General features: G+C 60.6%; 3 protein-coding genes across 5 annotated transcripts; 1 reads left to right on the top strand and 2 right to left on the bottom strand.

Moving 5' to 3' along the window:
- Positions 1-284: 284 nt before the first annotated feature.
- On the top strand, positions 285-21,162 carry PDE4A (phosphodiesterase 4A). 2 transcript variants are annotated; one of them, XM_062178121.1, is made up of 15 exons: positions 285-529; positions 7,984-8,175; positions 8,736-8,772; positions 8,904-8,974; positions 9,667-9,716; positions 9,848-9,960; positions 13,366-13,459; positions 15,588-15,799; positions 16,391-16,489; positions 16,597-16,761; positions 17,004-17,103; positions 17,739-17,893; positions 17,993-18,115; positions 18,248-18,430; positions 19,124-21,162. In XM_062178121.1, the coding sequence occupies exons 1-15, from the start codon at positions 285-287 to the stop codon at positions 19,772-19,774; spliced, it is 2,490 nt and encodes an 829-aa protein (XP_062034105.1). In that variant the 3' UTR covers positions 19,775-21,162. The 2 variants fall into 2 exon arrangements, with proteins under 2 accessions (XP_062034105.1, XP_062034106.1); XM_062178122.1 differs by lacking the exon at positions 285-529 and adding an exon at positions 1,632-1,792.
- A 15,322-nt stretch (positions 21,163-36,484) lies between these two features.
- On the bottom strand, positions 36,485-45,226 carry KEAP1 (kelch like ECH associated protein 1). 2 transcript variants are annotated; one of them, XM_062178262.1, is made up of 6 exons: positions 45,059-45,226; positions 42,719-43,404; positions 39,746-40,431; positions 37,724-37,929; positions 37,293-37,469; positions 36,485-37,196 (listed from the first exon to the last, which is right to left on the bottom strand). In XM_062178262.1, the coding sequence occupies exons 2-6, from the start codon at positions 43,355-43,357 to the stop codon at positions 37,030-37,032; spliced, it is 1,875 nt and encodes a 624-aa protein (XP_062034246.1). In that variant the 5' UTR covers positions 43,358-43,404; positions 45,059-45,226; the 3' UTR covers positions 36,485-37,029. The 2 variants fall into 2 exon arrangements, with proteins under 2 accessions (XP_062034246.1, XP_062034245.1); XM_062178261.1 differs by lacking the exon at positions 45,059-45,226 and adding an exon at positions 44,663-44,745.
- A 4,235-nt stretch (positions 45,227-49,461) lies between these two features.
- S1PR5 (sphingosine-1-phosphate receptor 5) lies at positions 49,462-50,661 on the bottom strand. The gene has a single exon (XM_062179432.1). It carries the CDS (start codon positions 50,659-50,661, stop codon positions 49,462-49,464), a length of 1,200 nt encoding a protein of 399 aa, XP_062035416.1.
- Positions 50,662-66,770: the final 16,109 nt, after the last annotated feature.

Raw genomic sequence — 66,770 nt, forward strand, 5'->3', positions numbered from 1 at the left:
TCCGGGGATTGTGGGGACGCTAGAGGGACTACAGGCCGTTCCTGGGGTCTGCGGGGGAGTCCCCGCCGCGGCCGGTGTGGGCGCCCCAGGCCCGCCCCTCCCCGCCCTGCCCTGCCCTGGGGGCGGCCCCGGCGCGAAGCCGGAAGGGCCGAGGCCGCCGCGGGGCGGGGTGCGGCCCGCGGGCCCCGGGGCTGGGCGGCCAGGCCTGCGTGGGGCGCGCGCGGGGCGGGCGGCGCAGCTCCCCGGCGCCCTGCGAGGCGGGCCCGCCCCGCGCCCCCGCGGCCATGGCGCGGCCGCGCGGCCTGGGCCGCATCCCCGAGCTGCGGCCGGCGGCCTTCCCGGCGGCGGCGGCGGCGGCTGCGGCCGAGGACGAGGCGTTCCTGCCCGAGCCGTCGGCCCCGCGCGCTGCCCGCCGCCCACGGTCGCCGCCCTCCTCGCCCGTCTTCTTCGCCAGCCCGTCCCCAACTTTCCGCAGGCGCCTTCGGCTGCTCCGCAGCGCCCAGGACTTCGGCCGCCACGCGTCGGCCTGGTAAGTGGGTCCCAGGCCCCCATCTTGGCCACCTGGCGCGCCTCCAGATCTGGGGCTCTGTGACTTGCCCTCCACTTTGCCTCTTGGGTCACATGGCCCCGATAGAAATCGCCCCCTGCCTGCTGGGGTTGCATACAGTAGGCGCTCAATAAGCGCTGCTGCGGTCTTCTCACTTCCTGTGCAAACCTCAGGCTGTGGTCAGGCTTTGGGGGCAGTGAGGCCGGCTACCCTCCAGGGTTACGGGGGACTGTGGGGCCAGCAGGGCCCCCGGGGGCTGGGAGGCTCAGCGGTGTGACCACGTGCTGGGGGGGGGGGTCCCGCAGGGGTTTTCCTCCTGGCCTGACCGAGGGTGGGCTGCAGAGGCCAGGAGCTGGGGATGGGTGGCATGGAGGCCACGTCCAGTCCAGCGGTGCAGGGTCCCTTAGTTCTGGAGAGGGAGGTGGGCCCTGTAGGCTTCTCCCAAGGGAGGCACCGGGAGGCAGGCCCTGGGAAGGGATGGGGGCAGGGAGTGCACCTGTGGGAGCCCCGCTGGGGGTCCAGGACGTGTTGGGGAGAACTCCGTGGGCTCTGTTTTTGCCTCTCCTCCCCGCCTCCCTCGCCAAGGTCCACATCTCTCCCTTTGGGCTTTTTGTCTCCGGTCCCTGCCCTCTGCCTGCGCGAGCTGGTCTCATTCCCCCGAGGGCGCGCGCGCAGTGAGCTGAGACCTGGAGCGGCCCGGCTGGACGTCAGGGCGGGGAGGGGGGAAAGGCGGGGCCGGAGGTGGCGGAGGAGGAGGGGTGTGTGTCAGGGGGATGGGCCTGGAGCCCGGGAAACCTGAGCCCCGGGCACCCCCCGGGGCCAGGGAGGGAGGGCGCAGGCCGACAGCGAGTGCCCAGTTCCGCAGGGCCCCTGCAGGGGGAGGCGGGCCCGGAGCACACCCCCTTCCCCCGGACACCGGGACGCCCGGCCACCCGGGGCCATCCCCGGGGAAGGGGGGGGGTCACCGGGAGGGGGGCGGGTATAGGGGCGGTGCTAGCCGCCGCCGCAGCCCGTCACTGCCGCTGTAGATACCTCGGGCCTGGCGAGCGGTGCCGGCCACAGCACCTTGCAGCAGTCCCCATGCAGCCCTCGACGGCGCTTGGCTCCCATGCGCTCCGGTGCAGCGCCCCGGGCCCGGCCCCGGCCCCCCGCCCTGGCCCTGTCCCCCGCGGCCCCTGACTCTCTGACCCACTTCTCCTTCAGCGATGAGGACACGCGTCGGCACTCGCTGGGCCGATCTGTCAGGTGGGTGGCTCCTGGTCAGTCCCCCCTCTGCTGTGGAGGGTCCTGGCTGCCGTGGGGGGCGTGGGCACCTCCCCAGTCTGCCTTGCGGGAGTCCTGGGACTCAGGAGCCAGCTGGGGTCCCACCCCGTTCCCTGCCTTTACTAAAGCTGTGGGTGTTAAGTCCTGCTCCCTTCCTGTTTGTCCAGCTCTCTGCACCCTCCTAGGGCTCCTAAACGTGGGCTTGTGGCCCTCACCCTGGCTGCGGCTCTGGGTGTCCAGCGTCACCTGGGCTCGACTCCCAGACCACTGGCCTGGAGCCAGCTCCCCAGAGCCCTGCTCTGCTGCTCCGAGCCTCCAAGCTTAGCCCTCCTGGGTGGGGCTGCCAGTCAGGCTGGGACGGGGGTGGGGGGGAGAGGTTCCTGGCCACCCGGAGGCCATTCGGAATCAGCTGGCCAGACTGGGCTGGGGAAGTGGCCTTGTGGTTGTTTGGGCATTGAGGGTGGCGGCCGGTGAGATACCTGGACTCAGCTTGTAGACGCCTTCACACAGGGCAATGGGTCACCTGGTGTTTGCTATACCGCGTGTGGCCGCCTGGCTGGGGGGGGGGTGACACAAACCTGGCCCCACATATATTCCCGGGACCAGACTCTCACCTGTACCCCGACGCAGACAGGAACACCCCATACCCACGCGGGCCGGGGGCCGTCACACACACTCAGAGCCGCCAGAGGCCCCCAGGCACCCCAGACATCCCGTTCCTGGCACACGCACAGAGCTACGGCTGCACGCTGACCCACAGCCGCACACGGGCCTCCCCTCCCCCCCATGCATCACCCCCTCTCCTTGCACACCCAGCTCCACAAACAGCCGTGTCACCTGGCACCACGCGCCCGCCTGGCAGACACGCGCCAGCCCGACACCCGTCAGCCTGCCCTCAGCCTCCGTGTGTGACCTTCACAGAGCGAACGCCAGGCCTTTCCATGAAGGCTGCTTGCCACCTCCTGGGAGGGAGCCGGGTGGAGAGGGGCAGGGAACCCCCGGAGACACCAGGCCTGGCTCTGCCTCGGCCCAGCGAGTCGGCCTGCAGCTTTGGTGGCCCCGCGGCCCAGGTTCCAATCCACGTTCTTCCGCTGAGCTAGTTAAGCATCCTTTCTGTGCCTCGGTTGCTCTGTCTGGGAAATGGGTCGGCAGTGTGCACCCAGGCGTAGCAGTAACAGTGTTACCGGCTGTGTGTCCCTTTCACTGCCCATCCCCCCCCCCCCCAAGCTTGTTTGTTTCCCATCCGGCTCTGCCCCAGAAATCCCTGGGGTCTGGATCTGTCCCTGGACTGCCCCGGCCCCCCAGCGGCCCAGTCTGATGCTCGGGGAGCCCAGGTGGGCAGCCCTAAGCGGCTCATGGAGGTGGAAGTGGACTTTACTTGAGAATGCCACCAGGCGGTGAGCCCGGCCCAGAGGGAGTGCCTGGGGCGTGTGGCTGTCCCTGAGTGTGGTTTGTGGCCTTCAGGTCCCATGGGCACATCGCTGGCCCCAAGGTTTGGTTTGGGAGGTGGTGGGTAGCTGAGTTTCCCGCCCTGCCTCGGCTCCACAGCTCCAATCCCCCCCCCCCCCCCGCAGCAGCCTGGGAGACATCTGCTCCCTGCGCCCTGAGCACCAGGGAAAGCCCTGGGGAGTGTCCTCTCTCTACCCAGGCCCCTGGGCTCCTGCTGACGTGAGTGCGTCTCCAAGGGCTTGTGTATCTGCCAGCAACGTTAGCTGGGCATGCTCTCTGGGGCTGCGTCGCCCTTTCCCTAAATTGTAGCTCTGGCTCCCAGGCAAGGGGTGTGGGGGGTAGGGGGTGGCACGGGGAGGTCTTCTGCGTGGAGTACGATCCCCGGTGGCACCGATCGGACCATCCAGGCTGGGCCCTGGGAGACAGGACACGGTTCCCAAGGCTGCATGGCCACCAACCCCTCATTGCCGCGCTGTGCCTGCGTCTCGTCCAACAGGTGTGTGAGCGGAGTGGGTGGCCGTACATGGGTTGATGTGTTTAAGGCACTTGGACAGCCCCAGGTGCACAGCAAGAACTCTGTAAGGGTCTTGATGTTCTTACAGGTTGAGCTTCTGTAATCTGAAACAGAGAGAGAGAGAGAGAGAGAGACAGAGAGAGAGAGAGAGAGAGATCGCCCACCTGCTACTTCACTCCCCAAATGCCTACAAGAGCCAGACCAGGGCCGGGAGCCCAGAACCCAGTGCGCTCTCTCATGTGGGTGTTTGGCACCTGCAGCCCGTATCTGAGCGTGCCGGGCTCGAGTCCCGGCTACCCGGCTTCATGCTGAGCAGTGATGGTTCCGACACTGGGTCCCTGCCCCTCTCGGAGGGGATCCGGGTGAAGTCGCCGGTTCCTGACTTCAGTCTGGCCCAGTCCTGGCTGCTATAGGGGGCATTTGGAGAGTGAACCAGCAGAGGAGAGATCTCTCTGTCTGTTTTTCTGTGTCACTCTGCCTTTCAAATGGAATGAAAGTGCATTTTAAAGATGGCAGTGAGTAAATGTTTAAGCATCTGTCTGGGTGGGGCTCCTGTGTTGAGCCACTCATCCGGCAGTGGACGCATGGACAGTTTCCTGCTCTGTGCTCTCTTGAGTTCCATTGCGACAAACACAGGGTGTGCACGCATCCCTGTGAATCCCTACCTCCGATTCACTCTCTGGGCCAGGCCGAAGCCAGGAGCTCCATCCGGGTCTCCCATGGGGGTGCAGGGACCCAAGCACCTGGGCCATCACCTGCTGCCTCCGAGGGTGGGCATGAGCGGGAAGTGGAGCTGGGGTTCAAACCCAGGCTCTGAGATACGGGATGTGGCTGTGCCACGTCGCGTCTCAACCGGCGTACCACGGGGCCTGCCCCAATTCGCGTTTTCGGAAAGCGCTAGGCGTCCTGTCGCCTGGGCGGTGGGAACCCCCTGCGCCCCTGATTCCTGCTTGTGACTTGGGTAGCCATGCAGTCCACTGCCCGTGCTCCTCGGGCTCTGTCTTCTGGGGAAGTGTGTTGAAATCTCGTGGCCGTATCTGAACTGGGCGGTTTGTTTTTTTCATTTGTGGTTGGGTTGGAGCAATGGTTTATCATCTGGATATTAATCCCTTATCAAATATGAGTATTCTTCATGAGCACTTTAAAAAAAAAATTACGTATTGCTCCATTGCTGCTTCGCTCTCCAAATGGCTGTCACAGCCCAGGCTCAGCCAAGCCAAAGCCGGGAGCCTGGAGCGCCACCCAGGTCTCCCACGTGGGTGGCAGAGACCCAAGCACTTGAGCCATCCTCTGCTGCTCTCCCAGGCGCATTAGCAGGGAGCTGGATGGGAAGCAGGGCACCCGGAAGTCGAAGCAGTGCTGGGATATGGGATGCTGGTGGTGCAAGCGTCGGCCAACACTTTGGACTTGGGTTGTAGTTGCTCTGCCCACGCAGCGTGGCGGGGTGGGTCGTTTGCAGGGAGTAGGGGCAGAGAAGCAGAGGAGAGACCTGGAGGGGTTTCTGGCGTGTGTGGGGGTTCCTCCAGGTGGGAGAGGTTTGGTGACCTCAGGGACACGGAGAGTGGGCGATCCAGCTCTCTGCTATGGCCTGGGAAAGCAGTGGAAGATGGCTCGAGTGGGCCCCCGCACCCATGTGGGAGACCCGGAAGAAGCTCCTGGCTCCTGGCTTCTAATCAGTGCAGCTCCAGCCATTGCAGCCATCTGGGGAGTGAACCAGCGGATGGAGGACTCCTCTGTCTCTCTCTCTCTCTCTGCCTCTCTGTAACTCTGCCCTTTGAATAAATAAATACATCTTTTATTTTTTTATTTTTTTTTTTTTTTGACAGGCAGAGTGGACAGTGAGAGAGAGACAGAGAGAAAGGTCTTCCTTTTTGCTGTTGGTTCACCCTCCAATGGCCGCCGCGGTAGGCGTGCTGCGGCCGGCGCACCGCGCTGATCCGAAGCCAGGAGCCAGGTGCTTCTCCTGGTCTCCCATGGGGTGCAGGGCCCAAGCACTTGGGCCATCCTCCACTGCCTTCCCGGGCCACAGCAGAGAGCTGGCCTGGAAGAGGGGCAACCGGGACAGGATCGGTGCCCCGACCGGGACTAGAACCCGGTGTGCCGGCGCCGCAAGGCGGAGGATTAGCCTGTTGAGCCACGGCGCCGGCCTTTTTTTTTTTTTTAAAAAAGGCCAATGACAGATGCCATCCTGGGAGCTGGAGTTGTGACTGGGACACCCACATCTGTCCTCAGATGCCTGGTCCGAGTCTCAGCTAACTCCGCTTCTGATCCAGCTCTCTGCTGATGTTTCTGGGAAAGCAGCAGTGAGGGCTAAGCGCTGAGGCCCCTGCCACCCATGAGGGAGTCCCGGATGGAGCTCCTGGCTCCTGGCTTCAGCCCCAGCCATTGTTGAATAAGCGCTGAATGTGAACGCTCTGTCTCGCACAAAAACACATTCAAATAAAACGAAACGCTCAATAGCGTCCTGGAGAGACAGTGGCCCAGGACCCAGCTGCCCCCGGAGTCACCGGCTTTTGTCAGCACTGTATGCAGGGGGTGGGGGGTCCCCAAGATCTTCAGAGGCAGGGTGCCCTACAGGAGCCGTCGGGGGGGGGGGCAGCTGTGGCATCTCATTGCTGTTTGATTTGCATTTCCCTAACAGCTAATGGTGTGGAGCATCTCTCTAGGAGGATGGCTATTTTTTTAAAATTGTATTTATTATTTATTTGAGAGGTAGAGTTACAGTGAGAGGGGGAGAGAGAGAGAGAGGTCTTCCATCTGCTGGTTCACTCCCTAAATGGCCACAACTGCCAGACCTGGGCCAATCTGAAGCCAGGAGCCAGGAGCTTCCTCCGGGTCTCCCACACACGTGCAGAGACCCAGGCTCTTGGGCCGTCCTCCGCCGCCTTCCCAGGGGCATTAGCAGGGAGCTGGATGGGAAGTGGAGCAGCCGGGACCCGAACACCAGCTCCTATGGGATGCCCGTGTCATAGGTGGTGGCTTAACCCGCTGCCTCACAATGCCAGCCCCATGAGTTGACTTAAACATTTCTTATCTATTTTATTTCTCTGTTCATTTTCATTGTATTTGAAAGGCAGAGAGAGAGAGACTGAGATTTTTCCATCTTCTGGTCCATTCCCCAAACGCTTGCGACAGCCCTTGCTAAGCCAGGCCAAGCCTGGAGCCGCAGAGCTCCATCCGGGTCTCCCACGTGGGTGCAGGGGCCCGAGCGCTTGGGCCAGCCCCTGCTGCCTCCCAGGCCACAGCAGGGAGCTGGGTGAGTTGTGAGACTTGAACCAGGCACTGTGACACAGAATACAGGCACCCGAACAGGGATTTCGCTGCTGCACCAGTGCCCGCCCCCTAGGGCCTGCCTCTTTTTTTTTTTTTTTTTTTTTTTTTTGACAGGCAGAGTGGACAGTGAGAGAGAGAGACAGAGAGAAAGGTCTTCCTTTGCCGTTGGTTCACCCTCCAATGGCCGCTGCGGCCGGCGCACCACGCTGATCCAAAGCCAGGAGCCAGGTGCTTCTCCTGGTCTCCCATGGGGTGCAGGGCCCAAGCACCTGGGCCATCCTCCACTGCACTCCCGGGCCACAGCAGAGAACTCGCCAGTGCCTGCCCCCTAGGGCCCGCCTCTTACGGGTCCACCACCTCCTAACCTCGCCACGCTGGGCAGCAAGCTTCCAGCACTCGAACCTGTGTGCGTTCCTGGTGAGGTCGCTTATTTTTCTCCCAGTCTGTAGCTTATCTTTTTATCCTCTCGACAGTGTCGTTTTGCACAGTGGAAGTTGCATGGTGATTTTTTTAAAGACTTATTTATTTATTTATTTGAAAGGAATAGTGACAAAGAGGGAGAGAGAGAGAGAGAGAGAGAAATTCCATCCCCTGGTTCACTCCCCAGTGGCTGCAATGGCCAGGCTAAAGCCAGGAGCCAGGAGCTCCATCCGGGTCTCCCACGTGGGTGCAGGGGCCCAAGGACTTGGGCCATCCTCTGCTGCTGCCCCTGCCACCCACCTGGGAGACCTGGAAGAAGCTCCTGGCCCCTGGCTTCAGCCTGTCCCAGCCCTGGCCATTGTGGCCATTCGGGAAATGAACCAGTGGATAGAAGATCTCTCTCTCCCACGCGCTCTGGGACATCTGTCTCGCTCTGACACCCTCCACCTGCCACCCCATCGTGCGCCAGGAATGTCCCGGCACCCTCTAAGTCTCCCTGGCCCCTCTTCCCCTGCAGCTTCGAGGCAGAGAATGGACCGACACCATCGCCCGGCCGCAGCCCCCTGGATTCGCAGGCGAGCCCGGGGCTTGTGCTGCATTCCGGGGCGGCCGCCAGCCAGCGCCGGGAGTCCTTCCTGTACCGCTCCGACAGCGACTACGACATGTCGCCCAAGACCATGTCCCGGAACTCATCGGTCACCAGCGAGGCGTGAGCACCCCTCCCCCAACTCCCCCCAGTCAAGGAGCAGGGACACCCACCTCCACCTTACCCCCCCCACCAGACACACCTGTCCTCCCCAGTGAAGGATCAGCAGCCCCTTTGCCCCCAGAAAGCTGCCCCATCCTGCCCGTGCTGTCCCCTGCAGCCACTCAGAGCCCCTCGCTCAGGATCAGTCCCACCTGTGTTGACAGCACCCCCGCTCGCCCACTGGACCCTGCCAAGCCCGTTCCTACCTCTTGGCTGCCTGGGTCTCTCTGGTGACATGCTAAGCCCCCTACTTGAGCCCCTCAGCCTCCTGCGAGCCCCTCCCATCACCAGACCTGCTCACCTGCCTCCTCGCTCCTTTAGACCCCGCTGCTACCCCTGCGGGTGTCCAGCTCTGCCCCCTTAGCTCTGCCTACCCCACCAAGCCCCCTTCCCAGCCTCTGCTCCCAGGAAGCCCAGCCCCCCAGCCTCCGGGCCCTGGCCGCTCCCAGGGCCAGCCCCCACGGTGTCTACGCCCACACCTTCGCTGGGCACCCTGACCTGCCACTCTCCCTAAATTGCAGGCACGCCGAGGACCTCATCGTAACCCCGTTTGCCCAGGTGAGGACCCCTCCCCACGGGGCTGCAGACGCAAGGGGCTCCGGCCAGCCCCGACATCCCCGGGCAAGGAGGCTGGCCCTGGCTGCTCCGCCGGGCAGACAGCTCCTCCCTCACTGCTGCCCCCCTCCCAGGTGCTGGCCAGTCTCCGGAGCGTGCGCAGCAACTTCTCGCTGCTGACCAATGTGCCCATTCCCGGTCACAAGTAAGTCGAGGCTGGGGAGAGCTGGCTTTAACTCCCGTCCTGCTCTGGGCTGACCTCTCTGGACCTCTGTCCAGGCAGCAGCTGCCTGCCCCTGGGCCATGGCAGTTGGAGGGCCCGAGACCACAGAGGTGGTTGTGAGTGAGGGCCTCGGGGTGCATGTGCGGGGGTGAGGCCCGCTCCGGGCCCTGGTGCCTCCTGGCTGGGTCAGTGGCCGTCCTGTGGTGACTTTGTTTCCCTCCTGTCAACTGGGACGTCAAATCGTGCCTCTGTTCGACAGCTGCTGTGGAGTCCAGGAGGTGGTGTGTAGAAAGTTCTAGAGCATTGCCCTGCGCGTAGTAAGTGCTCGCTCAATAGCAGTGGCTCTTAGGATTTTAGGGCAGGGGGTGTGGCTGAGAGCTGCCAGTCCCTCTGGGGTGGGGGTGGGGGCAGAGCTGTCTTCAGGGGGTCGGAGGGCTTGTGGGGAGGGGCAGACAAGGGAGAAGAGACTTGGGGAAGCAAGACCTGACCCTGCCACCCATCGGCAGGCCTGTGGGCTTGGGGGAAGCCGTTAACTTCTCCTTGCGCCTCGGTGTGCTCAGCTGTAGAATGGGCTCACGGAGCGTCCGCAAGCCGCATTGGACAGGGCTGTGTGCCTGGGACGCAGGGGTCTGGGGTGGGGGCCAGGCCGATCTTGGAGCGCCTTTCCTTTGCAGGCGCTCACCCCTGGGAGGCCCGACCCCAGTCTGCAAGGCCACGCTGTCAGGTAGCTAAGCCTGGGGGGCGGGGTGGGGAGGCGTCACCCCTTCCCTGCACCCCGCTCCCCTGGCCGACACCCATCACCGCGGGCTGGGGCTTCCGGGCCCTCCGTCACCGGCCCCGCCACCCCCTCCCCAGAGGAGACGTGTCAGCAGTTGGCCCGGGAGACCCTGGAGGAGCTGGACTGGTGTCTGGAGCAGCTGGAGTCCATGCAGACCTATCGCTCCGTGAGCGAGATGGCCTCGCACAAGGTGTGTAGAGAGCCCTGGGCGGAGCCCGGGGGTGGAGCCAGATACTGGCGGGGTCGGTGGGCGGGGCCGACCATTGGGCGGTGCTGATGGGGCGTGGCCAATCACCTAGCGGGGCCAAGGCTTGCCGCCAATAACTGGGTGGGGCCTGTGGGCACGGCCAACCACTGAGTGCTGCGGATGAGGGCGCGGCCAGCCATTGGGCGGGGCCTATGGAGTGACGCCAATGCTTGAGTGGGGCCCGTTGGGTGGGGCCTGTGGGCATGGCCAACCACTGGGAGGTGCTGATGGGGCGCGGCCAATCCCTTAGCGGGACCTGTGGAGTGGAGCCAATGCCTGGGGGGGGCCGTTGGGCGGGGCCTGTGGGAACGGCCAACCACTGGGTGCAGCGGATGAGGGCGTGGCCAACCGCTGGGCGGGACCAACCACTGGGGAGGTGCTGATGGGGCGTGGCCAATCCCTTAGCGGGGCCTATGGAGTGGAGCCAATGCCTGGGGGAGGGCCGTTGGGCGGGGCCTGTGGGCACCGGCCAACCAATGGCCGATGTGGGTGCGGCCAGCGCTTGAGCGGCAGCTTTAAGATTTGTAACTCCTGTGGCCTGCCTTTCCCCAGGGCTGGTGTGCGTGCGCACGTGTGTGTGTTGGGGGGTGCGTCTGTCCCTAAGTGACTTTCTCTTGGGGGGCTCGGTTGCTTGTACGATCTCTAGGTGTCGCCGCCGGTTTGTGGGCTGCCTGTTTGCGGCACTGGTGTGTTGGGGTGCACCTGTGGAGGGTGTGCACAGGTGGCAGGTGTGGAAGTGTGCAGGCCATGCCGGAAGGGGGTATGTGTGTCATTCCGACAGCAGGTGCTGTGAATGACGCTTCCTGGAGTTGTGCAGCCCTTGTGGGCGGATGCCTGTTAGGAAATGGATGTGTGGGTGGGGGTGTCGTTGTTGGGGCGGGGTGTGCACGTCTGGGGGTGGAGGCTTGTCTGGGAACGTGTGAGTCTGAAGGCGATGGTGTCCCCGAGGGTGGGTCAGGCGTCTGAGAATGTGACTGTGTCCCGGTGGGTGTTTCTGTGTTGGTGCCAGAGTATGTCCACATTTGTGCATCTGTGTGAGTATTCTCAGGAGCATTTGTCGTGTGTGTGTGTGTTTGGAAGTGTGTCTGGTGTCTGGGTGTCCGTCCCTAGGGGTACGTCGGGGTGTGCGGCTTGGTTCTCGAAGGGGCGCACCTTCGTGCCTGGTTGTCTGCCTGTAGCAGGTTGTGACTGTGGTTGTGTGTGTGTGCGTGTGCACCTGCGTGTGTGGGTTGTAAGTGTGGGGCAGGAAGCATTCGGGTCCCTGCGTGTGTGTCACAGGGAGTGTGTGTGTGTGTGTCTGGGTGTGTCCCTGGAGAGGAGCTGTCTTCATGGTGGGGAGGAAGGCGTGGCCTTTCCTCCCTGACCCCCGGCCGCCCCGCTGGGTCCTGGCTGAGGCCTGTGGTCTCCGATGCCCCTTTAACGCCCCCCCACCCCCCAGCACCACGTGACTTTGCATGCAGCCTGCCAGTGCTGCAGTGAACGCGACACGCACACACGGGTGCACACTCGGACGGAGCCCCTAGCTTCCGCAGCCTCCGCCTGGGACCCTCCCCCGCCCCTCCATGGGCAAGGACGCCCCTCCGCCTCCAGCCTCCGCCGCCGGGGGGCCCATCTGGGCCAGGGGCCGGCGGACGATGTAACCAGGGCTGCGTCCGGGGGCGCGGAGGGGAAGGGAGCCCCCAGCCTTGCTGGGCCGGCCCAGGCCCCTCCGCGGCTCCCCCTTCCGCTGCCCCCACCTGCCCAGCACCCCACCCCCCCGCCCCACCCCCAGGGGCTGTGAACCCTGGGACTCCCCAAGCCCAGCCTCTGTGTGCGGCAGCCCCGAGCGGGGCTAAGACTCCAAGATGCCCTTGGTGGATTTCTTCTGCGAGACGTGCTCCAAGCCGTGGCTGGTGGGCTGGTGGGACCAGGTAGGGGAAGGTGGGGTGGAGGAAGGGCAAGGGACCCTCCGCCTGGGACCCTCCAGCCCCCAGGGGGGTCTTGTGTGCAACTGTGCACGAGTGTGGCCTGTGAGACCTGTGCCTGTGTGTATGTGTGTGTGTGTGACCCAGGGCTGGGCGTGGATGGCGGGCGGCTGGGGGCGTGTGACTCCCATGGGATGGCAGGGTGAGGGGGTTGTCTCCTGCTGGGCGTGACCGTGTCAGCGTCTGGATCCGTGTCTGTCTGCCTGACCATGTCCGCCTGTTGACCTGGGTCACGGCGTGGCCCTGTTTCAGATCAGAGAGCTGTGGTGCGGTGTGTTGGGCCGTGTTTGTGTTCCCATTGCTAGCTGGTCCTTCTGAGCCTTGCGACCCCCACCTGTCCATGACTGCCTTCCTGTGTGTGTGCCCCTTGATTTGTGGGGCTGGGTCGCCGTGTGGCTGTGTGGCTGTGTGGGTTTGTGTGTGTGTGTTTGTGTGTGTGTCTGTGTCTCAGTGCATTTGGGCCTCTGGGCAGCCTGGGGAGCAGTGAGTGACCCTTGCAGCCTGGTGGCCCCCCGCCTCGCTGGGCAGAGTCTCTCTGCTTTGGGGGTGCCTGGCAGAGCTTGGGGGTGGGGAGCCGATGCCCTTCCTCCTCCCTGCACAATGTCACAGCAGAGGCCTGTGTCAAGTGGCATGAGGGGGCCAGGAGGGGCCCCCAAGCCAGGCCTGGGGCACACCCCATGCGTCTGTGCCTCGGTCTACCTTCCTGAGGTTGGGAGAAAGGGGGCTATGATGGGAGCCCCCTCCCCTTCCCCTGGGTCACCGAACTGTGGCTTCCTCCACTCACTCACCCTTCTCCCTGTCCTGGCCAAAAATTCTCTTCCCCTAGAGCTTGGAAACTGCCTACCCTTCTTCTAACCTGGACTGGGGGTGGATACCCCCAGGAATTGAGGTCCATGTTTTGGGAAGACCTGGGCCAGGGTGGCTCTGGGAAGGCAAGGGTTAAGGGGCCTCTGGCTTGCCCCCCTTTCCCCCATCTCAGCAGCTGGTTGGAGGGGGAGTTGCTAAGGAGACTCCCATCACCATGGCGACGGGAGTCTCCTGATACCCCATTGGCTCCCTCTTAGGCAAGAGCCCCTCCCTTCCACAGGTGCTCCTCTGGCTCCTCCTGGGGGTGGGGGTGGGTTGAGGGGGGGAGCCCTTTTTAACCTCGGGGAGGGCTTTGCTGATTCCAACATTCCCCACCCCCCACCCCAGCCTGGGGATTCCCTTCCAGGTCTGCGGGGAGGAGGACTGGAGTCTTCCCCTCCAGCTGCCTGGTAGGGGTTCTGTTGGCAGAAGGAAAATGACGAATGAGTCACTGAGCCTTCAGGAGTTTCTTGGGAAGGGCTGGGGGGTGCCATGTCGCCCCCCCGTCACCCCTTCCCTCTTCCCGCCTTCCCCTTAGTTCAAGAGGATGCTGAACCGTGAACTCACGCACCTGTCGGAAATGAGCAGATCAGGAAACCAGGTGTCAGAGTACATCTCCACCACGTTCCTGGGTGAGTGGAGGCCGCAGCAGGTGGTGCCGGGGGGCAGGGGGCGCCGTGCCGAAGGGGGCTGCGCTCCAGTTCCAGGCCTGTTGACCCTGCCTCTCGACTCCCCAAAGGTCAAAGGCATCACACAGGAGCGCTCCCATGCGTGACGCCCCCAAAGTCAGCGGGACCCCAAATCCTAAGCAACACACATGTAAGAATACCGCAAGGGGAAAACCCCTTCCAGAACTCAGTGGAACTCTGACACAGGATGCCGGGAGACCCCCAGATCCAAAGGGGATGAATTCCTAAAGGTCGGGAAGCATCCTGAACCCAGCAGAACCGAAAATGTAGTAGAAGGGGCGCCCCAGCTGTAGACGAGGCCTCCAAACTCGGATGCTGCGACTCGGGAAGTTCTCGAGCTTAAGAGGCCTGGTGGGCTTAAAATCCCACAAGGGGACAGGGGTTAAGATACCTACGTCCCATACTGGAGTGCCCGGGGTGAAGTCCAGCTTCCCGCTCAGGCACACCCTGGGAGGCAGCAGGGGATGGCCCGAGTGGTTGGGTCCCTGCTGCCCACGTGGGAGACCTGGATGGAGTTCCTGGCTCCTGGCTTCAGCCTGGCCTAATCTTGGCTGTTGGGGGTTATTTAGAGAGTTAACCTCCATCTGCCTCCGTCCCTCTCTGCCTTTCAAATAAAATATTTTCTTAAAAAAAGAACTCACGAGCCGGCGCCGCGGCTCACTAGGCTAATCCTCCACCTTGCGGCGCTGGCACACCGGGTTCTAGTCCCGGTCGGGGCACCGGATTCTGTCCCAGTTGCCCCTCTTCCAGGCCAGCTCTCTGCTGTGGCCAGGGAGTGCAGTGGAGGACGGCCCAAGTGCTTGGGCCCTGCACCCCATGGGAGACCAGGAGAAGCACCTGGCTCCTGCCATCAGAACAGCGCGGTGCGCCTGCCGCAGCGTGCCAGCCGCGGTGGCCATTGGAGGGTGAACCAACGGCAAAAAGGAAGACCTTTCTCTCTGTCTCTCTCTCTCACTGTCCACTCTGTCTGTCAAAACAAACAAACAAACAAAAAAAAGAACTCACAAAAGCCTCCCAAATTTTAAAGACCCTTCAAGCTATAAAGCTCTCCAAAAACTAAACTTGGTATGACTACCCCCAAGTTCAGTAGAGGCACCAAACTTCAGATCCCCACACTCAGTGGGATTCCCAAGCTTAACAACCAATAAGAGATTCCCCAAAGTTGGCAGGATTTCCTAACACTGTGGAACCCCTAATAAAACAGAATACCCCAAATTCTTTGTGATTCGTAAACTCATGAGGAACTGAAACTCATCTTAACCTGTGAACTCAGTAGCCTTCAACTAAGGATATTCCCCAAATATAGCCTTACAATATCCCCAAATCCCAAAGGCCCCCAAATCCAGGAGACACTCCACACGCGCACACACGCACACACACACACGCAGGTTCAGCAAAAAACGGTCCAGAGTTTCAAATGCTCCCGCCCATGAGGATGTGGTATGTCTCAGAGTTCTGAGGATCCAGCCAATGGGAGCACGGTATGCAAATGACCCCACCTTAGGCCCTGTCATTGACTGGCAGCCCAGGTCACAATGGGTGGTCCTGGCTGCGCGCTGGACACCCTTGAAGGCTTAGGAAAAGGCTCCTGGGGCTGGCCCCTGGGCAGGCTGGTGCCAGGGGGGGGCCATGGAGCCAGACACCCCTCTGCCCTCCCTCCTCCCAGCAATGGCCCCCCCCACCAGCCCTCTCGGCCCACACAGGGGTGTCTTCCCTACCCTAGAATCTTCCCTGGGTATCCAGGGCAAGCAGCTGCTCTCCCTCACCTCCCCGCCCCACTTCCTGACTTCCCACCCCACCTTCCGGCCAAACGCCATGATCGGACTAGGGCCACCCCACAGCCCTGGGCTGGCCCCGGGGCCCCCACTGCAGCCCACCACCTCCCAGAAGGGCGCCTTGGCCCTTTCTAGTTTCCGGCTTCTGAGAGGTCATCAGTTGGACATCCAGAAGGGGTCGACCCCTTCCGGTGAACATCCCCGGATATGGTGGGGGGAGGGGGCGGGGTGGCAGAGAGACGCGGGAGCCTCCGGGAGGGGTGATCATGCTTGTCCCCCCACCCCCACCCCTTCAGACAAACAGAATGAAGTGGAGATCCCCTCACCCACGTCGACGGAACGAGAGCAGACGCCACGGCGGAAACCCTCCCAGCAGCCCCCAGCCCCGGCCCCCCCGTTCCAGCCCATGTCTCAGATCACAGGGGTGAAAAGGCCCACACACAGCCTCGGCAACTCCGGCATCCCCCGCTTTGGCGTGAAGACTGACCAAGAGGAGCTCCTGGCGCAAGTGGGTGTGGGCTGGGCGGGAGAGGGGGGTGGGGGTCCTGCCGGGGCCCAGAGAAGCACTGGGCATCGGGTCTCCTCTGGTGTCTTTTTATATAAAGATTGTCTTATTTGAAAAAGCAGAATGATAGAGGGAGAGATCTACTGGGTCACTCCCCACATGGCTGCAACAGCCAGAGCTGGGTCAGGCTGGAGCCAGGAGCCAGGAGCTCCACCCAGGTCTCCCACGTAGGTGGCAGGGGCCCGAGGACTTGAGCCATCCCTGCTGCCGACCAGGGTGTGCATCAGCAGGGTAGCGTAGCTCAGAGGCCGAGCTGTGCTTGGCGTCCGGCCGGCCGGGTTCCCCTCCTAGCCTTGTCACTCGGGAGCCACACAATCCTGGAGAAGTCCCCTCGCTTCCCTGAGCCTCTGTGTCCTTGCCTGCCCAGGGAGATGGAGGACGTGGTGGCAGGAACTGCGACCACCTCCCCTCCCTTGCCCATTTTGTTACTTCGCGACTGGGTGAGCAGTCATGGTGCGTCTTTCAGACCAGACCTCTAGGAAGTGGTCCCGGAGGCCTTGCAGACTCACGACCTCTGACCTCCCTCTCCCCCAGGAACTGGAGAACCTGAGCAAGTGGGGCCTGAACATCTTCTGCGTGTCAGACTACGCCGGAGGACGCTCCCTCAGCTGCATCATGTACACCATATTCCAGGTGATGGGGGCCTCGGAGAGCGGGCCGTGGGCCGTGACAGGTGCAGGGTGTGGCCGGAGCGCGCGGGGTGGGGGTGGTCACCACCCTGTCCCCTCGCTGGCCCTCAGGAGCGGGACCTGCTGAAGAAGTTCCGCATCCCCGTGGACACCATGGTGACGTACATGTTGACCCTGGAGGACCACTACCACGCGGACGTGGCCTACCACAACAGCCTCCACGCGGCCGACGTCCTGCAGTCCACCCACGTGCTGCTGGCCACGCCTGCACTGGATGTGAGTGCCTGCCGCCGGCCCCCCGGGTCCCCCCCAGCCCCCTCTTCTGTGTTTCTCTAACCCTGTGTCTCTGACTTCTACCTCCCTCTGCCCCCGTTCTTCTCTGAAACCATCTTTCTCCCCTGACCCTCATCTTCCATGATGCCCTGCCCACCCGGTCCCCCTCCACCCTCTCCGACCCTGTCTCTCATCGCCATCATTCTAGCCTCTCTTTCTCTCCCACCCCTTCTCTCTGCCCCCAGGCCGTATTCACGGACCTGGAGATTCTCGCTGCCCTCTTCGCAGCTGCCATCCACGACGTCGACCACCCTGGGGTCTCCAACCAGTTCCTCATCAATACTAGTGAGCGGCCTTTCCCGGGGGCGGGGCTGGAGGCGGGGTCGGCAGCTTGGAGGAGGCGCGATTGGTTTAGAGGCGAGGTTGGCCATCTTGGTGGGGGTGGAGCCGGTAGCTTTGAGGCTGAGTGATTGGCTCAGAGGCGGGACTGACCGGCTTGAGGGCGGGACCGGTAGCGTAAAGGCAGAGTTGATTGGCTTGGGGGTGGGGCTAGCTGTCGAGAGCGGGCCGGCAGCGTAGAGGCAGATTGGTTTGGAGGCGGGGCTGGATGGCTTGAGGGCGGGGCCGGTAGCATAAAGGCAGAGTTGATTGGCTTGGGGGCGGGGCTGGCTGGCTTGGGGCGGGGCCAGCAGTATAGAGGCAGTTGGCTTGTTTGGGGGCGGGAGCGGAGGCGTAAAGGCAGAGTTGATTGGCTTGGGGGCGGGGCTGGCTGTCGAGTGCGGGCCGGCAGCGTAGAGGCAGATTGGTTTGGAGGCGGGGCTGGCCGGCTTGGGGGCAGGGCCGGCAGCATAGAGGCAGTTGATTGGTTTGGAGGCGGGGCTGGCTGTCTTGGGGGCGGGACCGGCGGCGTAGAGGCAGAGTTGATTGGTTTGGGGGCGGAGCCTGACCTCCTCCCCCCATCCCCCTGCCCCGGGCTGCAGATTCGGAACTGGCGCTCATGTACAACGACGAGTCCGTGCTGGAGAATCACCACCTGGCCGTGGGCTTCAAGCTGTTGCAAGAGGACAACTGCGACATCTTCCAGAACCTCACCAAGCGCCAGCGGCAGAGTCTGCGCAAGATGGTCATCGACATGGTGGGTGGGGGCGGGCAGCAGAGCGAGGCCTGAGAAGGCGGGCTCCAGGGGAGCCCCCGCCGGGCGGCCCCCCACCCCGTGACACCCCTGTGCCCACAGGTGCTGGCCACAGACATGTCCAAGCACATGACCCTGCTGGCTGACCTGAAGACCATGGTGGAGACGAAGAAAGTGACCAGCTCGGGGGTCCTCTTGCTGGACAACTACTCTGACCGCATCCAGGTGCCCCTTCCGCGAGGCTGGGACCCTCCACGCCCCTGACCCCGTCTGCCCACTCTCTCCACCGCAAGGAGGAGAAAGGCGGGCCAAGACTGGGCCCCGCCCCTGAAGACCCCCGCCCTGCCCCCCGTGCAGGTGCTAAGGAACATGGTGCACTGCGCAGACCTGAGCAACCCCACCAAGCCGCTGGAGCTGTACAGGCAGTGGACCGACCGCATCATGGCCGAGTTCTTCCAGCAGGGCGACCGGGAGCGCGAGCGGGGCATGGAGATCAGCCCAATGTGCGACAAGCACACGGCCTCCGTGGAGAAGTCCCAGGTACGGGGTCGGCGGCGGCGACTAAGGAGAAGGGAAGGCAATGCTAGGGAGCCGTCTGCTGTGATGTGCTGTCGTTTCTACTCGCTTCCTGTTGCCAAAACTGCCATAGGTTGTCCCTGAGGCACCGTGCCTTGTCACTGAGCCCTACCTGAGGCACAGGTGAAGGTGTTGCCAGTTCGTGTGTTTTTGTCTTGTATATGAGTTGTTATTTTTTTTTTTTTCCTGTGGTCCCAGAATTTTCCCAAGGTACGTCTGGAAAAGCAGAATTTCTGGATCACGGAATAAAAGCACATTTTTTGTTTTATTACATCCTATAATAGGACAGTGCCACCCCCCACCTGCTAGGCCTCCTGTTTATTTGCTTTAAGGCTTATTGATTGATTGATTGGCAGAGTGATGAGAGACAGAAAAGGCGCTTCCCTTGGCTGGTTCCACTCCCCAAGTGGCTGCTAAGCCAGGGCTGGGCTGGGCCAAAACCAGGAGCCTAGAATGTCATCTGGGTCTCCCACGGGCGCGGCAGGGGCCCGAGCCCCTGGGCCACCTGCTGCCTTCCCAGTGCACCAGCAGGGAGCTGGGTCAGAAGCGGAGCAGCCGGGACTGCACCCATAGGGGATGCCGGCATCACAGGGGCGGCTCAGCCCGTGGGTCGGAAGCCAGGCCGCCTCTCCATCCCATCCTTCCCCTCCCCCCCAGGTGGGCTTCATCGACTACATCGTGCACCCACTGTGGGAGACCTGGGCAGACCTCGTGCACCCAGATGCCCAAGAGATCTTGGACACGCTGGAAGACAACCGGGGCTGGTACTACAGCGCCATCCGGCAGAGCCCGTCGCCGCCGCCCGAGGATGAGCCTGGGGGGCCAGGCCACCCGGGCCCACCTGATAAGTTCCAATTCGAGCTGACGCTGGAGGAGGAGGAGGAGGAGGAGGCGTGCACGACCCAGATCCCATTCTTGGCCCAGGACGCACAGGAAGCACCCACGCCTGCGGCCGAGACCAAGGCCCCCGATGCATCCGGGGAACTGGCCGAGGCCCAGGGCCGGGACGAATCGCCCAAGGTGCAGGTGCACGGAGCGGCTTGGGCGGAATCGGCGGCCCAGGCGGAATCCGTGGATGCCATAAGCCGGGGCCGCCCCCCTGCCCTGGCTGTGGGGAGCCCCCTGCCGCCTGCTTTGAGGACCCTACCCATTCCAGAGGAGGCCCCGGGCTTCCAGGGCCTCCCCTCCACGGCAGCCGAGGTGGGGGCCCGAAGAGAGCATCAGGCTGCCAAAGAGACAGCTGCAGAAGACCCTCCCACGCACCCAGCAGCGCCAGGCGGGCGGGGGTCCCCCGGAGACCCCCCCTGAGCCCCAACACGCTCACCCTGTCTCCACCCGCAACCTCCTCCCCCAGTATCCCGCCCCGAACTCCTCGGCCGCCACCTCAAAGACCCCGTGGCCCCCATGAGAAACAAGAACAGAAAAGTGGGCTTTTTTTTTGTTTTTTCCTTTTTTTCCCCCCATTCTCCCTGCCCCCACCCATGCAGCCGATTCTTTTTTTTTCTTTTTTTTTTTTTTTTCAAAGTGGGGGCTGGGGAATGAGGGGCGGATGTGTCCCTGAAGGGATTTTATTTTTTGAATTTTAATTGTAACATTTTTAGAAAAAGGCAAAAAAAAAAAAAAAAAAGGGAAAGAAAGAAAAAAACACAGAAACTGTAGACACTCCTCCTCTTCCTGGGTTTGCCACCTCCGAGCCCCCCTGCCCCACCTCCCCCACGCCCGCGCCCACGCCCCCAAGTTCAAGGCTGCGTCTTCCGGCCTCCTCTTGGGTCCAGGTGCAGGCGTGGGGGCCTCCTTCTGAGTTTGGGGGGTTCGAGAACCCAGCCAGGCATAGCCATTTGGGGCGGGGCCGGCGGAGGGGTCGCCCTCTCTGGCCCGCGCCCCCCCCCATCAAAAGTCTTCCGCCTCATTTTGCGCAGCCCCAGCCATGCCGACTTGGGGAGGGGCGGTCAGGGTCCAGGTGGGCCAGCCGTCCCGCCTGCCGGCCCCCTCCGCTCGCCGCCCCCTTCCCCGTCCTCCTTGGGTTCACGCCGGATTTCCTCCGTTTTGGGGAGGGGGGAGCTCTGACTGCACACAGGCACCGCCCCCGCCCCTCCAGCTGCTTCTCCTCGTGTATCTGCCTTAATGATTCCCACGGCCACCGGGGAAGGGGTGGCAGCGGCTCCCACCTGCACCTCGCGCAGGGCGGGGCCCGGCCCGGAGCCCCCTGCCGGCATCCTCCCGACTCTGCCCCCAGCCCGCCCACCCTTTGCCCTAGGACGAAGCAATAACGGTGTTCACCCACATCCCCCTCCTGGGCAGCCCCTCCCCCGGTGTCCCTACCATGCCAAACTGAGCAGCAGGACAGGTGCAAGGCCATTCTTCTTCAAGCCATGGGGGACCATGTGGAAGGAAAGACCCCCTCCCGCCCGTCCCCCACGCCCCTCAGCCTGGTTCTGTGGTTGGGCAGCACAAGGCCCATCCAATGCATTGCTTGCCCCCCACCTCCATTTCTGAGCACACGGTACTGTAGCCCCCGGTTCCCCCTGCCCCAGCCTTCCCTCTGTCCGTCCGTCTGCCCGCCCGCCCTCCCTCCCTCCCATGATGCTCTACAAGGTTCATTTTGTAGCAAAAGTAGTTGCGGTCCCAGCGTGGGCCTTTTTATTTTGTTTGTTCGATTTTCTTGGTTTTTTTTTTTTTTTTTGTCTTTTTTTTTTTTTTTTTGTCTTTTTTTGTACATACTGTAAGGTTGGTTTGTAAATTATTCTACAGAGGACAAAAGGGAAAATGAACTTGCCCTTGCCTGGCGGATGTCGTCGGGAAGGGGGGGGAGGGGGTCTCGGGCAGGGAGAGCCCCCCGCTCCTGCTGTATTATACAAACTGCGTGGCCCCGGGACACGGGCGCACGGAGGTGGTTGGACAGGAAGTTGTTAGAGCCTGCCCCTACCACTTGCTGGAGCTCGGGGTTCCTGGCGAGACGGGTCCTCACCCCCAGACGGGGGGCCCTCTCCCCGGGGTGGGAGCAGGACCGGCGGGTGGCTTGCGTGTCGTCCACTTTGACGGTCAGTCAATCGGTCCGTTGATCGATAATCAATCCTTCGATCTTGTCTCCAATTAAACCGAGGCTTTCGCCGATGTTCCTGGCTGATGTGGCTTCATTCCCTGCTGTGCCTATCGGGTGCCTTCCTGCCGGGGTGGAGGGAGGGGGTTTCTGTCCCTACCCTGCCCCCAAGCAGGTGGAAAACTTGGGAGTGGAAGGTGTTGTGGATTTAAATAGAGTGTAGGCAGAGGCAGCCCCCGAGCCTGGGTCGGGTCCTGGGATGTGAGCTCAAGGTGGAAGTTCAGACCGTACAAGCAATTCTGTTTCTTAATGTTTATTTGCAAGGCAGAGTTCTCAGAGAGAGAGATCTTCCACCCGCTGGTTCACTCCCCAAATGGTCTCAACTGCTGGAACGGGGCCAATCTGAAGCCAGGAGCTCCATCCGGGTCTCCCACGCAAGGGCAGGGGCCCAAGCACTTGGGCCATCTTCCACTGCTCTCCCAGGCCATAGCTGGATTGAAAGTGGAGCTGCCTGGACTTGAACCGGCGCCCACGTGGGATGCTGGTGCCGCAGGCGGAGGATTAACCTATGCCACAACGCTGGCCAGGATGCTAGTGTCTTAAATGCTGTGCCGAAGGCCTGCCTCCAAGGCATTAGAACTTGCTTACTTATTTTAGGATTTATTTTCATTTCTTCGAAAGGCGGCTGGATCACTCCTCAAATGGTTGCAACAGCTGGGGCAGGGCCAGGCTGAAACCAGGAGCCTAGAACTCAATCCCGGGTCTCCTACGTGGGTGGGCAGGGGACCCAAGTCCTTGGGCCGCCACCTGCTGCCTCCCAAGTGCTTTAGCAGGAAGCTGGGTGGGAAGCAGAGCAGCCAGGACTCAAACTGGCGCCCCGGTACGGGAGATGCCGGCATCGCAGGCCGCGGCTGCACCTGCTCCACCACGGTGGGCCCCAGGCACCAGAAAAGGTCTTCCTCTGAATGAATGAAGCAGCCGCACGTGTGCAGTGGCTACTGCACCAGGCCATGCTGTTGGCGGTCTTCAGCCAGGGAGTTGTTAGCAATGTTGTGCAGAGAGGTTTGCCCGCCTGACTGGGACTGCCCGATTCACAGTGGTTACAGGAGGCCCCGGGGCAGAGAAGCCAGACTGGAAAACTAGGTAGAAGTTTCCAGGGAATCTGAACTTTGCGCAAGGAGCAAAGAGAAGACACGGTGGTTCTTCCCCCCGGGGAGTTGCCGAGGGAGGCAGGGTGGAGGAAAGGGCACTGGGCTGGGGGTCAGGGCCGCAAGGCAGATCCCAGCCTGCAGGGAGGCGCACACTCTGTCCCCCCTGCAAGTGCGCAAGGGCAGGTGGGGTGTCCCAAACGCCTCTGTGTGTAGGGACACAGTGGCACACGGAGCGTGGGGGTCAGAGGGACGAGGGCGCCATGCGACCATTTGCTGGCTCCTTTAAGATTCCCTAGCGGGGGTGGGGGAGGGGGGGGTGTCTTAGCTCAGGCAAAGGTGACCTAGGGCAAGCAAGGAGACCTGGGAAGGGGTGGAGCCTGAACTTTATTATTTTTTTTTTTTAAGATTTATTTATTTGAAAGGCAGAGTGACAGAGAGAGAGAAAGAGAGAAGTCTTCCATCTGCTGGCTCATCTCCCAAATGGCCACAACAGCCAGGCCAAAGCCAGGAGCCTGGAGCTCCATCCGGGTTTCCCACGTGGGTGGAAGAGCCCAGGCATGTGGGCCATCCTCCGCTGCCTTCCTGTTAGTAGGGAGCTGGGTCGGAAGTGGAGCAGGTGGGACTTGAACTGGTGCTCCTAGGTGATGCGGGCGTCGCAGACCGCAGCTTAACCCACAGCGTCCCGCATGGCTGGCCCCGTCCTCCCCGTCCAGAGGGATCTCTGACCTTGACCCCAACTGCTTGCAGGCTGTGTGTCTCGGCCCTCGGAGGGCTCTGCACACTGTTGGGCTCTCACGGAGGCCCAGCCGCCCTCGAGGCGAGCAGCTGTCCTAAGCCCCCTCTTGCAGGCAATTGTTTCCCGGAAACAAAGCGGCCATCTCTCCACCTGTTCGAAAAGCATACCCGCCCCGCTGCTTTTATACTTCACGTGCACAAAACCTTAAGATAGGAGGAAGTGCAAATTAAAGTAAGACACTCTGTGTTCGTCTGACGGAAAATCATGAAAACCTAAACCATCTTTGGAGTAAACAAAGCACATTCACAGCTCAAGGCTGGCACGTGTGGCTTCTCAGCAAAGATCTCACAATGTTTATGAGAAACTTAACAACCAGGCCTGGCGTCGTGGCTCAGAGAGTTAAGCCACTGCCTAGAACACCCACATCCCATGATGGTTCAAGTCCCGGCTCCTCCACTTCCAATCCAGCTCCAAGGCTGGCATGTGTGGCTTCTCAGCAAAGATCTCACAATGTTTATGAGAAACTTAACAACCAGGCCTGGCGTCGTGGCTCAGAGTTAACCCACATCCCATGATGGTTCAAGTCCCGGCTCCTCCACTTCCAATCCAGCTCCCTGGTCCTGGGCACCCTGGGAGGCAGCAGGTGGTGGCTCGAGTACTTAGCGAGTACTTAGGTCTCTGCCACCCACATGGGAGACCCGGATGGGTTTCCTGGCTCCTGGCTGCAGCTTGGCCCAACTCTGTCGCTTGCAGGCATTTGAGTGGTGAACCAGTGGACAGAGATCCCTCTCTCTGTCCCTCCCTCTCACTCTGCTTTTCAAATGAATAAAATAAATGCTTAAAAAATATATGCATAGAAAGGGCAGTTTGTCTATCAAAATATTGATAGTGGTAGAATTAGAGAGATCTGTGTTTTCCATTCCATAGTCTTTGATATTTTCTGAATTTTTTTGCAAATAGCCTATATATTGCTTTTATATTCAGAAGGAAGTTGTTTATAAAACATCCGGGATTTGTTATCTGGAAGGCACAAAAGCGAGTTTGATAAGCACGGAACTGGATTCAGCTCGCCTGGGTTCTGGTTGTGACTCTACCAAGTTAATGACGAGGAGCATCTGAGCTGGGTATGCACCTGCTGCTACGTGGCTCGGCTTCCCTCGTGTAAAATGCAAGTAACAGCAGGTTTCCCGGGCGCTTGCTGCCTGCCAGGTACTGCAGGTACTTCTCAGAGCAGCCCAGCAAGTGCGACTACTAATATAAAATAGAAGTAGGTCACGAGCACGGGTCGGGGAAGGAGCTGCAGCTGGGAAACCGAGCCCTCGTGCGCCCCCTAGCGTGGGGCTGGGGAGGCTACCGCAGGACCAAGACGCAGCGCACGCGCACCACCGGTGGGAGGCGTGGCAAGGTCGCGCGGGAAGGGCTTTTCTCCGCGCTGCGATTGGCCGGCGTGGTTGTCGTTGGCCGAGAAAGCAGCCAATGAGAGGCTCTGGCGCTTCGCTCTTCGAAGGCCGAGAGTGCGGCGGCAGCGCCGCGGAGCCCGAAGGCGCGTCCGGCACCAGGGTGAGGGGACCTTGGGTCCCTCCCTCCTTGAGTGACACCAGCGTCGTTCTTCCCTGAGCATACCCCGGCGTCAGTCCCCCTTGTCTGAGGTGGACCCCCGGATCGGTCAGGGCGGGCACATGACGTCATCCCCTCGTGATGACGTCATCCCCCTCAGGATGATGCCCGCGGAAGACTCGGGCGTCTTCCGCTCTTGATGGGGGTCCCCCATGTGCTTAATCCCTTCCCCGGGGGCCTCCACGGCCGTTCCTCCGCCCACTTCCTCCTTTCCAGCGAGGGCTTCGGTGGTCCCGGTAGACGGGACGAGCCCCCTCCCCAGCCCCGCAGTAAGAGGGGAGTCGGGGGCCAGAGCAGGACGGGACTGTCCGAAGGAGCTGGGGCTGCCTCGGAGACGCGTGGCCAGAGCTGCTCGCAGCTCCTGAGTGACCGGGGGTCAGCCGGGGGGCGGTCCGTGACGCCCCCTGGAGATCCCTGGAGCAGGCTGGGGCCGGGGAGGGGGGATCCTCTGCGGAGCCCAAATCAGACTGATACGCGCAGCTGTGACAGTTTCACAAGGTCTATACATATAGGATCCTCCCGGTGTACAGTCATCGCTCAGTAGCTAACAGGGGATTGGTTATAGCCCCCGAGGCCCCCAAGGCCCCCAAGGCCTAAGCCCCCTTTGAAAATCGTGTAGTTGGCAGGCGGGCGCCCATATGGGCACCTGCTCCAGGCCCGGCTGCTCCACTTCCGGTCCGGCTCCCTGCTAAGGTGCCCGGGAAGGCAGCGGATGCTGGCCCAAGTGTCTGGGTGGAGCTCCTGGCTCCTGGCTCAGGCCATAGCTGTTGCCGTCATTGGGGGACAGAACCCCTGGATGGAAGAGCTCTCTCCTTTCTTTCTCTCTCCCATCCGCTGGTTCACTCCCCCAGTGGCTACAACAGCCAAGACTGGGCCAGACTGAAATCAGAGCCGAACTCCGTCCGGGTCTCCCCTATGGGTGGCAGGGCCCCAAGCACGTGGGCCATCATCCGTCGCCTTCCCAGACGCACGAGCAGGGAGCGGGATCAGAAGCGGAGCGGCCGGGACTCGAACCGGCGCTCCAGTGTGGGACGAAGGTGTCGTAGGGGCCGCCAAACCTGCCGCGCCACAACGCGGGCCGTTTCATGGACTTGAACTCATCTCTAGAAAATATGCAAATGCTTGTGGCCCTGTATTGTTTAGGGAATAATGGCGAGGGGGAAAGTCTGCGCGTGTTCAGTACAGACACGGCTTTTTAAAGAAACATCGTCTCTCCGCACTTGATTGAACGCACTGATGTGGAACGCACAGACACGGACGGCTGACTGTGTATATATTTTTCTTTTTTCTTTTCTTTTTCAGTGGCTTAAAGCAATTAAGATTGGTTTGCTCGTGATTGTGTGGGTTGGCAATTTATGTTCGGCCAAGATGGTTCATCTTGTTCTCCGCGTGGTATTGGCTGGGCTCAATCGCGTGTCCGTAGCCCCATGGGCGGGGGGCCTGGGGGCCTCGCTCTCTGGATGGCCTGACCCCGCTTCTTTCCGTGGTTGGGAGAATTGTTCGGAAAGTGCAGGTGGAAACCGAAGTGCCTTGAGGGCTAACCTCAAACACGGCCCGTTCCCTTGGCGATCACCAGGACGGGAGACAGGCGTGATGGGTGGCGCTGCGGGTGGGGAGAGGGGCACCCAGGCCCTGCGTGTTGACGCCGAAACCCACGCTGAGAGAAACACTCAGGGGCCACGTGGGGGACCGGGGTGGGGTCCCTGGCTCCCTGCTTCAGCCCGCTCCAAGCCTGCCGGGGCCACCATTTACGATCTTTCTCTCAACCTCGGTCTCTGTGTCACTCTGCCTGTCAAAAAACAAACAAACAAACAAAAAACCTCCTATTTCTAATGATGTATCAAATGACTATATGTTTGTATGTATACAGTTAATCAGAGAGACACCGACTGTTTCACTCTGCCAAATGCCTACGTCAGCCAGGGTCAGGCCAGGGCCAAAGCCGAGAGCTGGGCACTCCCTCCACGTCTCCCACGTGGGCCAACTCCTTGAGCCACCACGGCCGCCTCCCAGGGTCCACATTCGCAGGGCGCTGGAGCTGGGGGTTGAACCCCAGTGGCATGTGGCTGTCCCAGCCCGCATCTGAACTGCTGTGCTAACTGCCTGTCCCGAGATATATTTTAGGATTTTTTTTTTAAAGATTTGTTTTTATTTATTTGAAAGTCAAAGTGACAGGAGGAGAGAGAGAGATCTCGCATCTGCTGGTTCACTCTTCAAATGCCTACAACAGCTGGGGCTGAAGCCGGGAGCCCCGAGCTCCATCCTGGTCTCCCACGTGGGTGGCCGGGGCCCAGGCACATGAACATGGACTCAGATCCGTACTCCAATATAAGATGCAGGGACCACAGGCAGCAGCTTAGTTCGCTGTGCTACAGGGTCTTTAGGGAGCAAACGCCAGCTTCCGGGGTCCTGTGACCGATCTCTGACCCTGACGCTGCAGAGGCCAAGAGGTGGGTAAAGTCAGCCTCAGGGGATGCGAGCCGACGTTACCGCCAAAGTCCTCCAGGGGGTTCTGCATCTGTCGTCCGGAGGGTGCCTGGCATTACAAAGTCAGGGTTACAACCCTGAGTGTGGGTGGCCTGCGGGGACTCCCGAGAGGGTGAGTCCTTTATTTACACATTTTCGTTTTATTTGAAAGGCAGAGAGACGGATCTCCCATCCGCTGGTTCCCTTCCCAAATGCCTGCAACAGTCAAGGCGGGGTCAGGCTGAAGCCGGGAGCCTGGTCTCCCACGTGGGTGGCTGGCTAGGACTCCCGTACTTGAGCCATCACCTGCTGCCTCCCAGGGTGCACCTCGGCGGGGAGCGGGGACACAGGCGCTCCGGTAAGGGACATGCATGACCGAAGGGGCAGCTGTAATGGCTGTGCCACACGTCTGCTGTTAAGGAAGATTGTGGAAATGACAAGCGTCCCGAATGGCGTTGGAGTTTTATTCTGTTTATAAGAAATATCATTTGCCCTGAAGTTTTGCAGGATGCTAATTTTATTTTTATTTATTTTTTAATTTTTATTTATTTATTTATTTTTTGACAGGCAGAGTGGATAGTGAGAGAGAGAGAGACAGAGAGAAAGGTCTTCCTTTTTGCCGTTGGTTCACCCTCCAATGGCCGCTGCGGCCGGCGCATCGCGCTGATCCGAAGCCAGGAGCCAGGTGCTTCTCCTGGTCTCCCATGCGGGTGCAGGGCCCAAGCACTTGGGCCATCCTCCACTGCCTTCCCGGGCCACAGCAGAGAGCTGGCCTGGAAGAGGGGCAACCGGGACAGAATCCGGCGCCCCAACCGGGACTAGAACCCGGTGTGCCGGCGCCGCAAGGCGGAGGATTAGCCTGTTGAGCCACGGCGCCGGCCAAGGAAGATTCTTTAAATGACAAGCTTCCCGAATGGCGTTGGAGTTTTATTCTGTTTATAAGAAATATCATTTGCCCTGAAGTTTTGCAGGATGCTAATTGTAAACACGACAAAGCAGTGGGTGGGGTATTCCTCACCCTCGAACCCAACGGTCCTGTTCCGGCGTCAGCTTTCCTTCTCTGGAACAGTTCCTCTTCTTACCACCAAGGGGCGCTGTACTCCCTTTGGCCTGAACTTCCTGTTTTAGCCCTGAGCTACAAAATCATGAAACAGACAGGTGGGCTGGTGGGAGATCTGACGTTTCCCAGGTAATTAGAGTAGTGATAAATTTGAGATCACCCAGACAAGCTGCTTTGGAGTCCTTGAATGTAACCAGGGTCATCCTAGCTTTTTTTTTTTTTTTTAAATTTTTTTTGACAGGCAGAGTGGACAGTGAGAGAGAGAGACAGAGAGAAAGGTCTTCCTTTGCCGTTGGTTCACCCTCCAATGGCCGCCGCGGTTGGCGCGTTGCAGCCAGCGCACCGCGCTGTTCCGATGGCAGGAGCCAGGTGCTTCTCCTGGTCTCCCATGGGGTGCAGGGCCCAAGCACCTGGGCCATCCTCCACTGCACTCCCGGGCCATAGCAGAGAGCTGGCCTGGAAGAGGGGCAACCGGGACAGAATCTGGCGCCCCGACTGGGACTAGAACCCAGTGTGCCGGCGCCGCAAGGTGGAGGATTAGCCTAGTGAGCCGTGGCACTGGCCAGGGTCATCCTAGCTTTCACAACATCGGCAGTGCTAGCATTGCAGGTCTCCGGAACTCACCTTGTTCCTAGCCCATACTCCATTCTTGGTATTTTTTTTAAAAGATGTCTTTATTTGAAAGGCAGAGTTACAGAGAGAAAGAGAGGGAGAGACACAGAAAATCTTCAATAGCCTGGTCCACTCCCAAATGGCCACAATGGTCAAGGCCGGGCCAGGTTGAAGCCGGGAGCCAGGAGCTCCATCTGAGCCTCCCAAGTGCGTGTGGGGACCCAGGTGCCTGGGACATCCTCTGCTGCCTTCCCAGGCACGTTAGCAGGGAGCTGGATGGGAAGTGGAGCAGCTGAGGCTCAAAAAGGTACCCATGTGGGCTGCTGGGGTACCCCACTGCGCCACAACGCCAGCCCCCGTCGGTATTGGATTCTTGTATGTGTGGGTGTCCCCTCCCCCAGGTCTGCCTGCGAAGGCTTGGCCCCAGGGCTGTGCCACTGTGAGGTGGTGAGACCTCAAGGAGGCGGGGCCCAGTGGGAGGTCCATAGGTCACTGCGGGGGTGGCCTCCCAAGGGAGTTCTCCCACGGGAGGCTGGGCTGGGTTGGGTCCAACCTGCGGCTCTGCACCTGGCTCCACTGGCTCGGCCGCACCCACTCAGTGCCCTCGCTCAGGGTCAGGGCAGTGCACCCACCCCATCTTGGACTTGAACCTCCTGAGCGGTCAGTGAACTAAATCTTCTCTCAAAATGAACTGAGGTAACACGCCCTTTTCTCTTTGTGCATTTAGCCATCTCGGGATTCCATTGCAGCAGCAAACAAGCGAACAAAACCTGTCCAATACACTTACTATCTGCCAGGCGCGAGGTTCTGTTAGGGGCTCCCATTTTACAGAGAAGGAAACTGAGGCACGGAGGGGCTTTGTGGGCACCAAGTGAGACATGCCAGAGTTGGGTCTCAGTCCTGAGCTCTTAACCATTTGTTGACCAACCCAAAGGTCTCCTTTAAAAAAGAAACAATGGGGGCCGGCGCCGCGGCTCACTAGGCTAATCCTCCGCCCGCGGCGCCGGCACCCCTGGTTCTAGTCCCGGTCAGGGCGCTGGATTCTGTCCCGGTTGCTCCTCTTCCAGGCCAGCTCTCTGCTGTGGCCCGGGAAGGCAGTGGAGGATGGCCCAAGTGCTTGGGCCCTGCACCCGCATGGGAGACCAGAAGCACCTGGCTCCTGCCATCGGATCAGCGCGGTGCGCCGGCCACAGCGCATCGGCCGCGGTGGCCATTGGAGGGTGAACCAACGGCAAAGGAAGACCTTTCTCTCTGTCTCTCTCTCTCACTGTCCACTCTGCTTGTCAAAAAAATAAATAAAAATAAAACAAACAAACAAACAATGGGTTGGTGCTGTGGCGTAGTGGGTAAAGCTGCTACCTGCAGTGCCAGCATCCCATATGGGCGCCAGTTCGAGTCCCAGCTGCTCCACTTCCAATACAGCTCTCTGCTATGGCCTGGGAAAGCAGTAGAAGATGGCCCAAGTGCTTGGGCCCCTGCACCCGCTTGGGAGACCCAGAAGAAGCTCCTGGCTCCTGGCTTCGGATTGGCGCAGCTCCGGCCATTGCAGTCAATTTGGGAGTGAACCAGCAGATGGAAGACCCCCCCACACACACCTCTCCACTCTCTGCATAACTCTGACTTTCAAATAAATAAATAAATCTCTAAAAAACAAACAAACAAAACTTTCTTTAATTCTGTCTCCAGCAATATAATTTTCCACTGGGACTTAGTTTAAAAACCATTAGATATTCGCTGTATTGAAGCCATGTTGCACTGGCATCCTGTGGAGCCCACTAGCACCCAGGGGCCCTGGTCGAGCTGAAAGGTGCCTTACACGCCACCCGGTTAGCCAGGAGGGTATTGGCTTGGTCACCATCACCCTGAGGCCCTCCTCTCTCTCACCTCCATCTTTGGCGCCTGTCGGAATGCCGGGCTCATCCTCTTATACACCATGTGTCCTGACAGCTGGAGCAGGCCCTGCTCTGCCGCTCATTACGCGTATTCAGGACTGTTGATAACCCTGCCTCACGTTACCATCTCAGGTCTCCCAGACTTGACCTTGCTCCTGTCCACAGTAATCCCCTGACTCCAGCCTGGCGGTTAGGACGCCCACGTCCCAGTCCCACGTCCCAGTGCCCAGCTCTGCCCTTGAGAGCGGCTTCCTGCCGAGGCAGACCCTGGGGGGCAGCCGGGATGCTGAAGTGGGTCCCTGCCCCCCACGTGGGAGCCCTTGCTTGGAGCGCCTGGCTTGAGCCCCGCCCAGCTCTGGCTGTTGCAGACCTTTGGGGAGTGAACCAGCGGCTGGAAGGTTTCTCTCTCTGACTCTCCTTCTCTCACTGTCGCTCTACCTTTCAAATAAAGAAAATAAATATTTAGGGGCCAGTGCTGTGGCACAGTAGGTTAAGGATGCCCTGGCCTAAAGCGCCAGCATCCCTTATGGGCGCCGGTTCAAGACCCAGCTGCTCCACTTTTGATCCAGCTCTCTGCTATGGCCTGGGAAAGCAGTAGAAGATGAGCCAAGTCCTTGGGCCCCCGCACCCACATGGGAGACCCGGAGGAAGCTCCTGGCTCCTGGCTTTGGATTGGCGCAGCTCTGGCCATTGCGGCCATTTGGGGAGTGAACCAGCGGATGGAAGACCTCTCTTTCTCTCTGCCTCTCCTCTCTCTGTGTAACTCTGACTTTCAAATAAATAAATAAATCTTTAAAAAATAAATATTTAAAAACAATAAAAATGCAAAAAAAATCTAGGCATAATGGAAGAAAAATATTTTTAATTATTATTATTTTAATTTTTGACAGGCAGAGTGGACAGTGAGAGAGAGAGACAGAGAAAGGTCTTCCTTTGCCGCTGGTTCACCCTCCAATGGCTGCTGCTGCGGCCGGCGCACCGCGCTGATCCGAAGGCAGGAGCCAGGTGCTTCTCCTGGTCTCCCATGGGGTGCAGAGCCCAAGCACTTGGGCCATCCTCCACTGCACTCCCGGGCCATAGCAGAGAGCTGGCCTGGAAGAGGGGCAGCCGGGACAGGATCGGTGCCCCGACCGGGACTAGAACCCGGTGTGCCGGCGCCGCAAGGCGGAGGATTAGCCTAGTGAGCCGCGGCGCCCGGCCAGAAAAAAATATTTTTAAAAAAAGTTTCGTGATGGCTCCACTAGTCAGGATTCTTGGTCCTAACAGAACCAACAGAACCCGCTGTGCCTAACTAACTGGGAGAAAGGGGACCAATTCATGGGCAGGGGACAGAAATTTAACCTATGGATAAAAAGCTGAGGGAAATGGCAAGTACCAAAAGTCTTTCTTTTTTTTATTTTTTGACAGGCAGAGTGGACAGTGAGAGAGAGACAGCGAGAAAGGTCTTCCTTTGCCATTGGTTCACCCTCCAATGGCCACCGCGGCTGGCGCGCTGTGCCAATCTGAAGCCAGGAGCCAGGTGCTTATCCTGGTCTCCCATGGGGTGCAGGGCCCAAGCACTTGGGCCATCCTCCACTGCCTTCCCGGGCCACAGCATAGAGCTGGCCTGGAAGAGGAGCAACCGGGACAGAATCCAGTGCCCCGACCGGGACTAGAACCCGGTGTGCCGGCGCCACAGGCGGAGGATTACCCTAGTGAGCCGCGGTGCCAGCTCCAAAAGCCTTTCTTAAAAATGACACAAAGGGGCCCGTGTCACGGTGCAGTGGGTCTGGCTACCGCCTGTGGTGCCTGTGTCCCACATTGGATTCCTGGTTCAAGTCCCTGCCACTCTGCTTCTGATCCAGCACCCTAATGCCCATGGCAGGCCACAAACGATGGCCCAAGTCTTTGGGCCGCAACACCCACATGGAAGACTCTGATGGAGTGCCTGGCTCCTGGCTCCTGGCTCTTGGCGCCTGGCTCCTGGCTCCTGGCTCCTGGCTTTGGCCCGGCCCAGCCCTAGCTGTCTTACGCATACGGAGCGTGAACCAGGAGAACCTCTCTGCTGCTGCTCGGATTGTGTCTGATTTGTAAAGAACTCATAAAGAGTAGCAGGAATGGGACCGGTGCTGTGGCCTAGCGGGTGAAGCCGCCGTGGGTGGAGCCGCCGGCTGCAGTGCCGGCATCCCATATGGGCGCTAGTTTGGGTTCTGGCCGCTCCACTTCCGATCCAGCTCCCTGCTATGGCCTGGGGCAGCAGAAGGTGGCCCAAGTGCTTAGGCTCCTGCACCCGCATGGGAGACCTGGAGGAAGCTCCTGGCTTCGGATTGGCCCAGCCCCAGCAGTTGTGGCCATGTGGAGTGAACCAGCAGATGGAAGCTCGCTCTCTCTCTCTCTCTCGCTCTCTCTCTGAAATCCTGACTTCCAAATAAATTGAACTCATCCTCACTTCCCTTGCACCTGCAGCCTTCTCCAGGTCCCGCCTACTGGCCGTTCCAGGCTGAAACCCAGGACAGCGCCTTCCTCCCCTCTCTGGCCCTTTCTCTACCTGTGGGTTTTATTTACATCAGGGCCACGGCCACCCGCTTAGTTCCCCCTGCACTGGAGGCGCTTCCTCCAGCCTTCCCCAGTCTACTCTGTCCCTAGCCAAGCCACTTCCAGCCAGCTCCCAGGGCTGGGAAGCTGACCACGACCCCCAGTTCCTGCTTCAGCCTCTGGCTCACCTGCGCTGAGAGCAGTGGTTCTGGTTCACCCCGGAATGAGGGGTCCCTGGGCCGCCTGGGCCTCTGGCATCCACCCAGGAGGAGCCCAGGCAGCCCAGCTCCCTCTCCTGCTGGGCTGTGGTTTCCACGTGGGCAAAGACCACGCTGGCCTTGTTCCCTGCCGTGGGGCCAGTGCTCAGCAGGGTAAGGAGTGAAGGAAACGTGGTTTTGTGGAGTTGGAAAGTGAGCTCAGAGGGCCTGGGAAGTATCCAGCTCCCATTTTAACGACGGCGTTTACTTATTTGAAAGGTAGAGAGGCAGAATGAGAGATCTCTCATCCTCTAGTTCATTGCCCCAGATAACCACAGCAGTCAGAGCCGGGCCAGGCAGAAGCCGCGAGCCAGGAGCTTGAAACGGGTCCCCCGCGTGGGTGGCAGGAGCCCAAGTACCCGCTGCTTTCCAGGGTGCACACAAACAGGGAGGTGAGATTGGAAGCAGAGATGGGACTCGAACCCAGGCACTCTGCTATGGGACCCGGGAGTCCCACGCAGTGTCTTAACCTCTGTGCCAACCAACCACACCCCCAGACCCATTTCTGCAGAAAAGTGATTGACGACTGATACGCGAACCTCTTTCCTGAACCATCCAAACTCTACCAGGAGCTGGGGAAACCCCACCCCAGGACAGGCCCTGTGGCTTCTGACATCCGTGTTCTGTGTAAATCCCCACAACTGGGCATTACATTGCTGTTTCTAGAACTTTCCGTGTGGTCCACACCAACTCCCCGAGACGTCTTTACTGCCCCTCTTCGTGGATGCAGCCACACAAAGCACTGTGGCTAAGAGCAAGCTGAGGGGCCCACGTTGTGGCATAACGGGTTGAGCCGCTGCCTGTGATGCCTGCATCCCATTAGGGCACCGGTTCGAGACCCGGCTGCTCCTCTTCTGATCCAGCTCCCTGCTAATGCGTCAGGAAAGCAGTGGGAGACGGCCCAAGTGCTTGGGCCCCTGCACCCACGCGAGTCCCGGATGAAGTTCCTGGCTCCTGGCTTCGGCATGGCCTAGCCTTGGATATTGTACCCGTCTGGGGAGTGAACCAGCAGATGGAAGATCTCTCTCTCCCCCTACCTCTGTAACCCTGCCTTTCAAATCAAATAAATACATCTTTAAATAAATAATCTTTTTAAAACAAACAAAAAGTTGTGGCCAGTCTCGCTAGGCCACAGTGGTTACTGTGAGGGCCGGATCACGCAGCACATGGCTTACACGCACGAACGGGCTGTCCGGATCCTGTGTGTGTGCGTCCTGGTGCCCAGTCAGTGCAGCCCACGGAGGTTTACCTTCCTGTTCCGCAGAACCCACTTAGGATGGCGTGAGAGAGACTGCAGAGATGGGAGGTGTCCACGTTTCCCCCTGGGACTCCGACGTCTCCTCTCTGAGCTGCTTGGTTGCTTGGCAGGACCTCCGATCCCCCCACCCGAACTGAGCCTGTACTATCACAGCACAAATACGAGGGCCTTTGGGAAGCTTGCAGGGAGCGGGATTCAAGCGCAAGTTTAGGGAGGACACTTGGTGCCGCGGTCAAGAGGCCACTGAGGACACCTGCACCCTGTAGCAGGTGCCTGGGTTTGGGTCTCGCCCACCCCCCCCCCCTTTTTATAAAGATGTTTTTATTTGAAAGGCAGAGCGATAAGGGGAGTAAGAGATCTTTTTTTTTTTTTTTTTTTTTTTTTTTTTGACAGGCAGAGTGGACAGTGAGAGAGAGACAGAGAGAAAGGTCTTCCTTTTTGCCGTTGGTTCACCCTCCAATGGCCGCCGCGGTAGGCGCGCTGTGGCCAGCGCACCGCGCTGATCCGATGGCAGGAGCCAGGTGCTTCTCCTGGTCTCCCATGGGGTGCAGGGACCCAAGCAGTTGGGCCATCCTCCACTGCACTCCCTGGCCACAGCAGAGAGCTGGCCTGGAAGAGGGGCAACTGGGACAGGATCGGTGCCCCGAACGGGACTAGAACCTGGTGTGCCGGTGCCGCAAGGCGGAGGATTAGCCTAGTGAGCCTCGACGCCGGCCTGGAGTAAGAGATCTTCCATCTGCTGGCTCCCTCCCCAGATGGCCACAAAGGCTGGGGCTGGGCCAAGCACAAGCCTAGAACTCCATCCAGGTCTCCCACGTGGGTGGCAGGGGCCCAAGCACCATCTTCTACTGCTTCCCAAGGAGCATCAGCAGGGAGCTGGATTGGAAGTGGAGCAGCCGGCGTGGCGGGTGGCAGCTCCGCTCCCTGTGCCACAACGCAGGCCCTTTGGCGCCACGTCCGACTCTAGCTCCCTGCTGCTGTGCACCCCGGGAGGCTCAAGTACATGGATCCCTGCCACTCACATGGGAGACCCGGATGGAGCTCCTGGCTCCTGGCTCCGGCCTGGCCCAGCCCTGGCTGTTGGTGAGCGTTTAGCGAATGAACTAGCAGATGGGTGATTTCTGTCTCTCTGCCTTTCAAATAAGATCATTAAAAGAAGAAAGATGTTCATTTTGGTGCAAAAAAAAAATATTTGAAATCCAGGCATACAAGGATTCTCCAAGTTGTCCATGAAAAATATGTATTATGAAAAAACAATGCAAATCTTGATTTTTCCCCCCACCAACATAAACTCCTTTGTGTATTCCACTTTTCCACAAACCTCTTGATAACCTCTCCCAAGAGCCCTCCGTCAAAGGCTCCGGCCTGAGCGCCTCTCCAGCTGAGACCCCCAGACCTCCAGCAGAGAGCCAGGGTGGAAGACACTAGTTAGCTTGTTTATTTGCCTCGGAAAGTTACAAGGTTACTTATCAACAGTGAACTGTCCAGAGCAGAGAAATCCAGTGGCTTCTCTGTGTGTGTGTGGGGGGGCGTCCCCGGGAACCAGGCTTCCGGGGGGGTCCTCCACCTCCGAGGCCTCCCTTGGCCCCTTCCCAGGTTCAATGGCCAAGACACGGGGCACGGAGCCCGGCCTGGCCTCGGCACCGGCTTTCAGGGCGGATCAGGTGGCGCCTGGGGGTGGGGACACCCAGGCTCAGTCTCTAGCTAGTGCTCCTGGGAGCCCACCAGTCCCCTGCCACCTTCCAGGCAGGCCGACAGGGACGTTGCGGGAGGACGCGCAGGGGCTCCCGGCCCGGCTCTGGCCTTCCTTCCCGACGTCCTCATCCGGGCCTGCCCTCCCCGGAGGTGCACGTCTTCCCGGCCGCCTCCGCCTTCGCCTTCGCCCTTGTCTTTGTGTTAAGAACAACAATACTCTCCGTGGGGCTGTGCTTTGCTTTTTTTTTTTCCCCTAAGAAACAGGTCAACAGGTGCAGTTCTGCTGGTCGATCTGCTTCCGGCAGGGTTCCATGGTGACCGCGACGCCCACCCCGCTCCGGCCGGATGTCATGCGGGTCACCTCGCTCCAGGTGTCTGTGTCTGGGTCGTAACACTCCACGCTGTCCAGGAACGTGTGCCCGTCGTAGCCTCCTGCGGGGAGAACGGGGTGGGGGGGGAGGGTGGTCACAGGGCCTTGGTGTCCCCGGGGACAGAAGGCAGAGGCACGCGCGGCCGCCGGGGCCTCACCGAGGACGTAGATCTTGCCCTGGTGCACCGTGACCCCCAGCGCGCTCCGCCGGTGCTTCATGGGGGCTACGAAGCTCCAGGTCTCCGTCTCCACGTCGTAGCGCTCCACACTGTTGAGCTGGTCCTGCCCGTCGTAGCCCCCCGCCGCGTAGATGGAGCTGTGCAGCACGCAGACCCCTACACCGCAGCACGCACGGAGGGTCACCCTGGGGCTGCGGGCTCGGGGACCCCGGCCGCCACCTCCCCTCTCTCTCCTCTCCCGTTCTCCCGAGGGACGCCTTCGGGAACAACACCCGGAGAGAGGGAGAGGGAGCGAGCCATGGGGCTGAGGGTTGAAGAGGGAGGTCTCACCCAGGCCTGGCTGAGCATCCCCCCTGGTGGATGGAGCCGGGGTCTTCCTGGACGCCCCACTCCCCGCGGCCCCCGCCCACCTGCCCCGCTTCGGATGGTGTTCATGGGGGTGACCATTCGCCACTCGTTCCTCTCCGGGTAGTAGCACTCGACCGAGTTAAGGCGGTTCGTCCCGTCAAAGCCCCCGACGGCATAGAGCAGGCGGTTGAGGACGGCCACGCCCACCCCGATCCTCCGGGTCAGCATCGGGGACACCAGGTGCCACTCGTCTCGCTCCGGCTCGTACCTGCAAAGGGCGTAGGAACGGTGCTGACCCCAGGCTCGCCGCAGACCCTGGCGGAACGTCCCAGGGCCCCTACGCCCCACCTTCTCGACACGCCCCACCTTCTCAACGGCATCAGACCCACAATTACTCCCCCAGGAGCCATCAGCGGCTCCATTTCCCAGATGGGAACACTGAGGCTCACGGCCATCCATTGTTCAAGGCCACGCCCTCATCTCTTAGACCCCAGTGGACCCCCTCATGCCTCTCCCGGGCCCCGCACTTGAGTGTTAAGTGGGTGACTTTGTCAGAGCTCTCCACCCACCCCGCCTCGGGGGGAGGGGGCAGGTGGTCCCCACCGCTGTCCCCTGCTTCATATGACAGCAAGGGAGCTTGGGCAGCTGGGGTCTGGCTCCAGGCCCCCCTCCCGTACAGCGACGAGGCTACTGCCTCAAAGGTGTGACGGTCAAAGACGGGGTCGCCGCAGGTCCCGGGTGGCCCGGGTGCTCGTGGAGTTCATACCTGTGCTCCCGGAGTCCCTTTCCTTCTCCACAGTGGCTGAGAGGCTGACCACCCCACCATCCTAGTCACAGACCACACACATTAGAAGCCTCTAGGGCGCTGGTTTAAAATTCCCGCTCTCCAGCTCCAAAACCCAAAGCCGACTCCAGGCCTCCGACGCCCGGAGTAGCCGGCTGGGGAGTCTGGCTTGTGTGACATCAAGCTCTCTGGGGGAGAGCCGTATCCAGAGCCCACACTTCCGGGGGGAGGAGAAAGCGGAGGGGTTGAAACCCCACAATGGCCAGTCTCTCGAGGACAGGGTCTCTGTGCACAGCCGAGGGGACCGAGCCATCACACATCTGCTTATGACAATCGGGGGGCGGATGGCGGAGAGGTGCTAAGGTGGGACGTCCTCAGCTTATTGCGGGTTGAGCATCCCCAATCCAAAAAATGCCAGAAAAAAATCCCAAAAACACCAAAACTTTCCGCGTGTGACCAACTGGATGTCACAAATGGAATATTCCACACCTGACCTCGGCTTAACCGGCATGGGTGCGCTAAAACTACCCTACACGATGGATTGCCTTTAAGCTTTGTGTGTAAGGTATGTGTGAAATAGAAATGAACCACAAGGCTGGCGCCGCGGCTCACTAGGCTAATCTTCCGCCTTGTGGCACCTGACCTCGGCTTAACCGGCATGGGTGCGCTAAAACTACCCTACACGATGGATTGCCTTTAAGCTTTGTGTGTAAGGTATGTGTGAAATAGAAATGAACCACAAGGCTGGCGCCGCGGCTCACTAGGCTAATCTTCCGCCTTGTGGCGCCGGCACACCAGGTTCTAGTCCTGGTCGGGGCACCGGATTCTGTCCCGGTTGCCCCTCTTCCAGGCCAGCTCTCTGCTGTGGCCAGGGAGTGCAGTGGAGGATGGCCCAAGTGCTTGGGCCCTGCACCCCATGGGAGACCAGGAGAAGCACCTGGCTCCTGGCTTCAGATCGGCTCAGCGCGGTGCGCCGGCCACGGCAGCCATTGGAGGGTGAACCAACGGCAAAAAGGAAGACCTTTCTCTCTGTCTCTCTCTCACGTCCACTCTGCCTGTCCAAAAAAAAAAAAAAAATGAACCTCAGGTTTAAAATCCACACACACAAAAAAATCCCAAACACATCCGGGTCCCCAGCATTTCAGATAAGGGGCGCTCAACCCACAGGACGTGGACCGAACAAACCCGCAGCCGGGGAGCTGCTCTCCCCACAGGCAGCTCCCAGCCCCTGGAGGGAGGCGGCGGCGAAGGGCGCTGGGCGTGGGGGGGTGGGGACCCCCGGGAGACGCGCACCGCTCACCTCTCCACGCTGTTGTGGTGGATACAGCCGTGGGAGCCGCCCACCGCGTAGATGTGCCCGTCGATGACCCCCACCCCGATGCGGTTGCGGGGCACGCTCATGGAGGCGCAGGGCGACCACTGGTTGGTCATGGGGTTGTAGCAGTCCAGGGCGCTGGAGTCGGTGTTGCCGTCGGGGCAGTTGTTGCGGCCGCCCACGGCGTAGAGCAGCCCGCCCACCACGCAGCCCGCCAGGCCGCTCCGCGGCACCTGCAGGTCCGCCAGCCGCAGCCAGGTGCCGTCGCTCGGGTTGTAGGCCTCCAGGTAGCTGAGGGACTGGCGGAAGTAGCCGCCGGCCGTGTAGATGAGCCGGCCCACCTTGGGCGCGCGGCAGGGCATCACCTGCGTGGGCTTGTGCAGGGTGAGCTCCTGGAAGACCTTCACCAGGTAGTCCTTGCAGCGGGAGTCCGACTGCAGGATCTCGCACTTCTGCAGCTGCATCTGCAGGAAGTGCGGCGTGAGCGAGTGGCAGCGCACGGCGCGCAGCAGCGCCTGCACGTAGAAGCGCCGCTGCTCGCAGTCGTACTTGACCCAGTTGATGCAGGCGTGGAAGACCTCGGACTCGCAGCGCACGTTCAGGTCGTCGCGGCTGATGAGGGTCACCAGCTGGCAGTGGGACAGGTTGAAGAACTCCTCCTGCTTGGCCACCTGCAGGGGGCGGCAGGGGGCGGCGTGGGGGCGGGGCTGACGCCTGTGCGGCTCCCCCTGCCCCTCACCTAACCAGAGCCGGTGTCCAAGGTCAAGTGACTTAGCGCCGTCTGACAGCCTCAGATTCCTATCTGTGAAAGGCGGGTTTGAAAAGTATGAACCTTTTTTTTTTTGGGGGGGTGGGGGTGGGGGCTTATTTCTTATTTATTTGAAAAGCAGAGAGAGAAAGAGGGGCTGGTGTTGTGGCACAGTGGGTAAAGCCGCCTCCTGCGGTGCCAAGCATCCCATAGGAGCCCCAGTTCGAGTCCCGGCTGCTCCACTTCCGATCCAGCTGTCTGCTGACGCACCTGGGAAAGCAGCGGAAGATGGCCCAAGTCCTTGGGTCCCTGCCACCCACGTGGGAGACCCGGATGGAGCTCCTGGCTCCTGGCTGCTCCCAGCTTCGGCCCCGGGTTGCAACCACGTGGGAAGTGAATAGGTGATCTCTCTCTAACTGCCTTTCAAATAAGTAAATAAACAAACCTTTAAAACAAAAAAAGTCAAAATGTTGGTCCCGTGACTTTTTAGCCGTGACCCTGGGAAAGCTTCTGAAACGCCCCCAGGCCTTCTTTGTTCTTCTCTGTGAAATGGGGATTGTATGAGTAGCCAAGTCAGGGCCCAGGCACATCTTGCTTGCCAGGCACCTGTTTTTATGAACACTTTTGGTTCTGGTAACCCAGGCTCACGCAGTCCCAGGAAGAAACACAGTACGGGTGAACGGGAGGCACCTGCTTGCTGGCCCACCCTTGTGGACGCCAAGAACCCCGGAGCGAATTCTCCTTGGGGCTATCTGGCCAACCCCGCGTGTAACGGAGTGCAGGAGAGAAAAAAGACCAGGGTAGCGGCCACCCCAACCGCCAGCCGCCAGAGGAAGACGTAGAGAATGTGTGGGACGCATCCTCCAAGGCGGGGGACTCCCTCAGACCTGGGGCCAGGGACACAGCCCTGCCTGCTGCAGCCACGCGCCACACTTCCTCCCAGGACGGCTGGGCTGAGTCAGTGAGCCACAGGGGAGCAGTCTCGTAGAACAGGCGCTGAGCGCCCCACCCCAAGTGCTTGGGAACAGAAGTGCTGGTCGGGGAGCGCACAGCGCTGGGACGCAGCAGGTTTACGCAGGCATCCCGGCTGGAGTCCCGGCTGCTCCACTTCCCATCCAGCTCCCTGCAAATGCTCCTGGGAAAGCAGCAGGGGATGGGCCAAGTGTTGGGCCCCTGCACCCGCGTGGGAGACCAGGATGGAGCTCCTGGCTCCTGGCTTTGGCCTGGTCCAGCCCTGGCCGTTGGGAGTGAAGCAGTGGACAAAAGATCACTCCTCTCTCTTTCTCTCTCTCTCTCTCTCTCCTCTCTCTGTAACTCTCCATTTCAAGTAAATAATCTAAAATTTTTAAGAAAGGGTTTGAGATTAGGATCCTTTTGTGGATTTTGGGATATCTGTGTATACTCAGCAAGGAAACTTAGGGATGGGACCCGGGTGTGAACACAAAATTCACTTATACAAGCGTTTCTTCCAAAAGTTTGTGTGGGGTAGGGGGATGGGTTTAAAAGATAAGCTTATTTTGGTGCAAAAATATTTTGAAATCCATGCACGACTTTTTCCTAACACGTATCCCCTGTGAGGTTCTGGGAGACTCCTGGGTACGCCTTATACACGGGCCCTGAAGGTGATTTCATGCATGGTTTTTAGTGAGGCCAGGCGCGGAACTTCCCGCTGGTGGCATCACGCCACCACTCGGAAAAGTTTCGGATTCTGGAGCATTTTGAATCCGCAATGTCAGACCACGGACGTTCCGGCTGCGCCTGCCAGAGATGCAACCTCAGAACCAGGGCTTAGGACGGTGCCTTTTTGGGAAAAAAAAAAAAAAAAAAGGAGCCCTCGAGTTATTTTCTCTTTGACAACTTCCTCCACGGGAGAAACAAAAACGAAACCAAACCCTGCACAGATAACAAGGTTGTGGGGACCAAAGAGAACAGGACTAGGGTCAGACGAGCAGCCAGCAGCCTGTCTTCGCCATCCAGGAAGGATCTGCTGACCAGCGCTTGGCCGCGGTCACGGTCACTGCCTTCTGCCCCTACCTTTGACCCCAGGGAAACCAGGGAGCTCAGAGACCCAGAGGAGCCACTGTCCTGGCGGTCAGATGTGTGGACGGGGCTCTGGGACCCCGTTCCTCCCCGGCTCCCCCTTGGCGTCTCACGGGGATCGCACCCTGAGGCGCGCCCCTCCGTCGCCAGCCCTCCGCCTCCCTGCTCACCTCCCCGAAGTGCATATAGATGTACTCGCGGGCGCGCTGGTGCAGCTCGGCGCAGCCGATCTGCTCAGCGAAGTTGGCGATGCCGATGGCGTTGCTGGGGTCCAGCTGCTGCACCAGGAAGTCGCTGCAGGCGCGGACGACGCTGTCGATCTGGTACATGACGGCCCCGTTCATGACGTGCAGCACGCACTTCTCGCCCATGGAGATGGACGCCGTGTAGGCGAACTCGATGAGCCGCTCCATGACCTGGGGGTGGATGCCCTCGATGGACACCACCTCCATGCCCTGCTCCCGCAGCCCGTTGGTGAACATGGCCTTGAAGACCGGGCTGGACGAGGCCAGCACCACCTTGTGGGCCATGAACTGGGCGGCCGGCGTGTCCTCGTACTTGACCTGCAGCGTGACGTCACACAGCTGCTGGCTGAGCCGCAGCTCGTTCATGATCCCGAAGGCCTGCTTGGTGTGGTCCTCCAGCGTGTAGCTGAAGGTGCGGTTGCCGTGCTGGGAGGGCGTCACCTCGGCCTTGCACTCCGTGGAGGCGAACATCACTGCGTCCCCCGCCCCCTCGGGGCGCTGTGACTGCTGGGGCAGGAATCGGCTGCGGGCCTCCGCCCCGCTAGGCTCGGCTTCCGGCTGCATGAGGTTCCAAGTGACAAGGGACCACGCCGCCGCGGACACTCAGGGGCCTGGAGGAGGGAGAGCACAGGGCTGGGGGCAGGGCAGGGGGCAGGCCAGCACCTGCCAGGCCCTCTTTCCCAAGATAGAGCCATTCCCAAAGCAAACCTGGTGAGGTGGGGTCCGGTGGAGCTCCCCACCTTCTCCTGGCCGTGCCCACCCAGGGGTCCACCCAGATCCTGCCCCCAACCCCAGAACCACGCAGGACCCCTCAACAGCCCGCAGGACAGTCAGCTCCTGTCCACCCGCTTCTCTCCGGCTCACTCTGTCCAGCCATCCAGCTGCCCCCTCCCTTCTCCAGTCATGTCAAGTTCATTCTTTCGCTCAGCCCTGCAACATCTATTGAGCGCCTGCTGTGTCCCAGGCACTGTTGTGTCCTGGCCCACACCCCTCTGGGAAGGTGAGGTTGGCGCTGGGGCGGAGGGAGCCGCAAGGTCCGGTCAGGAGCTGAGCGACTCACAGAGGCTGAGGGCCGGGGCTTGAGTTACGTTTTGATTTGAAATCGGCGGCACCCGCAAGGCGCTCCCCAAGTTCTGGGGCCCAGCCCAACGTCCCCTCGTTCTCGCCCCCCCCCCCCAACCTCCACCCCGGAGCTTCAAGGCGGCAGGGAGCCCCCTGCAGGTCAGCGCTGGGGCCACCCTCTCCTGTGTGTCCCCGCGTCCCGCCCGCGGCCTGGCACTGCGCAGGAGCCAGCGAGCCGGTGGCTGGCCGGCTGCCCACGCCACGGTGCCTGCCAGAGCCGCCCTCCTCCACCCTGCCCGGCGCGCCGCTGGGCCCCCTCTCCCCGTGCGAGGCCCCGGGCTGGCCTCTCGATCTTTGGCCAATCGGTCAACGGTGCCCCTGGGCACCAAGCACTCCCCCCCACACACACAGCGAAGCGACAAGTGGGGGACTGCGCATGCCCCGCCTGAGCCGCCACCAAGGCCTTGGAGAAGCGAGGAAGTGACCCCGCCGCGGCCTCTTGGCAGCCAAGGCCGCAGCGCGCACCCAGCCCTCGCCGGCGCCCCGGGATCCCCGGGCTTCCGTCGGCGCTGCGCTCCCTTGCGTCTCACTCCCGGCTTCCGCGCCTCTCCGGCCACCCCGGCAGTGGCGCCGTCCGACAAAACGATCGGACCCGGGCCGCGCCCTCCCGGGGCCTCCGCGGGGCCGCGGGGACCTCGGAGGCGGCCCCAGGGCCCCGCGCTCCGGCGCCCCGGGCCCCCAGCCACGGTGGCGGAGGCGCCCGAGGCCCGCGGCGCCCGCAGCCTGGGCACAGGCCGCCTCACTCACCCCGCCATGGTCGCGCTGCGGCTCCGCCTCCGCCGCCGGAGCCCGGGCGCCTCCATCGCGGCGCGCCGGGGGGAGGCGCGGAGCGCGCGTAGGTCACCATGACTAAGCAGAGCGCGGCGCCGGCCATGTCAGAATAAAAGTCCGCCGCCCCCCCACCCCACGCTCCGTGCGCCGCGGCTCCCGGCCCCCGGCGGCGTGGACGGGCCCCAGGCCGCGCCCCCGCCCGCGCCGCCCGCGGTCGCCGGGTTGCGCAGCCCCGGCGCGGCGACCACAGCGCCAGCCACGGCGGGGCGGGGGATCGCGGCTCCGTTCGGCCGCGTGGAGCGTCGGAGCCCCGAGTTCGAGGCCCCGTTACGCGCCCCGGGATTCGCCGCCACCCCTGCCGGGCTCACTCACCTCCGTCCCACGGGGTGGGGAGGCACGGGGCACGATGGTGCCACCCGCGCGCCACTCTTCCGGGAAGCCCGAGGCGGGGTGGTGGCTGGGGAGCCGCGGCTCTGCGCGGGGTGGCTTCGGCCCTAACTTTGTTGCTGGGAACCCGAGGGGGCCCCCGCCGCCTACGGGGGGCCTCGGCGCCGGGGCGGCGTGGCCAGCGGGGTCGCAGACGTCGGGTGGGGGGTGGCCTCCGGACTCCCGGGAAGGAGGCGGGGAGAAGGCGCGGAGGGCGCGGCGGGGAAGGAGCTGCGATTCCCCGCCTCTTTCCCCGCAGGTGCCTTCGCGAGGGACCCGGCGTCCCGCAAGGGTGCAGGGCCGGCGGGGCGGGCAGCTCTCGCACCCCTCTCGCACCGTCCCTTCCATCTCGGCCAGGTTTCGTCGCTGGGGCTGCTGTGCGCGACCTGTTCTTTTTACCCACACAGTGCATGCCCGCCGGATCCACCTGCCTAGCTGGGATCCTGTTGTCTTTACTTTTCACTTATGCATGGAACCCACCTGCGGGGATTCGAACCCCCGACCCGCGTGCTGCCAACTCTGCGCCCACAGAGCCTTGGTTTCTTCCACGTTCTGTGAGGGCGAGCACAAAAACGCTATTGCCAATTTTTCTCTGCACGGTTGCTCTAGATGACATGAAGTTAACTTTTTTTTTTTTTTTGACAGGCAGAGTGGACAGTGAGAGAGAGAGAGAGAGAGAGAGAAAGGTATGAAGTTAACTTTTCAACAGATGCATTTCAAGTTTGAAAAGTGGACAGGCCGAGGAGATGTTTGTCTAAGAAAAGGGTTCCTGGAGTCTCCGACGTGAAATCTGGGGGGCTTTTGATGTTCGGGCTCTGGCTCTGGGGTTGAACAGGGCTGGGGTGGAGCGCTCCCCACTCCTGGCGGCGTGAAGCTGCACTTCCGGGCAGCTCCCGAGGGGGGCGCTCCAGCCGTGGCTGCAACCCACAGCCTCTGACCTCTCTCCAAACCAAACCTGTAGAAATGTACCCAAGAGATATTCACAAACGCGCAAAAAAGTGTTATGTGCACAGTCTTACTGCAATACGACGTCTATCATGGCAAAGATTGTAGCAACCTGCACGGTGCTCCGTGGGCTTGGTACGAAGTGGCAGGGCTGGTGTTGGGGCACATGGAGGTAAGCCGCCATTTGGCACATCGGCCACCCGTATCAGAGTGCCTGCACTTCCAACCCAGCTTCCTGGGTGTGGGAAGGCAGCAGGCGTGGCCCGAGGACTGGAGCCCCTGCCACCCACGGGAGAGACTGGGATGGAGTTCCTGACTCCTGGCTTCAGCCTGGCCCAGCGTGGATGTTGCATCTGGAGAGGGACCCACATTAAGATGCCCATGTCCACACTGCTGCACGTGGCTCCTCCTCCTCCTTCTCTTCTCCTTAAGATTTATTTATTTCTTTGAAAGCCAGACTAACAGCGAGACAGAAGTACAGATCTTTCATCTGCTGGTTCATTCCCCAGATGGCGCCAATGGCCAGGGTTGAGCCAGTAGCCAGGAGCTTCATCCAGGTCTCCCACGTGGATGGCAGGGGGCCAAGTACCTGGGCCATCTTCCACTGCTCTTCCCAGGCCATCAGCAGAGAGCTGGAGTGGAAGTGGAGCAGCTGGGACTTGAACCGGTGCCACATGGGATGCCAGCGTTGGCTCTGGCCCCTACCCCACAACGCCGGCCCCGTGGCTCCATCTCTGACCCCAGCTTCCTGCCAGTGCAGACCCTGGGAGACCTGAACTGAGTTCCCGGATTCCAGCTTCGGCGTGGCTCGGTCCCAGCCACTGTGGGCACTTGGGGAGTGAACCAGAGCATGGATGGTCTCTCTCTCTCTCTCTCTCTCTCTCTCTCTCTCTCTCTCTTCTCTTTCTTTCTCTCTCTCTCCCATCCTCTCTCTGCCTCTCAAACAAACAGATAAACATTTTAAAATACACAAAGTGGCATCGTGACAGACACCAGAGAGCTCGCTCCGCCACGTGAGGGCGCAGTAGGAAGGCGGATGCCAGCCAGCCTAGGAGAGGGCCCTGACCGGAACACAGCCGCGCCGGCACCCTGATCTGGGCCCATCCGGCTCCCAGATCGGAGAGGAACACATGTCTGTGGTCAAGCCGCCCAGGTATGACATCTGTCTTGGCAAACCAAGCCGACCAGGGCGGGAACACAGTGGCTGGGGAACAGTCCCCCGAGAGACGCTGAAGAGGACCAAGCAAAGCGCAGCGCGCGCGGGTGAAGAAGACAGCAGGAGCATTTACGTCTCGGCAGGTTCAGCCACAGAATAGTTCTGGAAGTTCCTCTGGGAACCCCAACACCGATGTCCATTGAAAAGAGGAACTGGGTGCTTTTAAATTTTATGTTTAGATTTATTTTTATTTATTTAAAAAGCAGAGTGACAGATGCAGAGACAGAGAGAGACAGAGAGATCTTCCATTTGTGGGTCCACTCTCCCAATGCCCACACAGCCGTGACTGGGCCAGGCCAAAACGAGGAGCCTGGAACTCCATCCGGGTCTCCCACATGAGTGGCAGGTGGCCAAGCAGTTGGGCCATCCTCTGCTGCTTCCCCAGGTGCATTAGCAGGGGGCTGGGACAACCAGGACTTGAACCAGTGCTCTGATGGGAGATGCTGGCATTGCAGGCTCTGGAGTGGGGAGAGAGAAGTCTTCCATCCACTGGTTCACTCCCCGGATGGCTGCAACAGCCAGAGCTGGGCCAGGCGGAAGCCAGGAGCCAGGAGCTCCATCCAAGGCTCCCACGTGGGTGGCTGGCAGGGACCCAACTACCAGAGCCCTCACCTGTGCCTCCCAGGTGTGCGTTCCCGGGAAGCTGCCGTCAGAGGCAGTGCAGTATTCAAACCCAGGCCGTGGGCAGCTATGTCACGCGGGGGTCCCACGTGTTGTCTGAACGCCCGCCCCTCTGTGCCGTTTTTGTTTTTCATGAAAAAAAAAAATCTAAACATCTCCCACCACCAAATAACCACACCGTTGACTGGGGTGGCCTCGGGGGTCTCCCGGGAAGATTGGAGGACCCTTATGCGGGCAGGAGTGCCAGGCAAAGGAGCGGATTTGGGCCAGTCCTGAGAACGACCTGGGATCGCGGCCCCAGGCTGATAGCATGGGTGTTCCGGAAATCAGGTCAGTGCCCGCTGAGTGTGGCCGCCAGGGGCAGTGCCCCAGGCGGCCGACCTCTTCCCGCCGGCCTGCAGTTCCAAGTCCTACCGGAAGGCGGCGCACCGCGGGCTGAGCCCGAAGCCAGATGCCCCTTACCCAGGCCCCCTGGGCCAACGCGGCTATTCAGAGGTCAAGAATGCGCCTGGGGGCCCTGGCCAGCACTCTGAAGCCTTTTATGGGCACAGGCGGGGGCGGGGGGCCTGGTATCGCCCCCAGGCAAGAACGCCCGCCTTGCGGGATCCTTGCGGGGAGAGCCTGGGGATACCAAGTCCAGCAGTGCCTGACAGCCAGGGCACGGACACCGGGGGAAGACTCCTGCTGTCAGATGGGGACCAGGAAACCTACCCTGGCAAAGGGGGACCAAGGCTGAGCCCTGGCCTAGCACTGTGAACTTTCATCGCTCTTATTATTTTATTTGCATATTTTATCAACAAGCCGACACCGGCACACAAAGCAGTCCTGTTGTCAGGATTTGGCTGAGTGGCTGGGGCAATGTCCTCACACCCGATTCCCCAGCACGTCTGTCCGGGAGGCCCCATTGTGCGCCTCCCGCGCGGGCCGCGGCTTGCAGAGAGTGAGCATGACTTCCAGTCCGCGCGCAGCTAAAGCCAAGTCCTGCCCGCAGCCCGCAAGGCCTTGCACAATCTTCTGCTCGTTTCCCAGGGCCGGCTGTCCTGGATCCCGGCAGCCTCGGGTCCTTTCGCACATGCTGTTCCCGCCTCCTGAGCCGCCGTTCCCTCGTTCCCTCGGGTGTTCCCAGGACAGCTCACGTCACCTCGGCAGAGCGGCCTCCCCGAGGCCACCGTGGCATCCTTGTAGGTCACCTGGATCATCTCCATTATGCGGTCACTCTGTCATTGTCTGTGTTTCCCGGGCCAAAATGCTAATTCCACAAGGGCAAGGAATTGGGTCTGTTCGCTGTTGTTGGGGTTGGGCATCAATAAACGCACGCATGCCCCCTCTGCGTCTTTTTCCTCCCTCCACCACTGTTTTTTGCAAATTCCTGCATTCCGCTTCCTGCTGCTGCTGCTGACCCTGGGAGGCTGGGTGCCCTGGCTGCAGCCCCAGCCCAGCCCCTGGGGAGTGAAGCCGTGGCCGGGCAGTCCCTGTGCCGCCGCGCTCCCTGTCTCTGTCTCTCTGCCTTTCCAAAAAGAAAGAAAATCAGTAGAACAGCTCTCGTGGTGGCAATGGCGGGCCGAGGTCACGAGTATGCAGCTAGCTCCAGTGCCAGGGTTCTGGCGGCCATGGGCGCGCCGGGGCTGCCGGCAGAACCGCTGGTGTCCAGTGCGTCTTGCTGGGGTGAGGAGCGCTCCGAACGGCTGGAGCTGACGTCCAGGCCCGGGGGCAGGCAGTGGCGCAGACCGCCCGAAGCCCCGGCCACGCTCGGGGACTGCTGGGAGCCGCTCTGGCTTCGGCCGCAGGGACGGCGGCCACAGCAGAGGAGCCGCAGGAGCGCGTGGCGCAGGTCGCGGTTGGTGAGTGTGTAGATGATGGGGTTTAGAAGCGAGTTGGCCATGGCCAGGCCCAGGAAGGGATCGGCCTGCAGGAGCACAGGACAAGCACGCGCCGGGCACGCCACGTCCAGCAAAAGCAACAGGAAGAGGGGACCCCAGCAGGCCACGAAGGCCAGGAGCACCACGCTGAGCGTGCGCAGCAGCGCCAGGGAGCGAGACGTTCGCCGTGCGCGGCTCGACGCGCTCCGGCCAGCCCTGGGTCGCGCCCGCAGGCGTCTGGCGTTGGCACGCACCTGGCAGTAGATGCGCGCGTAGAGCGCACAGATGGTGGCCAAGATGCCCACAAAGGCCAGCACGCAGAAAAGCACGTAGGCCTTGGCGTAGAGGGGCAGGACCGTGGAGCAGGCGTCCAGGCGACCCAGGCAGTTCCAGCCCAGCACCGGCAGCAGCCCCAGGAGCAGCGACACGCCCCAGGCGGCCGCCGCCAGAGCCAGCGTGCGACCCCGACTGGCGGCGGGCGCGGGGCCCCGGCGCGCCATGGTGAGGTGGCGCTCCAGGGCGATGGCCAGGAGGCTCAGCACCGACGCGGCGAGCGCCACGAAGACGCCGCCCTCACGCGCGAACCAGAGCGCAGGCGACAGTCGCAGCGTGAGCGGCCCCGACAGCAGGATGTTGGTGGCGTAGGCGGCGCCGGCCAGCAGGTCAGACAGCGTGAGGCTACCCAGGAGAAGGAACATGGGCGCGTGGAAGCGCGGGTGGCGCGCGAGCACGAGGAGCACGGCCAAGTTCTCCAGCACGATGAGCGCGCACACGGCCAGGCACACGGCGGCGTCGGCGCGCAGCCCCGCGCCGGGCTGGTAGCGCGCGCCGCGGAGCTTCCCGGTGTAGTTGTAGTGCAGGACGATGACCTCGCTCACCGGTGCGGGTCGCAGCAGGCCGGGCTCCATGGGCCACCCGCCCCGAGGCTGCGGAGAGGCCGAGCCGCCGTCTTCCCCGGCGGCGCGCACCTGCGGAGGCCTGCGGAGGCAGGAAGCCAGTGGGCCTGGAGCTCTTGAGATTGGAGCCTTAATCCCCGCCCACCACCCCGCGCGTCCCTCACGCACACCGGGGCCTAAAGGGGGCGTCCATGGACCACACAATCTCGGGGTGGGGGACAGGGCGACACACGATCCCACCAAAAAGGGACACAAGCAAGGTTACCCTGAGACACGTTCAACACCAGACATGCGTGTGAGCGGCTAGCCTAGTGGTTAGAACTTGTCCCGGCACTGTGGTGCAGCCGATAAAGCCGTGGCCGCATCCCATCTGGGCGCCGGTTCGAGTCCCGGCTGCTCCACTTCCAATCCAGCTCCCTGCTGATGGCCTGGGAAAGCAGAAGAAGATGGCTCAAGTGCTTGGGCCCCTGCACCCACGTGGGAGACCCGGAAGAAGCTCCTGGCTGCTGGCCATTTGGGAAGTGAACTAGTGATAGAAAATCTCTCTCTGTATATAAATACAGTGACACCCAGACCCGGGCCCATATACAAGGGGAAAAACACACAGTCACACACCATCACAGAAACACAAAAATACGTTCATACATGGACATGGCGACACGGGCAAAGACACACAGAGACACGGCTTCACACGCAGCGGCACAGACCACAATTTCACAGCCGCTGCCCACATTCAGCCTGGGGCTCAGAGCCTCACACACACCCCAGGCCTCCTCCTGCGCAGACCCCTTCTTTCATGCAAAAGCGCCACCCCCCACCCACCCCCAATCCCCACCCCCACCCCGCTCACACACACCCAACACCAGAAGACTGATGTATCTGCCCAGAGGCACAGGCAGGCGCTCCCCGAGGGCCACACATGCCATTAAAATATAATGACACTTCCCATCCTGGCACTGCACCCTTTAATCCTCTCCACAACTCTCACCGTAGCCCCATTGTACAGATGAAGAAACTGAGACTCAAAAGGGAACTTTTGTATAGAAGCAGACGTAGGTTTTCAGGCTCCCACACAAGACACAGCCAGGCAGAAATGCTGCCCCAGCCACCGCGAGCCCCAGACAGACAGACACACACACACGCAAGGGAGGGACCCTGCACAAATGAAGACAGACAGGGAGGAGCCGCGGGGAATGAATGCGCAGACACGGGTTCTGCGTTCTCTGATGGGGACACAGCTCGGCGTCTGCACCAACCCCCTTGCCCCAGCTTGCCTGGAAGGATTGAGGCAACGAAACTTGCAGTGGCCGGGCCAGGAGCGGTCGAGACTGGGGGATTCCAGTCCCGCCCGAGCTAACCTCCGGCTTTCCCCACCCTAATGGCCTCCAGGAAAGAATCGGGCACTCCGGTAAGGGAAGTTGCGCCTTTCCAGACCCAGAAAAGTGGCCAAGGGACCCCCTCCGGGCCGAGCCGAGCCCCGCGCCCCCAAGGACCCAGGGCTGCACACTCACCCTGCGCCCTGGTCGTGCGCGCCCCGCAGTCGCGCGCCTGGAGCCGAGTGAGCGGACACGGCTCCGGGGGGCGGGGCTGCAGCGGGGGAGGCCAGGGGGCGGGTCCGCGACGGGCCGAGCCCGAGGTCGCAGGCAGTCGCCCCCTCCCTTTGGGGCCCGGGCACTGAGCCCGTGGCTGCCAGCCGGTGCCACCCGCCGCGGCACCGGAGATCGCCCCGGCGGCGACTGGCACCGGCGCGCCCTCAGTTCCCCCGTCCGAGCCTGGGCTGCCCTCCTAGGGGCGCTCCGTCGCGGTGGGAGACCCCGGGGACGAGCGAGTGGGTGGGTCCTTCCGTAGGGGCAGTGGCTGCCGGAGCCGCTTCCCACGCCGGCAGAGGGTCCCGTCCGTCCTGCAGCGCCCGGGCGCGGGCTCCTCCCGGGTTCTCCGTGGACTCCCAGTAGGATCCCTTAGGCTGCCCCGAAGGACGCCCAGTCGGCCCGCCGAGGGACCCCGAGGCGGCTCAGATTAGGAAGGGTCTTAGGCAGTGGGGGAGAGGGGGGTCCTGAGTCCTGGCCCTCCTCCCCGCACCCTGCCCCCCTCAGAGAGGGCTGGGCGGCTCCGCACACGGGCCCCTCCCCGTTTTCCCCGTTCCCACCCCTGGCCTGGGGAGAGTGGAGGAGGGGCAGGGGCAGGCGGGATTCGGGTGGGAACTTTCCTGTCCCCAAATAAGGAGGGCCTGGCTCGTCTGGCGCCCTGGCTCCCGCGCCCCCCCCCCCCCATCCGACGTCTCCTAACAATGCGATTCACCCATGTATTGTGCGTCTGGGCTGTGTCCTCCCCCTCGCCCTCACCGGACGGTCAGCCTCAGGGGGACAGGGACGAGAGTTTGTCGCGGGCCCTGCCGAGACACAGCCGGTGCTCCAAACACGTCCGCTGAGCGAGCTCCATGAATGAGGGTCTCGCTTCCTCTGGGGGTGTCGGTCTCTGCTTCTCCCTGTCTCTCTGTCTTTCCCACGCCTCTCCCAGGCAGCTGCTGGCCCCGCCCACGATTCCCCCACCCACCCAATTTCCCGACCAGGCCCAGCGCCCCTCCCCAGCCTGGCGACTGCAGCCTGGGACAGGGTGGGCGTGGGAGCTGCGGTCAGTCGCGACCTCCGCAGGGACAGCGCCCTTTGCTCCCGCCACCCCAGGCCCTGCCAGTGGGGGGAAGCCTGGGAGCCCTCCAGGGGCCTGAATGGTGGGAGGGGGGCGCTTCCGGGAGGAACCACTAAGGGTACTCGGTCGTTGGCCCTGTAGTCCCTCGAGGATCCACACAGGTCGAGCCCCCAACTAGTCCCTTGGGGATCCCTGTGGCTCCCGCCCCCGCAGTTCCCCAAGCAGGCAGGACCCACTTCTGGGAGCTCTGACCAATGAAACTCTCGCACGGGGTGGGGGTCGGGGGCAGTCAGCCAATGCCGCGCATGGGGGCCATTAACCCTTCAGTGCCGGTGCCCCTGTTACAGCCCTGCGGCGGCAGCAGCAGCCTACAGGGCCTGGTAGCCAGCAGGCACCCAGTGACCTTGTGCAAAGGGGAAGCCACACCCCAGGGGAGGGAGGCAGCTGCTTCACACCTCCCAGGCAGCCCTCTCACCTCTCACCAGCCCTGGGGGGCAGAGCAGGGCTCTTCCGGCTGGGCTGCCAGCCACAGGGCCTGGCCCAGCACCCCAGCTCGGGGGCCACTTTCCCATGGATTGCAACCCCTGAGACACAGGGATCCCCAGGGCGCTGGAGGCTCTGGACCCTTGAGCTTGGGGACCAGCGCCTTTCCCCCCAAACCATCCCAGCTGTCAGACCCCTTCCTGGCCCTGGCCCGTTCTCCCCAAGGCCAATGGCGCCTGGCGCTCCCTGCAGTCCCCACGCTCTTGCATTTCCTCGGCTGGTCTATTGGGTGTTCCTGGGAGCCCAGACGTTTAAAAGGTTAAGGGTTCTAAGTCTGGAGCCAGGCTCAGTCACGCTGGACCCGGGGCCAGGGAGGCCCCTTCTGAACCCCAGGAGCCTTATCTTGGAGCCAGTAATCACAGCACCCACAGTACCCAGTCCCAGGGTGGTTGTTGAAGATGAAAGAAAAAATGGACAGGGTGGCAGGGCACCCAGCCTTGTAGTGCAGCGGGTTAACCCGCCGCCTGCAATGCCAGCATCCCAGATGAGCGCTGGTTCGAGTCCCGGCTGCTCCACTTCCAATCCAGCTCCCTTGCAAAAGGCCTGGGAAAGCAGCGGAGGATGGCCCAGGTGCTTGGGCCCCTGCACCCACGTGGGAGACCCGGATGGAGCTCCAGGCTCGCAGCTTTGGCCTGATCCAGCCACAGCTGTTGTGGCCATTTGAGAAATGAACCAGATCTCTCTCTCTCTCTCTCTCTCTCTCTCTCTAACTCTAACTCTGCCTTTCAAATCAATAAATTTAAAAAAAGGGGAAATGGGTAACAAAGCTGGGGTATGCAAGCTCGGTCAATGTTAGCCCAGGTAACCATTGGTCGCCACTGTATTCCTGCCAGGGGATTAGAAGGGGTCTCTCAGCTCAGACACAACCACCGCCCTGCCCCCGCCACCTCTCACCACCGATGGCCTTTAGGATCTCGCTGTCCTGTGGCAGCTCCCAGCCTGGAGCGTGCCTGGGCTAGCACACCTGCCGGGCTGGTTCTGCTGCCAGGGCCCTCGCCCACAGGGGCTGCTCCACCCGGTCTGCACCCACTCAGGCTGAGTGACATCTGTGCCTTGCAGAGGGGAAAAAATGCGTCCCAAGGCTGCCGCAGACCCTGTGCCTCCTCAGTCGCCCTGCCCCGCACAGCTCCGGGACTTGAAGTTGGCTGCTGGGCACTGACCGCATCCCCATGGACACAGACCGGAGCCCTGGAGCTCCAGGGTGGCTCAGATTGGAGGCCTGAGGGCTAGCGCCAGCTCATGGCCACAGGGTCCGTGTGTCCGGCTCAGTGAGATGTCTCCCTTACACAGCTCTCTGCGCTGGGCAGACACACTGACAGATACATTTGTTTCTCATTGGGGTAGAGATAAATGAGGCTTAAAATCACGGGAAGGCATTTAGCTTAAGGGGTTGAGACACCTGCATCCCACAGCGGAGAGCCTGGGTTTGATACCAGGCTCTGGGCTCCCGAGTCCAGCCTCCTGCTCATGCAGACCCTGGGAGGCAGCGGGAGACAACTCTAGTCATTGAGCTCCTCCCACTGACCACGTATAGGAGACCTGGATGGAGTTCCTGGCTCCCGACTCCGTCTGCCCAGCCCTGGCCATTGCAGGCATTGGGGGAGTGAACCAGTGAATGGGAGCGCTCTTTCTCTTTCTCTCTCTTGCTCTCCCCCCCCCCCCGCCTCAGTTTCTCACATAAGTAAATAAATAAAAATTGCAAATAATTATTGAAAGGCACTCTAGGGCTGAACAAGCTGTCTGTGCGTCGTACGTATTAACCCACAGGTTAATTCCTCTAACATTATCGGTACAAACTCATGTTTCTTTGAATAGATAAGAAAATAAATCAGATATGTATGTCAACGTGGGTTGGTCCACACACACACACACACACACACACTCCGAATATGGTGCCTCTCCTGCGGAACCCTGTGTTGAGACTGACTCCGCATGGTGAGGTAGGAACAGGGGGAAGAGACGGGTAGGCTCTGTCCTCAATGGATTCATGGATTCGTGTGATGAATGGATTAAGGGGGTCACAGGTCATCTCCAGAGTGGGTCTGCTATGAAAGCGAGTTTGTCGGGGCCTCTCCCGAGCTCCCTGTCTCCTGCGCCACCTCAAGTCTCTGCTAACAAGAGCGCCGTCACCGGGGGTAGGTAGGCACCCTGCATCCCGTATCGGGGTGTCTGGGTTCGAGTCCAGGCTCCGTCCCTGACCCCAGCTCCCTACGGAGGTGCACCCTGGAAGCAGCAGACGATGGCTCACGTCTTTGGGTTTCTGCCACCCACGTGGGAGACCTGTGTTGTCTCCCTGCCTCCTGGCTTCAGCCCCCATCCAGTCCTGGCCATCGCGGGCGTTTGGGGACTGAACCAGAGGAGGACGGCCCCCGCCCCTCACGCTCTCAAATAAGTCAATAAAATATTTGAAAGATAATTGTTTAATTTCTTTGAAGGTAAAACTACAGAGAGAGAGAGAGAGCGCTCTTCCATCTGCTGGTTCAGTCCCCAAATAGCCACAATGGGTAGCGCTGGGCCGGGCTAAAGCCAGGAGCCCGGAGCTCCACCTGGGTCTCTCATGTGGGTGGCAGGGGCCCCAGCACTCGGGCTATCTTCTACTTCTTTTCCAGGTGCACTCGCAGGGAGCCGGATCAGAAGAGCAGCCGGGACCTAACCCCGTGCGCTGATAGGATATGCTGGTGTTGCCGGTGGCGACTTAACTCAATGCGCTGGAAAGCAGGAAGACAGAGATAGACAGAAAGGCTACAGACAGAAATCTTCCATTTGCTGGTCCACTCTCCACATGTCTGTAACAGCCAGGGCTGGGCCAGAAACTCCATCCAGGTCTCCCATGTGGATGGTAGGCGGGAAGCCGGAGCAGGACTCGAACCCGGGCTTTCCAACGTGAGATGGATTCGTCGCCAGCAGTAACTTGGCCGTGGCGCCGACTGCCTGCCGCGCGACTCGCTGCTGGTGTTGTACATCCTAAACGTTCGCACAGATGCCTGATAGCCAGTATCACCATTGCGGCATCACACAGAAAATCCTCTGTGTTCCGTCTGTTTATCCCTCCCTGGCCTCTACCTCCTGGCAAAGGCTGTGATTTTTTTTTTTTAAGATTTATTTATTTATTTGAAAGGCAGAGTGACACAGAGAGGGAGAGACAGCAAGAAAGAGCTCTTCCATCTGCTGGTTCACTCCCCAAATGGTTGCAATGATTCAGGTTGGACCAGGATGAAGCCAGGAGCCAGGAACTCCGTCTGGATCTCCCACATGGGCGCAGGGGTCCAAGGACTTGGCCCATCTCACAGCTTTCCCAGGCGCATTAGCAGGGAGACGGATGGGAAGTGGAGCAGCCGGGACTCGAACCAGCGCCCATACGATGGGAGGTTAGCAATGCGGAGCGGATCCCCCCGCCCCCTCACCTGGCCCCAGCCGCCGTTCCCGAGTTTCCTGTCACTGGAGGCATAAACCGTGCGACCCTGCGCGGCGGGCTTCCCCGGCTCAGCTCAGCTTTGTGGGGTTTGTCCACACCGCCATGGACGTCAATGCTGCCTTTCTCTTTGGGCTGAAAAGCACTTGGTTGCAACACCGTGCATTTTATTAGACTCTGCGAGGCTGTGTGATGGCGGAGGGGAGGAAAGGAACTCATGTCAGGGACTGGGACTGGGCAGGGCTCTGGCAGGGCCGCGCCGCCCTCCTGTCGTCGGCCCCCTCCCCCACCCGGTGACTTCACCCTCCCACGAGTGGCCTCAATTACAGCACAGGTTAAACACAGGCCAAAGAAGGGAGATGGCTCTGGGCCCTGTGCAGGTGTGTCTGGGGCCACGCCCTGCGGGGGCAGAGGAGGACCCCCCCCCAGGCAGCCGCTCCAGGTGCCCCCCCACGCCTCTCCTCTCCCAGGCCCTGAGTCAGCATTCCCCCCCACCCCACCCCATTCTCTCCCCTCACACTTAGACATTCACTTCACAGCTTAGGCGGGGAACAGCGGCTGGGGAGGGGATGGAGTCAGCACACGTAAGGGCTGGAGGGAGGCTGGGAAGCCTGTGTGTTCAGGAATTGAGATCAGTTCAGTTGGGCGTGAGCTTACTTGCTTCAGGGTGAGCAAGGAGTAGAGAGGGAGGTGAGGCTGGGAGTAGGGCAAAAATCAGGTCTAGGCCGGCGCCACAGCTCACTAGGCTAATCCTCCGCCTGTGGCGCCCGCACCCCGGGTTCTAGTCCCGGTCGGGGCGCCAGATTCTGTCCCGGTTGCCCCTCTTCCAGGCCAGCTCTCTGCTGTGGCCAGGGAGTGCAGTGGAGGATGGCCCAAGTCCTTGGGCCCTGCACCCGCATGGGAGACCAGGAGAAGCACCTGGCTCCTGGCTTTGGATTGGCTCAGCGCTGGCTGTAGCAGCCATTTGGGGGGTGAACCAATGGAAGGAAGACCTTTCTCTCTGTCTCTCTCACTGTCTAACTCTGCTTGTCAAAAAAAAAAAAAAATCAGGTCTGGGTGGCTTCAAATGCAGTTCTCGGGTCTGGACACCTCCTTGCTGTGTGACTGCGGACAGCTTGCTTACCCTCTCTGTGCTAAACCTCCCCACCCGTGAAATGGAGACAAAAAGTCTCTTTCTTACAGTGATTTTGTGTGCAGAAATGTGGTCATTGGTAAAAAAAAATTTTTTTTAATTTAAAAAAGTTTTAGCATGTTGCTTGCTACATGTCATCAAGTACGATTTAAAAAAAAAAGTGTATTTATTTGTTTGAGAGGTAGAGTTACAGAGAGAGAGAGACAAAGAGGTCTTCCAGCCGCTGGGTCACTCCCCAAATGGCCACAATGGCCAGGGCTGGGCCAGGCTGAAGCCAGGAGCCAGGAGCTTCCTCCGGGTCTCCCACGCAGATGCAGGGGCCCAAGGACTTGCGCCATCTTCCGCTGCTTTCCCAGGCCACAGCAGAGAGCTGGATCGGAAGTGGAGCAGCTGGGACTTGAACCGGCGCCCATATGGGATGCCGGCACTGCATGCTGGGGTTTTACCCACTGCGCCACAGCGCCAGCCCCAGATACAGTTGTTGTATTATTATTAGGGTGGGAAGGAGAGTCTCCCATCCCCAGGTTCACTCTGAATGCAGGGCTGGGGCCATGGCTGCGAACCAAGACCTCTACCTGGTCTCCCACGTGGGTGGCAGGGACCCAAGGACTTGGGCCATCACCGCTGCCTCCCAGGATGCGCACGCGCAGGGAGCTGGGGTCAGCGGAATCCAGCCAGGTATTCCAAACCGTCTTCCCTTGTAGGCTACCCACCTGCCCCGAGTATTGCTGATTTTTAGATGGTTGTACTGAGATATAATTCCCATACCTTATATTTGAAGTATGCAATTTGGGGCTGGCATTTGGTGCGCCAGCTAAGATGCCACTTGGGGGGGGGGGTTGGTGTTGTGGTGCAGCAGGTTAAGCCGGTGCCTGTGATGCCAGCATCTCATAGGAGCGCCAATTCGAATCCCGGCTGCTCCACTTCCGATCCAGCTCCCGGCTAACGTGCCTGGAAAAGCAATGGAAAATGGGCCACCTACTCGGACCCCCCCCCCCCCCCATCACGTAGGAGACCTGGATGGAGCTTCAGGTTCCTAGTTTCAGCCTGACCCAACCCTGGCCACCATGGCCATTTGGGATGTGACCCTGCAGATGGAAGATCTCTCTCTCTCTCTTTCTTTCTTTTTTTTTTTTTTTTTAAAGATTTATTTATTTGAAAGGTAGAGTTACAGACATAGAGAGAGAGAGAGAGAGGTCTTCCGTTGGTTCACCCCCCAAGTGGCTGCTACAGCTGGCACCACGCTGATCTGAAGCCAGGAGCCAGGTGCTTCTCCAGGTCTCCCATGGGGTGCAGGGCCCAAGCACTTGGGCCATCCTCCACTGCACTCCCAGGCCACAGCAGAGAGCTGGACTGGAAGAGGGGCAACCGGGACAGAACCGGCGCCCATATGGGATGCCGGTGCCGCAGGCAGAGGATTAGCCAAGTGAGCCATGGCACCGGGCCCGATCTCTCTCTCTCTCTTTCGCTCTCTCTCTCTCTCTTCCTCTCTCTCTCTTCCTCTCTCTCTCTAGCTCTTTGTCACTCAGCCTTGCAAATAAATAAGAAGGAAGCAGCACCACTGTCACTCTCTGCGCTTGACCAACTTTGACTTCATCCACCTCCCTCCAGGTGGCAAAGGTTCAGCCCTGTGGACCCCCTGTGCCCATGCAGCCTCCAACCATCCCAGGGGTCCACCAGGGGGCCCAGAATCAAGTCTCATTGGCTCAGCTCCGATCTGATGTTGTAACCAACCAATCACCTCGCCTGGGGGACAGACTTATCTGATCGGCCTGGACCATGTGGACGTGGTCTTCCCAACGTTGGTTGGAGCAGCTTCCTGTGACCCTTAAGCAGTCTCTAGATGAACTTCCAGCAGCCGAGACGGGAGAGCCATGGGGCAACAGAGAGGTCAGGAGTTCAGTTTGGGGTTGGCTGGGGTTGGCCACGACTCCCAGCCCTCACGTGGTGTCCATGAGTCACCGGCTGGGTGTCTTACATTGTTGTTGTTGATGTAAAGATTATTTGTGTATTTATTTGAAAGGCAGAGTGAGAGAGACAGAGTGATAGTGAGAGATTCAGACAGACAGACAGACAGAGAGATCTTCCATCACTGGTTCACTCCCCAAATGCCTGCAAGAACCAGGGCTGGGCCAGGCTGAAGCTAGGAGCTCTGTCCACATCTCCCCCGTGGGTGCAGGGGCCCAAGCACTTGGGCCATCTTCCGCTGCTTTCCCAGGTGCATCCACAGGGAGCTGGATCCGAAGTGGGGCAGCCGGGACTCGAACCTGCACTCTGACGTGGGATGCAGAAGCTTAACCTGCTGCACCGCAACGCTGGCCCCTAGTCCCATTTTCCGTGGGCTTTTCAAAGAGCTCCTCGTCCATCACCCTCACCCCACCTCCAAGACCCCCGGGCGAAGCCTTCCGGGCGCTTTCCTGTCACCCTGCACTTAGCACGTGCACTGAGCAGGTGCTCAGGATCCGTGTGCCAAACTCACATGTGGGACAGAGCGTGAGCTCAGCACACAACCCGGGTCTCCCACGTGGGAGGCAGAGGCCGCCTCCTGCCGCCTCCCAGGTGTCCGCATTACCAGGAAGATGGAGCCAGGAGCCAGTGCCGGGAATCGAACCCAGGTACTCCGACGTGGGACAAGGCAGTCTTTTTTTTAAGTAAGCTCTATTTTTTTCAAGGATTGATTTATTTATTTGAGAGGCAGAGTTACAGACAGAGAGAGGGAAAGGCAGAGAGAGAGAGAGGTCTCCCATCTGCTAGTTCACTCCCCAAATGGCCACAATGGCCAGGGCTGGGCCGATCTAAAGCCAGGAGCTTCTTCTGGGTCTCCTACATGGGTGCAGGGGCTCATGGACTTGGGTCATCTCCCACTGCTTTCCTAGGCCCGTTAGCAGGGAGCTAGATCAGAAGTGGAGCAGCCGGGACTTGAACTGGTGCCCAAAAAGAGAATCTTAATGGACGTGTTCACCTCTAGGCCAACGAAAGAGGAGTTTTGTAAAATTTCAGCCAAAATGGAAACAATGAGCTGAGCTCACTTCTAGAACATTCTATCATGGACGCGTGGTCCAGTGGCTGCTGGGGAGGCAGGGAAGGACGGCTCGGAGCGAGCAGGGGAAGTGCGAGGAGGAAAGTGCCGGGTCGTGAGAAAGCCTCTCCCGCGTGTTTATGTTTGCTTCAGGAGTGTGTCATTTATTCCACAAGCGCTCAGCCTGGGAGAGACTGCTGGGCTCTGATTGATGTCCCTGGGGGACGTGGGAACGGCGTGGACACACACGGAAACATTGTTGGAATTGCTGGGAGGCCCAGGCACACGGCAGGCAGTCACTAGGAGATTCTTGAATTCCGCTCCAGTGCCATTTTGCTTTGATGCCTTCGTTCACCAGAACGATGGCGATTTTTCTTTTTTTTTTTTTAAAGATTTATTTATTTATTTGAAAGAGTTACACAGAGAGAGAAGGAGAGGCAAAGAGAGAGAGAGAGAGAGAGAGAGAGAGAGAGAGAGAGGTCTTCCATACGATGGTTCACTCCCCAGATGGCTGCAATGGCTGGAGCTGCACCCATCCGAAGCCAGGAGCCAGGAGCTCCATCTGGGTCTCCCACGTGGGTGCAGGGGCCCAAGCACTTGGGCCATCTTCCGCTGCTTTCCCAGACCACAGCAGAGAGCTGGATGGGAAGTGGAGCAGCCGGGACTAGAACCGGCGCCCATATGGGATGCCGGCACTGCAGGCCAGGGCGTTAACCCTCTGTGACACAGCGCCGGCTCCCCATGTCAATTTTTCAGCTTTATTGAGGTGTAATCGACATACAAGAAGCTGCATATATTTATAATGTCAAACCTCTGTCTCTTTTTAAAAAAATACTTATTTAAGGCTGGTGCCGCGGCTCAATAGGCTAATCCTCTGCCTTGCGGCACCGGCACACCGGGTTCTAGTCCCAGTTGGGGCACCGGATTCTATTCCGGTTGCTCCTCTTCCAGGCCAGCTCTCTGCTATGGCCCGGGAAGGCAGTGGAGGATGGCCCAAGTGCTTGGGCCCTGCCCCTGCATGGGAGACCAGGAGAAGCACCTGGCTCCTGGCTTCGGATCAGCGAGATGCGCCGGCTGCAGCGGCCATTGGAGGGTGAACCAACGGCAAAAGGAAGACCTTTCTCTCTGTCTCTCTCTCTCACCGTCCACTCTGACTGAAAAAAAAAAGTATTTATTTATATGAGACATAGAGAAAGGCAGAGAGACCCAGAACTCCCATTTGCTGACACACTCTTCAAATGCCCACCACAGCCGGGGTTGGCCAAGCCAAAGCCGGAAGCCCGGACCTCAATCCGGGTTTCCCGTGTGGGGAACAGCTGAGCCATCACCTGCTGCCTCCCAGGGTGTGCGTTAGCAGGAAGCTTGGATGAGGGCAGAGCCAGCACTTGAACTCAGGTTCTCCCAAGTGGGATGAATCTCTCTCTCTTTTTAAAAGATTTATTTTATTTACTTATTTGAAAGGCAGAATTACAAAGAGAGATAGAGCCAGAGCGTTCACTCCCCAAATGGCCACAAGCCAGGAGCTTCTTCCAGGTCTCCCACGTGGGTGCAGGAGCCCAAGCACTTGGGCCATCGTGCACTGCTTTCCCAGGTGCATTAGCAGGGAAGTGGAGCAGCCAGGACTCGAACCGGCGTCCACGTGGGATGCCGGCACTGTAGGCTGGGGCTTTAACCCGCTGTGCCACAGCTCCGGCCCCGTGGGATGTGTCTCTTAATCAGTGTCTTAACTCCTGGGCCAGGTGCCTGTCCTGGTCAGCCTTCTGAATTGTAGCTGCTCTCGTGGTATCTGACTACTACGTTACAGAGGCTCCTGGTTTACCATGTGGCAGCCTGACCGGCCTATCCTGTTTCAACATCGTAAGTGGAAAATGCATTGAGAGGCGGGCCTCATGCTGCAGTGGGTTAGGCTACCACCTGGGACATCCACACCCCACACTGGAGGGCCTGGTCCCAGCCCCAGACACTCCGGGCTTCTGAGCCAGCTCCCTACTAAAGCACTTTGGAGAGAGCAGGTGATGGCCCACGTGCTTGGGTCCCTGGGGCCCCCGTGGGAGACCACGATGGAGTCCCTGGCTCCCGGCTTTGGCCCCTGGGACCCCCGTGGGAGACCACGATGGAGTCCCTGGCTCCCGGCTTTGGCCCCTGGGACCCCCGTGGGAGACCACGATGGAGTCCCTGGCTCCCGGCTTTGGCCCCTGGGACCCCCGTGGGAGACCACGATGGAGTCCCTGGCTCCCGGCTTTGGCCCCTGGGACCCCCGTGGGAGACCACGATGGAGTCCCTGGCTCCCGGCTTTGGCCCCTGGGACCCCCGTGGGAGACCACGATGGAGTCCCTGGCTCCCGGCTTTGGCCCCTGGGACCCCCGTGGGAGACCACGATGGAGTCCCTGGCTCCCGGCTTTGGCCCCTGGGACCCCCGTGGGAGACCACGATGGAGTCCCTGGCTCCCGGCTTTGGCCCCTGGGACCCCCGTGGGAGACCACGATGGAGTCCCTGGCTCCCGGCTTTGGCCCCTGGGACCCCCGTGGGAGACCACGATGGAGTCCCTGGCTCCCGGCTTTGGCCCCTGGGACCCCCGTGGGAGACCACGATGGAGTCCCTGGCTCCCGGCTTTGGCCCCTGGGACCCCTGTGGGAGACCACGATGGAGTCCCTGGCTCCCGGCTTTGGCTTGGTCTAACCCCAGCTGTTGCATGCATTTGAGGAGTGGCCCAGCGGATGGATTCTCTTCTCTGTCTCTGTCATTCTGCCTTTCAAATTAATATAAAGAAATCATTTTTCAAAATGTATTCGGGGCCAGTCGTGGTACAGTGGATTAAGCCTCTGCCTGCGACACCAGCATATGGATGGGCGCCGGTTCGAGTCCCGGCTGCTCCACTTCCGATCCAGCTCTCTGCTGTGGCCTGGGAAAGCAGTAGAAGATGGCCCCAGTCCTTGGGCCCCTGTACCCATGTGGGAGACCCGGATGGAGCTCCTGGCTTGTGGCTTCCAATTGGCCCAGTCCCAGCTGTTATGGCCATTTGGGGGAGTAAACCAAAACTTTCTCTCTTCTTAACTGTCTTTCAAGAAAATAAATTATTTTTTTAAATGCATTGACTTGTGCGCACTTCGGCAGAACATATACTAAAAATGCATCAGCTGCAGGGCTGGCGCTGTGGCGTAGTAGGCTAAGCCTCCGCCTGCAGTGCCGGCATCCCATATGGGCGCTGGTTCGAGTCCCAGCTGCTCCACTTCCAATCCAGCTCTCTGCTGTGGCCTGGGAAAGCAGTGGAGGATGGCCCAAGGCCTTGGGTCCCTGCACCCATGTGGGAGACCCAGAGGAAGCTCCTGGCTCCTGGCTTTGGATTGGTACAGCTCCCACTGCTGCGGCCATCTGGGGAGTGAACCAGTGATGGAAGACCTCTCTCTTTCTCTGTCTCTCTCTCTCTCTCCCTTCCTCTGCCTCTCTATAACTTGCCTTTCAAGTAAATAAATAAATCTTAAAAAAAAAAAAACCTCACATCCCTTTCAAATAAATCAATTTTTTTTATTTGACAGGCAGAGTGGACAGTGAGAGAGAGAGAGACAGAGAGAAAGGTCTTCCTTTTCCGTTGGTTCACTCCCCAATGGCTGCTGCGGCCGGCGCACCGCACTGATCCAAAGCCAGGAGCCAGGTGCGTCTCCTGGTCTCCCATGGGGTGCAGGGCCCAAGCACTTGGGCCATCCTCCACTGCCTTCCCTGGCCACAGCAGAGAGCTGGCCTGAAAGAGGAGCAACTGGGACAGAATCCGGCGCCCCGATCAGGACTAGAATCCGGGGTGCCGGTGCCGCAGGCAGAAGATTAGCCTATTGAGCTGTGGCGCCGGCCCAAATCAACCTTTCTTTAAAAAAAAAAAAAGTGGATAATGGTAGCACCTGCCATCTAGGGCTATGCTGAGGATTAAATAATTTCACGTAGTTAAAGACAGGAGAGTAGGGGGCTGGGCTGGGCCAGGCTGAAGGCAGGAGCCAGGAGCCTCCCACATGGACGGCGGGGACCCAAGTCCATCAGCCGCCAACTGTGCCTCCCAGGTGTGCATGAGCAGGAAGCTGCAGCCAGGATTCGAACCAAGGCTCTCCAGTACGAGATCCCGGCTTACCTGCTGAGCCAATGCCTGCCCCTCGAGTGGACGCTGGAAATAAGGAGGTCTGAGGAGGGGGCGGGGAGGAGTGGTCCAGGCAGCTGTCGTAGCCAGTGCAAAGAGCCCGAGGCAGGACTGCAGTGCCGGTTCGTCCTAAGAAGGGAGGCAGATGTGGTAGAGGGAATCCAGTGAGAGTGAACGCAGACAGACAGGCGCCGGTCCCTTCGCGCTTTCTCTTTAAACTCTGCGCCCTCATCCAGGTCCTCATGTGGCTGAGGACAGAGCCACCCGTGGCCACCTGGCCTGGACACACAGGCTCACCACGCTGCCATCGCGTGGTGGTCGGCTCCTCGTGGCTGAGCCCGAGCTGTCCCGCAACGGCCACGCTAAGCGCTTTCCTTACACGGATGAACTCACTTCCCCTCTCCACATGCCGGGATTAGATGCCTTTAAAACGTAGGTACTGCTGGCCGGCGCCGCGGCTCACTAGGCTAATCCTCCGCCTTGCGGCGCCGGCACACCGGGTTCTAGTCCCGGGCGGGGCACCGATCCTGTCCCGGTTGCCCCTCTTCCAGGCCAGCTCTCTGCTGTGGCTAGGGAGTGCAGTGGAGGATGGCCCAAGTGCTTGGGCCCTGCACCCACATGGGAGACCAGGAGAAGCACCTGGCTCCCGCCATCGGATCAGCGCGGTGCGCCGGCCGCAGAGCGCTACCGCGGCGGCCATTGGAGGGTGAACCAACGGCAAAAAGGAAGACCTTCCTCTCTGTCTCTCTCTCACTGTCCACTCTGCCTGTCAAAAAAAAAAAAAAAAAAAAAAGAGGGACAACCGGGACTAGAACCCAGCGCCCTTATGGGATGCGAGCGCCGCAGGCAGAGGATTAACCAAGCGAGCCACGGCGCTGGCCCCCAAATTATCTATTTATTTGAGAGAGCGAGAGCGAGAGCGAGAGAGCGGCGTCTTCCATCTCCTGATCACTCTCCAAATGGCTGCAGAAGCTGGGGCTGAGCCGGCTTCATCCAGGGAGTCAGGACTCCATCCGGGCCTCCCCCGTGGGCGGCAGGCGTCTGAGAACTGGAGCCATAGCGCGCTGCCCCCCCCCCCCCCGGGTGCTTATGTACAGGAAGCTGGAATCGGGAGTGGAGCTGGGACTCCAACCCGGGCGCTCCAGTACGGGCTCCTGGAGGCGTAAGGGTTAAGCCAGACACCAAACAGGACTACATCAGCCTCTCTTTCTCTCTGGAACTCCACTTCTGGATCAGAACCGGAGCA

This window comes from Lepus europaeus, chromosome 20 (genome assembly GCF_033115175.1).
Source record: "Lepus europaeus isolate LE1 chromosome 20, mLepTim1.pri, whole genome shotgun sequence".
NCBI classification, from domain to species: Eukaryota; Metazoa; Chordata; class Mammalia; order Lagomorpha; family Leporidae; genus Lepus; species Lepus europaeus.

What these genes read in the sequence shown, in the direction of transcription:
- PDE4A (XM_062178121.1), top strand. Translation starts at nt 285, where the DNA reads ATGGCGCGGCCGCGCGGCCTGGGCCGCATCCCCGAGCTGCGGCCGGCG. An exon ending in GTGCCCATTCCCGGTCACAA is followed by an intron (nt 8,975 to 9,666) that starts GTAAGTCGAGGC and finishes TTTCCTTTGCAG; the next exon opens with GCGCTCACCCCTGGGAGGCC. An exon ending in CCTCCGTGGAGAAGTCCCAG is followed by an intron (nt 18,431 to 19,123) that starts GTACGGGGTCGG and finishes CCTCCCCCCCAG; the next exon opens with GTGGGCTTCATCGACTACAT.
- S1PR5 (XM_062179432.1), bottom strand. Translation starts at nt 50,661, where the DNA reads ATGGAGCCCGGCCTGCTGCGACCCGCACCGGTGAGCGAGGTCATCGTC.
- KEAP1 (XM_062178262.1), bottom strand. Translation starts at nt 43,357, where the DNA reads ATGCAGCCGGAAGCCGAGCCTAGCGGGGCGGAGGCCCGCAGCCGATTC. An exon ending in TCTATATGCACTTCGGGGAG is followed by an intron (nt 40,432 to 42,718) that starts GTGAGCAGGGAG and finishes CGCCCCCTGCAG; the next exon opens with GTGGCCAAGCAGGAGGAGTT. An exon ending in CACCATCCGAAGCGGGGCAG is followed by an intron (nt 37,470 to 37,723) that starts GTGGGCGGGGGC and finishes GCTGCGGTGTAG; the next exon opens with GGGTCTGCGTGCTGCACAGC.